The following is a 70,729-nucleotide window of genomic DNA, read 5'->3' as shown; positions in this document are numbered from 1 at the left end:
AAAAAGCACTATGTAACCATTTGTTTCTGATAATGCTGTTACTCATATTGAACGTTAGACAGGCCTCACTCTGCTCAGCCTGCAATCTTAAAAAAAATACCCCTTTCACCCAAATAAAAGAACAGAAACTAGGTATTGCTGGTATGTCACAATCCCACAGCAGAAATTCAAGGTACATAATACATAGAAGCCCAAAAATCAGGCTAAGAAGAAATAATTAATTCCCTTCTTCCCCGCAGTAGTCAACTAATTATAATTGATTACAACAACATTTATGAGGAGTCAAACTCAAGATGAAAACCACCATCCACATCTGTACTTAAGAGAACACTAAGCATAGAAGTCACACCATTTATGGCAACCTTGTTAAAATGTGTGAGTCTCATAAATACTTTCCCCCTTTATATTTTCGAAACATTCATCACCATTAGTCATGGTCGCAAGGAACAGAATATCCCAATTGGGGCATAATTGTTATTTCAGACTTGTAAAAAATCATTTTATTGCCTCCAAAGAAAGTAATTCTACAAGGATCAAGTTAAACGCTCAAAGCAATAAGCTACCGCATAAGCCTTCAGACAAACACACGAATACCTGACTGTTGGTCTGTTAAATCTTGTGTGTTTTAGGGTAGGGGTGGCTAACCTGCAGCCTTCCAGATGTTCCTGAACTAATCTGATTCCCATCACCTCAGACTATTGACTATACTGGCTGGTATGTACCATGTGGAGAGGTACAGGTTAGCTACCCCTGTTTTAGGGTACATTTGCTAAAGCTGTTTCCCCAAGCCATTCTAGGCCATCCAGAGCGCTGCTGGAGCAGCCTCCTGATAAACTCGGCTAGAGCTGCTAATAGGTACTACTGTATTCCTGAGTTTCGTTCCCAGAAAAGCGGGGGGGGGGGAGGATATCCAGTGAGTAGATCCATTAAAATCACACAGTGCCCTTTATGAGGTCTAGATAGTCACCCAGAGGAAACCTGTTTTACTCACATACAGCATTTGAAACTTCATGCAGGTGTGCTTACCTGTGGGTAGGTAGACATGCCTTCTTATCACTTAAGCTGCTCACAAACTTGTCCAGTGCCTCACTAATCACCTGCTGAAGCGATCCCTCTAATCACTTGCGAAAGGGTTCTCAGGACCACTGCCATCGGCCATGGCCACAGTGTTTGGGGGTGTGTGTGTTTTGAGATCTCAAGAGGGAACTAGGATTACAGGCAGAGGAAGGAGTGGAGAAGAGAGAGAAATGGAAGAAACATCTGTGGAGACAGGAGAAATCAATCTTGTAAAGATTGTGCAGAGTGTATGGGTAGAAAGCTGTAAAACAACATATTTAGAGCCACTGTGCTTAAATGCATAAGCTGTAATTGAATCTCTTTCGTTTGCTTAGCGTTGCAGAAGTCTCTTGTTGGACTCTCATATAATTAACATCTGTTTACCATATTGTAAACACCACTGACAGTGTACACAAAATACTTCTGGTGCTTAGTGAATGAATAGGCAAAGCTATGCATAAATATTACCTGTATGGAATCATAAATATTTGGTATTGTCAATTACAGTGTGAATGTGTTGCTATTAGAATTTTCTGGATCAGGGCACATAGAAATCAACCCGGGGAAGGGAGTGGAATCCAGCACAACCTACAGAGGGTAGAACCCCATTTAAATAAAATAATAATAAAAATAAAATAAAATAAAAAAATAAAATAAATCACTTTCTGTTTAATAGCATCCTTTCCTGCCCTCCAAACACAGTCATTCATTTCTTGCCTTAGGGTGCAAGAATTTCCACCTGCAATGAGTTCCTGTTCCACCCACAGAACATGTGGAGAAGTGGACATGTTTGGCAGCACCCTGTGAAACGGAGGAGTCTGGGGCACGGAGGCGTTGAGCTGGCCCAGGACCTATTGGACCCTGAGCTGTGACAGGATCAGACTTGATGTGGGTCTGATCAGTGCGCCAGCTCCATGCTGACACAGCGATTTGCCAGCCCTCTCAACCTTCTGCACTTGGCAGCCCTGCATGGCAGGCCTGTGGGCGCAGCAGTGGCCCTGAGAATCCATTGAGCCCTGGTGGGCAGCACCTACTATTTAGAATACGGCTTCAGACTTCTTGACTTGAATCCTCAAGTCTTGGTGGTCCTCAGCAGTGACAGAAAATGATCTTTCATCCATCACCGACAAGGAGATGTGCCAGCTTAGCTAGGAATCTGTGCAACTCCCGACAGAGATATAAAACTATTTTTCAGATTTTATGGAGAAGCATGCAGGATGAACCATGTGATCTCCCTTTCACCCTTGTACCTACATTGTCTAAAGTTGTTCTTGCATGTTCACCCACATGGACGTGTATAAACAAACACTGAAATTGGAAAGGACACAAAACCCTGTACAGTATATATGTTGTGGTCTTCCAGTTGTTGTAAGAATTTTAAGGTATTTTATTTATATATAATAATTGTTATTAATGTACCAAAACAAATAAGGCCACATGTCTGAAAAACAGCACAGGAGGACAGGCCTCACTCCATTTTGACTCCCAACTGACCAAGTATTTCTTTGTCTCAGGAACAAAGGGGGGGGGTTGCCCCTCCAGCTACTCAGCAGCCCCCTGCCTGAGTGATAATCTCTGGCATCCTGATACCTGAGTGTCAGACAAAAGGGTGTGATTGCTGGGATATAGGGAAATGTAAATATCTTTTGTTTCACTTGATGGGTTTTTGGTGGAGGGCAAGAGGAGACATGGGGGCAGGGTCCAAGATGCTCAGATCACTGCTACCAGACCCTCCCAATTTTTGATGTAATTCTGATGTATGGAGGGGTGGTCTTGAGCTGGAGGGGGGCAATTTCAAAAGTCTATATAGGAGCTTGCGCGTCTTTGTTCGGGGTCTTTTGCTTGCAAGACACTCTGCTGCAGCAGTAATAAATAAAGGGCTATTGCCTTGCTTTGGGAGATTCTGTATCGTCTATTTGTTCTTAGGTGCTCTTGACAGGAGGGGAGCCCTGCTGAGGCTCTCCCTCGGGTTCGTGGACTCCCTTCTGGGGCCGAACCTAATTTTTATTACACAGTATTGTAAAATGCTTTCTGTTTACATCTCCCCACTTTGAACCCCAGATATCCAGAAATGGTTCTAAACTGAGGGAAAGACTGGTGTTATTAGTTTAGCTGTCTCGGTTACTATGAAGTGGACTGTCATGGAAAGTGGTTATGACCTTTCAAAGGATAGGGATGGGGAAATCGGTCAGTTCAGTTTGTCTTAAGTTCCTCCCTTTTCCACAGAAGTTCTGTTTTCCATGCTACCACATCAGTGCACAAATTATTTTAAATAAGCCCTCAGGAAATTTCAGAAGCATTTTAGTTTGGATTTCTCCTGATTTGTTCTATGCAATTTTGCCTGGTGTACACATTTTTGCAAAATATGCATTTTGATGTACTCTTTATCCTAGTACAAGCATTTCTGTGCATTTACTTGGCTGGGGAACTGCACTGCAAAATTCAGAGAAGTGTCAATTGAATTTCTTCCCCATACCTATCAAAGGCTCAGGGAGTCATTAGTGTCTTTTTAAATAACCCTCAAGATTTGGAAATCTCTCTTCTTGTCTTTGGAATGTGACAAGCTTCAACTAGTGGGAGGGTCACTGAAACCTTGAGCATCAGTTTGGATTTGGACACAGGGAGAGTGTCAGAGACCTGAGAGTTTTTAGCTGGTGTTAAAACTCGCCTTGAGCACAACTGCAGTATTGTGCCATCTGTGTTAGGAGCTCATTTGCTCCCCAAAGGGATTTTAACATTAACAAATGTTACAAGAATACGCAAGGTCTCCAGTACTTTATTGCACCCCAAAGGAACAAAATCCTAGGGTGCTATTTCTGGACATCCTTTACCGCTTGGAAAACCAGAGAATGCCTATTACACTCCTTTTCTATTGGCGTTAATTGTTTCCAGCAAAGATATTGGTGCAGAATTCAGTTGAGAGTAACATGGATAATTTGGAAGTTGAGTACATATGTGGGCATTTTCCCTGTTACCTGGAGTTATGCTCCTTTCTTTCACCACAGCCATACATAGCAAGGGAAGAGTGTCTGGCTAAAGCAGCAGTGCATGAGCCTAATGAGGTCTGCCAGCCCTCTCTGCTTGGTCCATCTGGCAGTGCCCACCTGTCCATCACATGACATCATACGAGCCCACCCCTGGTTGTTCCCTTGCAACCAGGGCTTTACCTCTGACACTGTTTGAATGAGGTCAGATGCACTTGGAAGCTGTCACCCTTGGCACTGTTTGACTATGGCATCTTATGTCTACTCTTAAGTATGGGGTCTACTCTTGACTATAGCCTTGTTGTTGTTTAGTCGTGTCCAAGTCTTTGTGACCCCATGGACCAGAGCATACCAGGCACTCCTGTCTTCCATTGCCTCTCGCAGTTTGGTCAAACTCATGTTAGTAGCTTCAAGAACACTGTATGGCCTAGTTGGATGTTTATTCTTTGCTTGTTGTTTTTTCCTTGGTTAACAAAGAACAAAGAAGTATTGGTGTTTTATTCTTTGGTTAACAGCCTTTCATATTGGTCTACTCTTGGTTCCTCATTCACTTTATCTGGTCACAGAAAGTTCATTATTCCCATACAGAATGACTCACAAGGGCTGATAAAGCTTAAATTAATACGTCACCACCAACGCATTGTATGTGGTGCAGTAAATCCAACAGACAGCTAATGTTATCTGTTGCAGATAATATCTCTCAATTTCTTCCTATCCCATTTGTTTTTCTCTCTGCCCTCTCAAAGCAATTCCCAGCACTCCTAATAAACAGGTTTCCAGAATTCTTTGAGGAAATCCATGTGCTTTAAGGGTACATGATGGAGACTAAGTCAGTCTACACATTATCCCAACTGCATGGAAGTTGTATGGAAGCTACTCAGCTTCTGTATTGTAGAGGCTCCTTAAGAGGATACAAGGAAGACCACTGGTGCTGGCTCAGTCTCACTGGTCATTCGAATATTTCTCCAATTTTCTTGACTCCAGTTACTCCCATATTGGAGCAGCCAGAGTGGTATAATGGTTTGAGTGTTGGGTGAGGACCTGGAAGAAAGCCTCAAAGTTGCAGCATTGCAGGCATCAGGGACCTACAGGGTTCAGATAGTGCCAGCGATCCAACCCAAGGAACTCTTGCCAAGTCCGGTGCAGGGGTGGGGAGCCTGTGGCCTGCCAGATGTTGTTGCTGAGCTCCAGCTGCCATCAGCTGCAGCCAGCGTGGCCAATGGTCTGGCATGATGGGAGTTGTAGTCCACTGAAATTGAGACCAAAATTATTCTAGCTCCTCCCGCAGTTATTTGTCCCATGGGCTGTGTACACACTATACCTTTATAACACATTCAAAGCACATAGTTTCCCTCCAACATTTCAGGGGCTGCAGTTTGTTAAGTGTTGCTGGACACTCTAATTCTGTGAGGGCTAAACTGCAGTGTCCAAAACACTTTGAGGGAAATAATGTACACAGTTTGCTTAATAAACAAGCCACCCAGAGGCAAACAGCCAACACAGAAGGGCCCACGCAAGATCAATACCATTGTGTGGTGGGGCAAATGACTGTCCCTGCCACTATCCTGATCTGACCAGGTGCCACTGAAAGCTTTCCTTCCATCATGAATAGCAGGGACAGGGAAGGAGGCAATCCTCATGGGGACTGTGGCATGGCAAAGAGGCCATGCCTCCCTCTCACACACCATGATTCAGCTCCACCTCACATACCCAGCCTATTGGTTGAAAAACAATCAGACATACAGATACAAACCCACATGAGAAGCATCATGTCTAGCAAAGCCATGAACTCATTAATTATCTGACGTTCCTTTTACCACTCTGATACCACACTTTGAGATTTAATGTTCCTTTGGGACTGCAAACAGAGGATGCAGAGAGATAAAACAAACCGGAAAGCATGGATTGATTCATTCTTCTCGGACAGCTAAATCCCCTTCACAACGTATTCACTAAACTGTCTAGCCGATCAGCTGAGTCAAGGCTACTGTTTCCAAAACCCCGGAGTTTATAAAGGCACCAATGATTCAAGCTATTGCATACTTGAATATTCACCATGAGGAAGGGACACCTCCCTGACATGGTACACAAGTATGCCACATAGCCCTGCACAGGGGTTCTGTCTGAACGTAGATTAACAGCATGAGTAGGGGGCCACAAACACCAGCCCTGCCCTCAGCATTGCCCTCCACTCCACCCTGACTTTGCCACGTTAAGTTGAAAGGACTGGAGGGAGAATCTATAATAATAATTTATTATTTATACCCCAGCCACTCTGGGCAGCTAAGCACATTCCAAGCACATCCAGCTGATCATGTTTGGGGCATCCTCTCTAGACTTTCAGTATTTTGTAGCAGTGATTCAACCGAATACCAGAACTGCAAGTTTGCACAATTAAAGTGCTCTATCCACTTTAAAGGCTTTTTGTGAGTTGGAAAGTGATGGGGAATTGCACTGAAAAGTGTGGACTGAACACACTGGCACGAGCACCGTATTGGCTCAGCAGGTGAGCATCGCCTCACTGGGGGAGGAAGAGGAGTGCGGGGGGGGGAGCGCACCGCCCCCGGCAGCGCAATCCCAGTGGGGTGCCATCGTGGCTGCCCCCCCCAAGCTGGGTGTCACGCCCCTACAGGCGGTGTGCCACGCCCCTAGGACACACGCCATGCCTCTGTGGGCGGCACGCCACGCCCCCGGGCGGCACGCCACCAGCCCCGCCGCCACCTGCTCTCTGCCCCCCCCCCCCCGGTGCTGGAGCATGAAGCTCCATCACTGCATCACCCCTCTGCCTGCAGGTAAGCAGCAACTCACATGCCAGCACGTTAAACCAGTACCTCTGCCCCACCACACTGCCCCCTACTGGAAGACAGGCAAACACCACACAACATATACAATTTGATCTTATTTATACAGGCGCTCTGGTTTTGTTTTTACGGTCCAGTTTTGTTTTGTCCCGTGGGGAAAAAAAAGAAGAGAGCAAGCGAGGCAGGTCAACTTAACATTTCATTTAACTTACTTGTTTTTTTTAGTATTTTAAAGTTGTAAGCTGCCTTGGCAGAAAGGTAGTATATGCATTCAGTCTAACCCTCACTCAGTACTGGAGCCATGGAAAGTGCGGTGGAAGCGGGATGAAGCTAATGGAAACTATGGGAATATAGAGCTTCCTTACAAGATTTCGATGTGCCAGTTCTTGCAATCAGCAAGATGAGCCTTTCCAGTTGAAGGAATCCTAGCTCTAGCCTTCGAGGGTCTTTTTAAAAAAGAAGTTTTGAGTTTTGCATTGGACCATATAAACAAGACAGTCATGGTTTTTATAATGATTTACCCACATGTGGAAAGAACAATTCGCATGCCTGTTTTTCTACAGCCTGCAAAATTACATAATGCTTTTATCATGTGTCGTGCATCTTGGGTGTTTCTGCACATTTATCGTCCAAATTCCTTCCCATTCACAAATTCTTGATACAGAAGTAAGGTCTATGTTCCTAGATTCCATTATACTTTCCCCCCTGAATTGAAGCTCACATCTGTGAATAGGCTGGTTGCATAATAGACTATTAGCTGCAATGGTGTGGTGTTTTGTTTTGTTTTTTAAAAAAACATCCAATACATTTAACTTTTGGGTTGAAATTGTTGTTTTGGAGCTATCAATAGGAAATACACTTTGTAAATGTTATCCTGCAGGTTGTGGACTCTCCTTCCTTAGAGGTTTTTAAGCAGAGGTTGGATGGCCATCTGTCATGGATACTTTAGCTGAGATTCCTGCATTGCAGGGGGTTGGACCAGATGACCCTTAGAATCTCTTCCAACTCTGCAATTCTGTGATTCTATGAAAAATATGTTGCCTTGGAGCATGATTCTATGCACGTTGACTCAGAAGTAAACTCAAGTAAGTAAGAAAGGTCCTTTGTTGTTGCTGTTGGTTTCACAAGTTTTTTTTTTAATATACTTTGACAAAAACAAAACCCACAAACACAAAAAGCACAAAGGTTAATTAGAGTAGCAAAGAAGGCTTTGGGTGGGAAATTATAATTAAGATAAGATAAAGGATTGAGAGGAGAGGAACACAGTGGTGATGGTAGCAAATAGCCCCAAGATTTGATATCTGTGTTGAAGTAGAACAGTTTACAGCCTGAGATGGCCGGACTGAAAGTCAAATAGCTCAAGTAGTGAAGGAGGGTAGAATGATCAACTTTAAACACCACCTTTTAAAATCAAGAACTTTATGAAGTGTATTGCACATGACCATTCACCATATATATCGGCATCAGAAATGGGAAGGTGATGTGTCACTTACTTCCAGTGACAAATGGGCTAACTATAGCTGTTGACACACAACTGCACTCTGCAATGTCTACTGAAAGTGATGCACTAGCTGGGTGATAACGCATACAGTATTTACTTAGCAACAAAACACTGGAATGTTGGGAAATGTGGGTTCCCTGCAACATAAGCAATTCTTTTGGGACATGGTCTGGATCCTGCGCAACAACTACTAACGGTGCATCTTTCTATTTTTGGAAGCTCCCTTATGCCTAGCCAGATTATTGGTTCATCTTTCGTTTTCTACTGACTGGCATTCATAGGTCTCTAGGGCCTCAGGAGGAGATCTTCCCAGTCTTGCTATCAACCTGAGATCCTTTTAATTGGAAATGTTAACTGGGAATTGAGGGATTCAATTGTTGGTTTCAGTGGTGTTTGCTGTCCTGTAGCCTGAAAAAAACTTTTTAATATACTTACTTAGGTTGCAATCCTATACATGCTTACCTGGGAGGAAGACCCACTGACCGCAATAGGACTTACTTTTCAGCAGATGCATGTAAGATCGCACGGCTAGCATTTCTGGGCATAATGCAATGCAACGAGAAGCTGGCTGCTTACATATAACAGCTACTAGGTGTAGGCCACTTTGAATTACTTGATTGTGAAGCAGGTTTAAGAACAATTCTATAAACACAAAGGCCCAATTTGCACTCCTCTTTTCTACCATGCAAAGTTGCATTTGAAATGGATATATCACATTGATGTCTGATTAAGCTTAACACCCAATTCATGAAATCTCTCTCTCTCTCTCTCAGCCCAGTATTGTTCTGATTGGCAGCAATTCTCTAAAGTCTCAGGTGTGCAGGTTCTTTCCCATCACTTAGTACCTGATACTTTTAAAAACTGGAGATGCCAAGCTTTGGATTTAGGATCATCAGCACAAAAAGCAGGTGCTCAACTACTGAGCTACACAGTTTCTCCTTATAACATGATGCTGACATTACAACAACCACAACCCACACCTTCTTTAAATTTATACTGTGCAGTCATCATTTCACCCAAGCCCTGACCAAACCCAGATCCACCCCTGATGTGCCTTCAGATCGTATCAAGCCAAACAACTGTGATAAAGGCAGAAGCCAATGGTTTGTATTACTATCAGGCAGATTCCTATGTAGAAGTTCTGTTAGGGAAGGGGAGAGGGTGTTAAAAGTTTAAGTTTAATGTACATAAAATGCTGTATTTGAATGCACTGTATTTAAAATGCTGTATAGGGAGGTTTACCTTAGACAAGAGGTTCCACTATGGCAAAAGCGTAAGAGAAGGCTGGTATTTCTCAATTTCTGCAGAACTCTCACAGCAGGAAACTGGAACTTGAGAAGCCTTGGGGGTGCTTTTTGGAAATGACTGGTGGTAGCCTCAGCAGCAGCGGTTACAAAACAGCTCTGCAATGATAAACAAGCTTAGGAACTTTCCCTGGGGAGGAAAAGTTTACCGAACTCGCTGCATAAAGGACAGAAACCCACTGCTCGTTTGCAATGTGTTGTTACGTTTATCAGCTCCTACAGACGGCTGTTCTGCAGTAAAGCTATGAGACTCATTCTTGTGGAGGAGAGAATTCCTTTCTACACAAGGTTCAGAGAAAGGATTCCTAAGAAGCTAACAGTCCTATTTGAGTGTGTCTGTGTGTATTTGAACATTGCATAATGGGAAGTTAGGTTAGCACATACCTTGCTAAGAGAGAGGGGGCGAGGAGACAGAGACCAGCTCCCCTGCATTCTACCTAATAGCTAACACCACCACTAGTAAGAGAAACAAAACCACCACTAATCCGAGCTCCTATTTCCTCAGACAGGAAAGGCACTGCCTGTGCGACTTATCCCCGCCTTCCCTGCACGTGACTTCCAGTCAAGGGGCTGCAACTTTCTGTTTTCGTTCCCTGGCGATCCTCCCTTTGCAGCCGGGGATGCAAAGCTCAGCTCCTGTAAGTCTGTGCGTTGTGTGTCTGTGTGCGAGGAATACTTTTTGGTACAAGAGTCTGCCGCGTTGCCTCCCGCCCTCCCCATCGCGCCCTGTTTCCAATCCTACCACGCAAACAAACACGCTTCGGGGAACTCTTGGTGGTGGTTTGCTTTTTTTAAAAGCGAAACTAAAAGTGCTTTCCTCTCTCAGGAGGACGGCGGATGCCTCCGGTTTCAGGAAAGAGAGCAAGGAGTGCCACCTCCGGCTTTTTGCTGGTCGATCTCGGGAAATACCTTCGAAATTTGAGCGGGTCCAAGTGCATTTCCCTGTTTTAATTTTACTCGTCTTAACTCTCTTTTTTGGGGGGGAGGAAGGGGTCGCTTTCTGCGCGTGAAAGCAAAGCAGCTGATCCACAACCCTGGCTGGCGAGGTGGGGGGGGGGATCCAAATACAGCAACCGACCTCCCTTCCCGAGCCTTGCAGTACAGACTAGAAAAGAGGGAGAGGGGGGACCCCCAGACTGGAGCCCCCCTCCCCAGACTGGAGTGCCGCCTCCGCTGGGGAGAGCAGGAAAAGTGCGCAAGCGTGGAAAGGTCGTAAACTGGCACTGTCATAAGTAAGAATTATTATCTTGAAATATTTGTTTCCAGCGGGAATGACAGACGGTATTCCCAATTTCTACTGTTGGGAAGGTTTTGCAGTAATTACAAAATACCATTTTTTTTGCTACACAAAGTACTGTTGTTGTTTTTACAGTAATCTCAGTTTGCTTACAAGAGTGGCTGGGGAAATCCAACCATATGGGTGGGGTATAAATATTATTATTGTTATTGTTTTTATCATCATCATCATCATTAACCCTGTAAAGTAAGGTGTTATTGCTGTAGGAGAACAAAACAGAGAGAACGACTTGCCTTCCAGAGTCACCCACCTAAAGTTTTCAGGGTAGGTAGTGACAATATATAGTCATAGAATCAAAAGTTTATGCAGTTCAGACAAAAACAAGAAAAGTGACTTGATGATAATAATAATAATAATTTATTATTTATATGCCGCCCATCCGACTGGGTGGTTCCAGCCACTCTGGGCGGCTCCCAACAAAAAATAGTAAAAGCGCAATACACAATATCACATTCTAAAAACTTCCCTGAGCAGGGCTGCCTTCAGATGATGATGATGAGATATTGCCTCCTATATTAGAGGGGTTCACTCAAGCATCTCGTATTTTAAATACATGTGTGAGGGGAGTGTTGGGGGGAATCTTTTATGTTGCCCCACCCACACCAGCCATGCCATCACCGCACTCCTCTTGCTGGCCACACCTTTATTAGCCATGTGAAGGGGCCATGTACACAGAGCAATATTTATTTGAAAGCTTTAAGCCGCATTGTAAATCACTTATGCAGAACAAGCTCTCTCACACACACACACATATTTGCACGATTTATTCGGGTTGCAGAATTGGTCTTATCCAGGGAGTAGAATATCTGTTACCTTGTTCAGTATTTGGATTTCCTTCATGTACGGCACATTCCCAATGAAAGTCTTGCTTTGGCAGATATATATTTTGGTAAAAGCGGCTCCTCTGAAACACTTTCCAACCTGCACTTCCTAGTTCTTTCACCATCCAATTAGCTGTATGGCTGGAATTCACCTCAGGCTCAACTGAGTGGATCACTGATTCCCATGGGTGTGCAAAATATGCATGATTCTTCCCTCACCTGGAGGAGTCCTGTGTGGTTACATCAGTAGCCACATAGGTCTGTGCACATGACTGCAGAATGCATGACTGGTGCGCATGGGGGCAGGACGATGTTACAGGGTCTCGTTTGGAGGTTCTAGCAGGGGAGCGCAGCTATCGTATACCCTTGACCGAAGAACGGTACACTCCTTCTATCTGGGAAGGTCGTCCTCTTCCACCGAGCGCGCAGCTTCGGGAGGGACGCACATGGAGCGGTGAGGGAGGAAGGGGACACCCGCCTAGCCAGCCAGATCAGCCGAATCAACCCTGGCGATCAATGGGGTGACAGATGTCGCAGCCAGATCGCCCTCACATCCTGATGTTACAGGGTCTCAATCCCCCTCAGGCTTTAACTGAATATGGGAGGGGATTCAAGTTACCCTCTCCAAGGCAACTTTCCTTCCAGGCAGTAAGAAAGTGTGAGACCTGCTTTGTAGAGTAGTTTTTACAGTTATATCAAAAAATTACTGATTTGGTTATACTGTTAGAAATACATTGAAAGATAATTATGAAATTATTGTGAGGTTTAATAAATTTATATTTGGACAACTTTTCTGCTGTACTTTATTGGAAGGAGAAGAATAATCATTTCCTAAATAACAATTTAAACAATTTATTTAACTAAAGCAATAACATTATAGCATATGTATCCACGTTTGTTAACTGATGTGGTTAAACAATTTATTTATTTATTTATTTAAAAAAAAACTTACTTGAGTTTTAGCACACATGAAAAACTTAAAACAAATCCTTATTTCCTGATGAATAGCCTTTGGACTATAATGTAACTTAAATAGAAAACTATGTTTTAAAAGATTTTACCTCCAAAAGCATTTTATTTTTAAAATCCTATTTAAATAAAAAAAATCATTGATTTTTTTATCCACCCTGGCTAATCGCTATGCAAGTACATGTACATTTACAGTCTGCAAATCTCACATTAACCCAGGTAGCATGTGAAGCAGCTAGCTAGATTGATTGTTGCAAGTTAGCCATATTGGAAGCTAAGGAGTCTCTGAGCTCTAGAACTCCCCGCCTAAGGAGGCCTGTTTATTCCTTTTGTTGGTCTTTCACCAGAAGCTGAAGGCCTTCTCCTCTAGATGAGGCTTCAGCAATTTGTCTTCACTCATCCTGATTTCCTATTGGATTATTTAAAAAAACAACAACAAATAAATGCATACCAGTGCAGATTAATCACAACTCTCTTGGTAGGAAGGGAAACTGGGTGCTAACTGCTCCTGTTTTTATTTATTAACTTTTTCATATCTGTTTTTGTATTTTTTTTAATATCGTTATTCAAAACAAAATTAAAAATTAAAATTAAAAAAATTCCTTCCAGTAGCACCTTAGAGACCAACTAAGTTTGTTCTCGGTATGAGCTTTCGTGTGCATGCACACTTCTTCAGATACACAATATTGTTACAGTATTGTTAGTGAAAGGTGGAACTTATATTGGATTAATAAATAAATAAACACAACATAGATCTGTGGTATGGAAACATTAAAAAAATGTGACTGGTAAAGAGTATGAGGTGCTTTGACTGGATTGCTATTAAATATTCCTATAGGATGTGTTTTGTTAAAATAAACTTCATGTTCCAGTGGATTTAAAACGTCAGAACTGCTCAAATGACAATTGCACTATAATTATGCACAGATGATGCTGTCATTCTTGCTATTTAAAAAGTTCTATTTTCAGATGTAGTCTCTCCTCATATTCTTTACATTTATTCTTAAACAAATGTTTGCTTAAATGTCATGTAGTAGTGGAAGGTGTTTTGAAAAAGGCTGGACAGAGCTTTGGAAATTATTCTGAATGTCCTTAACCGTTACTTACAGGGCAACAGACAGATTACCTCATGATCTTTTCCTGTCTAGGTTTTAATGATTCACATTGAATGAAAATCTATTAATGAATATAGAGAAGGTCTTTTCTCAGCAGATTTGTGTCACCAACCTGTGTTGTGTCTCATGTGGATAAGAGCTTTCCAGTATGAATTTAGTACTTAAGATATCTTGAATTAGGGCTGCTATAAGAAAAATGTCCACTGAATGTTATTTTGTCAGAAAAGTGCATAACCAAGTAAAAATTGTGTTAGGGAAAATGTAGTTTTGTGATGTTCTTTTTTAGATGACTGGGGTGCTGCCGGGTTCTGTTCTGGGCCCATTGTTTCTCAGCATCTTTATAAATGTTTTGGATGAATGGTATTGAGGGGATGTTTATCAAATTTTCAGGTGACATCAAACTTGGAGGGTTAGCCATTACTGTTGAAGAAAAAATCAGGTTTGAATATAACCTTAACAGATTGGAGAACTGAGCTCAAATTAACAAAATGAGTTTCAGTTGTGACTAATGTAAGGTTCTGCACTTAGGCCGGAATAATCAGCTGCACAAATATAAGATGGAGGACACCTGGCTTGCCAGTAATACATGTGAAAAGGATCTAGGGGTCTTAGTATACCACGAGCTTAACATCAGTGTGATGCAGCAGCAAAAAAGTGAATGAGATGCCCAATGTACAGTATGTCAAGGAAGTAAGAACATACAGTCATACCTCGTGTTGCGTTCACTGCGGGATGCGAGCGGCGTGGGTTACAAACACGCCGAACCTGGAAGTACTGGAACGGGTTACTTCTAGGTTCGCGCATGCGCAGACGCACCGAATCGCCACCTGTGCGTGTGCAGAAGTGGTGCTGCGGGTTGCAGACTGCTCAGGATGCGAACAGGGCTCTGGAACAGATCCCGTTCACATCTAGAGGTACCACTGTACACTAATGAATTGTCTAGGATTGCTTCTTCAGAAGCAAACTTCAATATTTATTTAACTTCTAGCATTCATTGTAACACACAGGCATCCCTTTATTGAGTAATCTTCTAGCAAAAGGTTAAAGTTTGCCCCACCCTTTTTCATAATGTGTATTTCTGACTGCGTTTGTAGAATATGGAGGAAAGTGAGATTACAGGAGCGCTTGTAAATGAGACGGAGAATGTTAAAGAACCAGATAAATTAAAGGTAAGTTCTTGAAGTGCCAATGCAGTTCCATTTAAATAGCTTAAAGCTTGCAGCCCTGATATTTTCAGAGTGTATAATTGTGTATCTTTACTATTTCATAGAGTATGGAGAATGGTGAGCCTCCAGGCACACTTGTGAACAAAACAAAGCATCTTGGAGAACGGGAAAAAGGCAAAGTAAGTTCTGTAACTGTGCAGTTCCATTAAATGAAGATTATAGTTTTAATTTGCAGGTGTCTCCCACTGGATGGAAGTGAGAATTAAAGCGGACATAACTGCTTTAATGGATAGATAGATTTGGTTCTGATTAACTTTTGTTTTGTAGACTACTGAGGAAGGCCAAGTTGCAAACCAACGTGTCAACGAGGCGGAAAGGGAACGGCAAGAATGGGAGGTAAATCTCTGTAGGTTTTCATGCCGTTCAAAGATGGCAGCATGAACCTAATGCATCCTTTTCCAGCCCGGGGTTGGGTTTCATTCCCATGTGAAGAGTCAGGGGCTGCATGTCACTGGTGGGAGGAGCCGTAAGCAAAAATCGGCAAGACCTGGGGCAAAAATGGGCGGAGCAATAGGCATGACTTGCCTTTGTACAGCAGGCTGCATTCCAGCCCCACAGAAGCCAGAGGGTTCTACGCACCTCCATTCTTCTTACAGGCAAGCATAGAGTCATTACAATACCATAATAATATATTCCAGCCAGGCAAAAGCGTTCAAGGAGGGTGAAGAGCAGAGCCTATGACTGGTATGGCCAAAGGCTGGATAGAGAGCTCTGGAGGAGAAGGCACTCAGCCCCCCAGACTGAGGCTCCTCACCTTTGCTGCATGCGGCAAACAGCCACATTCGTTTAGAAAGCCGCCTGCTGAAACCATCTTGACTTTTCTTGCATTGCAAAGGAGAAGGTTGCCAGCGCTGAAAAGGCAAAGGCCGAAACGCTTCTTTCGAAACTTGCCGATGAGAAGAGGTCCCGCTGCCAAGATGAGTTAAGAAAGCTAAAGGATCAGGAAAACGAGGCACTGAGGGAAAGAATGATGGTGCACGAGAAGCATCAGGTAATATAGATTTGTATTAGTTAGCTGCCTTTTTACATGGTGGTAGAGGTGTTGTTTGTTTGTTGTTGTGCAGGACCTGTGTCAAAATGTTGCAGTGGGGAGTGCTTCCTGCTGTGGATTAAAGCAGGTCAGCAGCAAATGTTACAAATTCAAAATACGGCAGAGTGAAAGATAGAGGCAGCTGCTCACGTCGTCAGAGAGCCAGTGTGGTGTAGTGGTTAAGAGCGGTAGACTCGTAATCTGGTGAACCAGGTTCGTGTATCCACTCCTCCACATGCAGCTGCTGGGTGACCTTGGGCTAGTCACACTTCTCTGAAGTCTCTCAGCCCCACTCACCTCACAGAGTGTTTGTTGTGGGGGAGGAAGGGAAAGGTGAATGTTAGCCGCTTTGAGACTCCTTCGGGTAGTGATAAAGCGGGATATCAAATCCAAACTCTTCTTCTCTTTTTCTTCATTTTGTCCCTTTCCCATCAAGTAACGAGAGAGCCTATTTGTACTGCCGTTATTTTAAGCAAATAGCAAAATAGTCGATGTGGGGAGCCTCACTCCTGCACCTTTCTGTGGCTTGAAAGCCCAGCATTTTTTTGGGGGGGGGGGGCTGGTTGTGGTTAGTATGCAGTGAAGGAAAGTTACTTTGCACATGCTTAGGAGTACTCAACTTTTTAAAAACTCTTGGGGTTGGACTGGATGGCCCTTGTGGTCTCTTCCAACTCTATGATTCTATGATTCTATGTCCCTAGAGAGGTATTTAAACAGATTTGACAGCTGATCAAGATCTAGATTAAAAAGAAAAAAGATTTGGGAGTAACGTCTTCACTCTCATTAAGATCTGAGTGTTTGTTGTGCACTGGAATACTTTTTGATTGAGACACAAACTATCTTTAAACAAGGACAGAACAACTTAATAGAGCAAAAATCAAGCAACGGGGATATTGTGACCCATTCAAACATTATGGCCACCATGTGGACATTGCTGGAAATGCTTCCACATGGCATTACAGGGGTTCTGTGGAGCAGCAACAGAAACAATTGCAATATGTGACTATGACATTTAAAAGGCCTCTATAGTGTTAATTTAGGAAAACAAGCAGTACAGAGGCTGGCTGTTCCAAAGTTTAAATATAATCAAGGTTTGTCTGTTTGGGCTGGAGCAGTCTTCTCTATCCTGGTACAATCCAGATGTGGTTGACTACAATTCTTATCAGCCCCATCCAGCACAATGAATGGTCAGAGATTATGAGGCTTGTAGTTCAAAACATCTGGAAAGCACCAGATAGAGGAGGCTGCGTTTGGACCTAGGAATACTTTTTCTTGGGGGTGGATGAGAGTCTAGGAAATTAAACCAAGGGAAACTTTTATAGTTAATATTAAACAATATTTCTAACTGCTTGGTTGTTGTTGGCATTCAGTAAAACGATTACCTTTGTAAAACCATTTCTACCTCCCAGCATCAGCTACCTCCCATTGACAGATATTTAAATCTTCTCTCCCATTCTGCAGGAGGAAATTTCCGTAATAAATTCAAAGAATACTGAGCTAAAAAGGGAAATTCAGGTCCTTAAAGCCAGGCTTGCAGAAGAGAAAGCCAAATGTGGAGAGCTTGCAAAGAGATTTCGGGTAATACTTATATTTCATTGTTTAACCTTCAAAGGGACATAGCTGTATTCAGGACTGTGGGTGAGATGTTGCTGGAACTGGGCTGCCTAAGGCATAAGAGACAATATTTTAAACTATTCCGATTTCAAATTTTCCTGCATGCTTGGATAGGCTTTGCAACTCCATTCTAATGTGCCCCCCCTTGTATTTCTGAATTTGTAGTTTACTACAAATTAACACCCTCATTACTCCCCCCCCCTTGCAACTTTGTTAGGAGCAATTACTACTTATGCATTTAAAATTGCCTAACTTTTTACCAGTGTATTGTACGAGTTGGGAAAGATGGAGGGCACAAGGAGAAGGGGACGACAGAGGATGAGATGGTTGGACAGTGTTCTCGAAGCGACTGGCACGAGTTTGGCCAAACTGTGGGAGGCAGTGGAGGGCAGGGGTGCCTGGCGTGCTCTGGTCCATGGGGTCACGAAGAGTCGGACACGACTGAACGACTGAACAACAACAATTGTACGAGTGCGGCCAGTGAACAAAAGAGCCAGGCTAGATCAGACCAAAGGGTTATCTAGTCCAGCATCCTTTTTGCGCAGTGACCTAGCAGATACCTGTTGGAAGGCCTGCAAGCTGAACAAGACTAAGCCACTGGCCAGAGGTTCCCAGTCCTATTATAAACCTTAGGAACAAGCAGGCACTATGGGGCCTACACGCCAGTGAAACATTTCATCCATTGAGTAAAGCATTTTGGGTTTTGCTGTGTTGTTATGAACAGTGTCATAAATTGTTTTTATCTTGTCATCTTCTGTTTGGTTTCTAAAATACCAGCTCAAAAATGACATACCTGAGAAGAAGATGAAGTTTGTGCGGCTGGAGAATATCAAGGATGAGGGCATGTATATGAACATAAACTGCCTTTTCCACATAGCGTCAAAAATCCCATTCAGGCTAAGCCAAGGAGAAGCTCTCATCACGTTTGAAGAGGAATGTGGTAGGAAATGTGCATTCATATATATGAATGCTAATTCTTTTTTTTTAAGCAAGGAAGTTTGGGTTAAGCAAGTACTTTCATTCTTCTGGCAGGAAAAGCTTAGGACTAATTGATATGTTGCCAGACTGCTACTTACTTCTTCCTTTATGTCAGCCAAGACGTTGAGCAAATTGACCACATGACCCTGCCTTGAAGATAACAACAGTAACCGACAATCGGATGCCCTTTAATGGTGCCGCAAATCTGCCACCTTAGGCAGCTGCTTCACTCTTCCTCTTGATAGGGCCAGCAGGATATTCATAGTGTAATGGACAAGCTTTATGTCAGAACCAGGGAAAGAAGCATTGACCTATAAAGTGGTATGTAAAATTATTTAAAATCAGTAGAGTCAAACCTCAGTTCCCAGAATCCTCCATTTTGGAACATTTTGGCTCCAAAACGCCGAAAACACGGAAGTAAGTGTTCCGGTTTTCAAACGTTTTTCGGAAGCTCCTGCATCCAGTCAGAAGCCACGCCTCGGTTGTCAAACAGTTTGAAGGCCAAACAGGTTTCCAGAACGGATTACATTCGCCTTTTGACATCATGGCATTTCAGCTAGGGACTAACAGGAGGAGTCAATAATTATTTAATAATTGTTTAAATGATATATTTTGCAGAGGGGGCGGGGCAGAAAAATCTCCTTAGGGGTTGGATATGACCCACAGTCTAGCCAGCCCTGCCTTTCACACAAACTTCTGTGGCATTGTGCAACCCCATTCCTCGCAATTTTTGATTGCTTGACAATTTTTGATTGCTTGAGAGCCAGCGTGGTGTAGTGGTTAAGAGCGGTAGACTCGTAATCTGGGGAACCGGGTTCATGTCTGCACTCCTCCACATGCAGCTGCTGGGTGACCTTGGGCTAGTCACACTTCTCTGAAGTCTCTCAGCCCCACTCACCTCACAGAGTGTTTGTTGTGGGGGAGGAAGGGAAAGGAGAATGTTAACCGCTTTGAGACTCCTTCGGGTAGTGAAAAGCGGGATATCAAATCCAAACTCCTCCTCTTCTTCTTCTTCTTCCTGTGAGCTTTTAAAACCAAATGTATATATGGCCAGTTTTTATGTATGAATTTGTTCCTTAGTTTTATACTCGGTCATGGAAAACTATTAACATTCTGTCCTTCAGTTGCCCAGGGACTGATCCAAAAACACTGCCATAATGTGAACTTTGAAAGTAAGATGATAGCTATGAAAGCTCTGCCCGTTATCCTGGAGAGGGGAGTAACATTTGAGGTAGGTCAGTGACCGTGGTTTTTAAGTGTTATGTGTTGGTGAGTTGAACTCTGAAACAAAAGTTTTGTTAATTCTGTACAGAGTTACTAAGGGGTAAATATTTTGGACTTGGGACTTTCAGAAATATGAAGGCCGGGGGAAACAGGAACATTATAGAGAAATGTCCCCCCCCCTTACTTCTATTTTTTTAAAGAATAATTGTAAAAAGTTTTTTTAAAAAATCCAGTGAATTTTCATTTTCTTCTCTGCACATCTCTCAGGACTTGTATTTGAATAAATCTTTCACAGAATCAGGTTGTATCATATACATTGCAGACCTGTATATGACTGCTCAGAAGTAATCACAATTGAGTTCAATGGTACTTACTCCCACAGAAGCAAATATAGGATTACAGCCCAAATCTTTTAACATATTTTTTGCATAGTATGCTCTAGTGAAGCAAAATATTGGACCTACAGTGGTGCTTCGCTAGACGAAAATAATTCGTTCTGCGAGTATTTTTGTCTAGCGATTTTTTCGGCTAGCGAAACACCAATGCAAATAGCGGTTTTCGCTAGACGAAAAAAAAATTCGTCTTGCGAGGCAGCCCCATTGACTTTTTCGTCTTGCGGGGCAGCTTCCGCTAGACGAATGCCGTTCGTCTAGCGGGTTTTCATCTAGCGAGGCATTCGTCTAGCGGGGCACCACTGTATATTTACTTACAGGCTTCTCAGCTCGATATGTGAGAAATGTATTTTAACGCCTGATAGTCACAGTGATGTTTGGTAACAAATATAAGTTCAGCAACCTTCTGCCACCCATGGTATAGTTGATAGGGAGTGTGTTCTTGCCAATGAAACCCATGCTATGGTCATGATATGTTTTGGCCTTTTTGCTGCTATAAATGAACCTGGTTACAGTTCTGGATTTTATTTCACACCTGTAATTTTGGATTGTTTTGCAGCTCCATGCTAAGATCTCTAGAAAGCAGATTAATGTTTCTAACATCCCATACCTAAAGATCCCTCCGGAATGGATGAGAGATAAGTTGGAACTGAATTTGTACAAAGCTAAACTGGGAGGAGAAGTGCAGAATGTGACCTATGACCAGCAGTCCCAGATGGCCCTCGTTACATTTGGCCAGCCAATAGGTAATTTCTGAAGCATTGTGCAAGTTAGCTTTACAGAATCTGATCCCCTTTTAAGTGCACTGCTGTTGGCTTTGACATCGTTCAGTCGACTGCAGATTTGAGCATCATTTGGTTGTTGCAAAACTGATCTAAGATGAATTGACACCAAGTACTATCTCCTGTCTCCCCCCACTGGCTCCAGCTGCTGCTGCTGCACTGGTAGACTTATAACACAGTCTATTTCAGGATTACTCAGATGTAGCCCTGTTTAGTTCAACTGATATTCCCTACAACATTTGTATAGGATTGCAGCCTTAAGAATAAAAGGATATCTGGATAGCCTATCTAGCAATGTTACCTGAAATGCATTCAGTTCCAAACCATATTCTTCTGCACTGGTGAACCTTTTTTTTTAATCCTAGGAAGGAACAACCTGGTCTGTATTCAGTTTTACATCTTTCCTATTCAATTGTGCAGTTGTACACATTTTTAACCTCTGCCCTAGCATTTGAAAAATGATGCTTGGTTTTAATATTACTGTAAACAAGGGGGGTGTTTTTACCCCAGATGTGGTAGAAATGAATAATAAAAATATATATGTTCACTCAGAAGTACGTCTTGGTATGTTTATAGAGTGCTGTTTGAATTGTTGTCCTTCTTGGGCACATTTCCTAGCAGGGTGGCCAAATAATGCAAGGAGATAAGTGCTCCTGCATCTTTAATAATGGTGTAGAAGCTGGAATGTCAGCAGTTATTGCTTGTCCCTGAATGACTTCGTGATATTCCTTATTCTACACAACTGTTAGTGTAGCCTCACTCTCTGGCTACCCTTGTTCCTTCTGATTTCAGGCTGCAGTCATATTCACACTGAACCTAAGACCACGTCCCATTGAATTTAGGGGCCTACTTTTGAGTAGACATGACTTAAGAGTTCACTAATGGTGCCTTGTAATGGTACATTGGATGCGGGTGGCGCTGTGGTCTAAACCACAGAGCCTAGGGCTTGCCGATCAGAAGGTCGGCGGTTCGAATCCCCGCGACGGGGTGAGCTCCCATTGCTCAGTCCCTGCTCTTACCCACCTAGCAGTTCGAAAGCATGTCAAAGTGCAAATAGATAAATAGGTACCGCTCCAGCGGGAAGGTAAACGGCGTTTCTGTACGCTGGTCTGGTTCGCCAGAAGCGGCTTAGTCATGCTGGCCACATGACCTGAAAGCTGTACGCCAGCTCCCTCGGCCAATGAAGCAAGATGAGCGCCGCAACCCCAGAGTCGTTCTTGGGATAAACTGTATTTCTTCATTACATTTCTACTGTTTTTCTCTCCTAGCTGCCAACAACATTGTAAGATGTGGAAAATGCCCTTTCCGTACAGGTGAAAGGATTCATTTTGTCCTGATTTCTCCTATCATAGAGAAGACTCTGAAAAGATTTCAGGTAAATGGAACATACCCATGGGGCTGATTGCAGTTAGCAAATGAACGGAGACTTGCAAGCATTGCAGGTATCATGCCACGATCCCAGTCTTCACTGGCAAGTAGGTCTTACTCAGTTCAGTGGCACTTACTTCCAGGTAACTGTGATTTGTAATTTTAATCATAATAGTTTAAAGCCTGCTTGTCTCACTTTCCAGAGAATGCTTTTCTTCACAGAACTTATCACAAAGAGGCTGTGGTGTCCAGTAATGGGGAGTGAGAATTAAGAGCTTAGTAGCGTTCTGAGGAGCAAGCTTAGGTTTGAGACCCTCGGATTTTAGTAATGTTGTCACGCCATGTTTGAGATCCTCAACATCACGTGTGCAAATAAAAGGAAGTGCATATGACACTCCCATCAAGCACCTAAAAGGCACTTTCATGATTCTTGGGTTGGCACATTTTTTTCCTCTTCTGCTTTTAGTGATTTCACTGAAGCCCTACTATTCATTTTTCCTAACAGAATTAGGTTGCCATTTTTAACAAGCAGCCAAAAGGTGTAAGTACATTTTATTCTGGCTACTTAGCAACCCTACAGGACAACAATTGGTTTACCTTTAAAATTAGACACACAGGCATTGCTTGCAGCACTCAAAAAAGACAAAATAATTTATTGTTATTTTTTGCATTAATGGGTACTTTCCTCCCAGTCCAGATGGCTTCAGAAGAATATTTACATTTTAAAACAAATGAAAGTATGCTTAGAGCAAAGAGCATCTTGACTCTTAAGGACTAAAGCCTAAAGGTTTTGCCTGCATAACTGGAAGTAAGCCCCACGGAATTAAATGGGACTTACTTCTGAGCAGACATGGTTAGGATTGTAGCCAAAAGGATAGATTTATAGTTTGTTTTAAAACATCAAAAAAGGGAAGGAACACATGACCTGCTAATACCAGCATTTTCACTCCACCAATATATATATTCCTTAAATAGAATTGTAGTCACAAGATGTGGTGTGTTTTTCTTTTGGCAGATATATTCAGGGATTTCCAGGAAAACCATACTGCTAACGGGAATCAAGGCAGAAGAGGATGATGATGAAAGTGTGCAAGATATGATTGCGATCCACTTTCAGAAACGTAGAAATGGTGGCGGTGAAGTGGAGAATGTCAAATTCGTTTCACAAGGAGCCAAAGTCGCTTACTTTGAGAATGGTGCAGAGAATGTTATATGACAGAGAATGAAGTTGAACTTGATTTTCCATTCTGCCACAGAACAATAAACATGCTCTGTGTTTTTAATAAAATATTATTTCACTAGATGGTGTGCCTGCTTGTTTTCTAAATCAAACGTCATTTTTCACAGATGGGAAGGCTCTCCTCTGATCCAGCAAAAGTAATGGCAAACAGTGCAATCCTATCTATGCATGTTTACTTAGAAGTAACTCCCACTGTTTTAAATGGGGTTTACTCTGAAATAAGTGTACATTGGTTTGCTGCTTATGTTCATCAGATTGTAAAGAAGGCATCACTAGGCAAGCACTGATTGATCTTAGCGCTACAATAGGAAACAAGCCCCAACAGAGATGATGGCTGACATAAGATGACTACGAGTCCTTTACGATCTCAGTAAATTGATTATATACTTTAGAGTCAGAGGTTCATTGCAGATAGCTAATATTGGATCCTAGATTGCTGTTATGGTCAATACAATATAAGTGCTCATAATAAATTGGTGTGTTTCGAATATATGTCTAGTGTTTTCTTCCTAGATTCTAATTAATGAACTTGGGACTGCATGAATTGTTTGTTTGTTTGTTTGTTTGTTTGTGTATGCACACATATGATATATGTGATATGATAAGGTGTGTGTGTGTGTGTGTGTGTGTGTGTGTCAAATACATTACCTGTAATAGGATACATGTAGAAAGCAGAATCCAATTAAATTACAAATCATTGTCAGAATAACTTTCTCTAGCAAAGGATAATCCAAACAGCCAAAGTCTGAGTAAAGCCCAACTGAGGTATAAAACCATAAAGGAATAAGCCAACCTGGCCTCCACTGCATTCCAGTGTTTTTAGCCAATCCAAATTGTGATTGATGCGCTAGTTCCTTGGGCCCCAGAGTATAGGAACTCCCTGGGGTCCTAAATAACTTTCTCTCTTCCCTTTAGTGCACTTTTTCTGCTTGCTTCATTCTTTCTAGTCCTTGAAATCCCTTCCTTTCATCTTAACAACCAATACAGTACACATCTTTCCTCTGGTGGTTTTTGCCTGAGAGAAGGTATTTCCTACAAGTTATGTTCTGCAAATTGTCATCCACACTCTTGCTTGAGCTGTATTTTGATCGCATTGTGTGCTGAATAATTCCCTGGGGTCTGAGAGTATTTCTTGTCTTTCTGAGGCTGTTCCTTGCTGCCGATGTCTATTTTGTTAACATTTAAAATCTCCAAGGAGCTCGAGTTGATGTCAATAGTTATCCCCCTGCCCATTTTACCTTTTCAACAACCCTGTGAGGTAGTTACAGGTAGGTAGCCGTGTTGGTCTGCCATAGTCAACAAAATAAAATTTTAAAAAAAATCCTTCCAGTAGCACCTTAGAGACCAACTAAGTTTGTTCTTGGTATGAGCTTTCGTGTGCATCCACACTTCTTCAGATACTCTGTGAGGTAGGTTAGGCTGTTTGTGCATGAGGGAAACTGGCTTGATAGACTCAGTCCTGGGACTTCTTGTGGAGAACGAAGGAGCTTTGGATCCAGGGGGTCCACGACACACCACCCACCCTGTCTCTCCTGGAATAAGGAGCTTCTTGTGGGCATACTGGGGTCTTCTACGATGAGGAGAGCCTTCTGTCCAGACCCTTCTGTCAAATCTAGTCCTGCCCCAGCCAGTATATTTACAGATTAGAATTGCGCTCTCAAAACATTGCTCTAATTCATCCCTTGAGACTTAATGTTTAATACCTCTTGCTTAACATTCCCACAGTTGTTATTCCTATTCCAGTTTTGCATTAAAAAAAATATTTCTAGAGGAACAAACCTTTGAAGCTTTTATTAAACTACATTTGAAGTGGAGCACACAGAATTACTGAGATGCCCACCTCCCACCTCGAATTAAAAGATGTGGAACAGAAATGGCTCATGCAGCGTAGTATTTTAACAACTTTTCTGTGCATGCAGTCATGGAGAAAGCTTGGCTGTTTGGATTTCTGCCTGACAGAAGTGAGATACTGTACACTAGACGAGACTGTTACATGCAACGTGGCTGTAAAAGTATCCTAGAACTGCAGAGTTGGAAGGGTCCAACACAGGATCTTCGATCCAACCCCCTGCAATGCAGGAATATTCAGCTGTACCACACGGGGACAGAAATCTGCATCCTTGCGTGTTATCAGCAGCATGAGCTAACCAACTCTTGGAAGATTTAATGAGAATTAATTGGAAGTTTATTCATTTATTCACATTTCTAAATCAAAAGAAGTCGCCGAAAGGCAACGAAATGTTTCCCTCGTCTCTTCTTTTCCTTCTAACGAAAGCATTAGACCCTTCGGTTCCCGCATTTAATACAAAAAAGCGAGCGAGGGCTTCTCGACGCCTCTCTGCCCCTGCCCAGACCAAGTTGCGTAACGCCTCTCTCGCCTAACCGGAACGAACTACACTTCCCAGCATGCACTCTGCTAACCCCGCCTCCCAAGTTTTCAGGGAAACACCCGACAGAAACGAAAGCAAAAATGTTTTAGCGTCGCTTCTTCCAGGAGGAACGCTTCGCGAGGCGAGATCTGCGCGACTATGGCAAGTGATCGAGGCGTTGCCTTTTTATATCTGCCTTGCTGACGGGGACTCGTGGAGCAAATGCTGGGTTTTCTGAAGCTCCCTAGAGGGTGGCTCTTTGGAAAGACGCCGAACCAGGAGCGTTTCCCCGGGGTGGAGTAGTCGCGTCTCTGGGGCGCCCTCCAATACTGTATTTCCCTTCCTCTGTAGCTACACCAAGTTGCCAAACAGGTTCTGTGCCCGTGTTTCCCAATTTTCGGTGTTTATACTACATTTTAAAACAAGAAAAAGATTTGCCTTGAGAGAACCTTTAAACCTCTTTTGTTGACCACCAGCATTACGCTGTCCATTTTTTAAGTTCGGAATACAGTACGTCGTTGCTTTGGAAGAAGATAATCGGGCATCCGCACAACATGACCAGTCCAACGAAGTGGATGTTGAAGAACCGTTGCTTCGACACTGGTGATCTTTGCTTCTTCCACTACACTGGCATTAGTTCGCCAGTGGGAGATCTCCAGTGGCGGAGTATGCTGCATCTCAGGTTGCTTTTTTTTTAAAATCACACCTTAGACGCAGATCAGTAGAATGATAATCTGCATCTGCATAAACTAATTTTAAACCTAGATTGTTGAGAAACTTAAGTCACTTTTTCCAGGAGCCCTTGAGCTCCATATTTTTATGACGCGCACTCAGGAAGCTTTGTTTAATGGGCCTCTGGTAATTTGATAGGCGCCTTTAGTTACCTTAGCAACTGTTTGTGATCAGTATCACTTGGTTTTTCACTAGCATGATGAATCAAAAGATCGATTGCGTATATTTCTGTCCTTGGCTTATACAAAAAGGTTTTAAAACACCTCTCCATCCCCAGTACCAGGTTGGCTTGGAAAGCACTGCAATAAAACTATGGACATAAGATGAGGGCCCTTAAGAGCAGGAGTGTGCAGAAGCTAGATAAGGATCTGCAGGGATTTTCAGTAGATTGGTTTCTGACTCCCCATTGTTTAACAATGGCGGGGGTGGGGGGAGGTTGTTTTTTAACCAGTGGGCATTCTCATACACATATCAGGAAATTCAAGGCTGCACTGTTAGAAAAACTGGACCGTTTGCAATAAGGTAAGAGATGGGGAAATAGGTTCTGTGTGGTAACAGTTGCTTGAGACCTGCAGGTATAGGGCGGTATACAAATTTTATTAATAATATTAATCATAATAGCTTGATGCAACATCTTATAACCTTTCTGCAAACAAGTCAGCTGACATCGTCTAACCTCTTTGCAAATCTTAGTCAACCTGATCAGGTTGAATGGTAAATAAGCACACCCGGAAGCAACCTAAATTAGAGAGTTGAAATGAAGCATAGGCAACCTGGCCACCTTAACCTCCCCCTTTCTGTCTCTGATGGATAGCAATAAAGGATACAGTAAACACTTTTCCATCATCGCTGATCGCTAATGACGACGACGAGTTAATGATCACATTTGAATCTCGCACTTTCTCCAGCTAACTCAAGAGTGGTGTTGTAGCCCCACAGCCACACTGTGTAGTAGGTTTGGTTGAGAGATGGTACATTTCCCAAAGTAATTCAGTGAGTTTAATTGCTGAGTGGAGATTTGAACCTGGGTTTCCAGCAGCCAGTCCCAGCAAGCTAACCACTGCATCCCAGTTGCTACTAGCATTCCTTTGTCCTTCCCTTGCTTTCAGTGGGAAAAGATTCTCACAGTGGCTTGCATATGTAAGAGCAATAACCAACAAGGCAGTTTGTTGCAGTCCTTTGTTTTCTGGGTTGCCCCTGGTTGCCTTCTCCTGCTCTGCATGCTTTTCCTGTACATATATGCTTCCTATTCTCAGGCTCCTCACTGAACCACTGGGCAGTCATAAATAAATAAATAAATATACATGTAGTTGTGTTTCTGCATTCTTGCATACTTAGGTAATGTTGCTGCAATGTGCTTCCTCGCCCCGCCCCCAGAAAAAGGTGTGCAGGTATACTCCAGTTCTGTTAACCAAGAATTATCTGGAGTGTGAGAGAGAAATAATTTTCTTTTGTTAGGGATGGGGGGAAAAATCTGGGCGAAGAGTCTTGGAATGTTAACCAAGATGAAGGACATTGTGGAATGTCAAGACTTCCGTTGCATGCAGTGTTAGAAACTGAGATATGAAAGCTAGGAGCTAAATGGCACCGTAAACCTAGGTTATGGGTGCAACAACAGAATGTCTAGGCATGCTTTTAAAATAACAATAATACAAAGCTGAAAATGAATGAACTGCAGCTAAAATATTATGTTCATTTTTCACAAGGTCTAGTCTTTTCCCTGCCCACCCCTCTAATTTTCTTAAGAGGGTCTCTTCTCCGGTCTTCAGAGAGTAGCTGGAAGTGGGGAGGCAGAAAAAGGTCCTCCTTTCCTTCCACTCTGCAGTTTTAATCTGAAACCTTACGCGCAGTACTGCACCCAGAGCTCAGAAACTGCTTGTGCTAAAGAAATTCCCTGTTGCAAAACGCGTCTAGAACAATGGGAGTTTCGAACACTGGTTGCATGGGAGTTAATTCCTGGTCATTGAGGTACTTTTCCACTGAAGATGAGTTGGACGCAAGTGGGGAAAGGATGTAGGATGATGTGTGGACTGTACAAGCTACTTGTGGTACTTATGGGTACAGATTACATGAAGCACAGCTAATGCAGATGCATACTTATAGTAGAAACCAGCAATCAATCTTAAAAGTTTCCAGCATAATGGATCAAACTGCAGAGAGTGGATCATTTGCATTCTCCAGCTGTGCAAGTAACCCAAAGGACAAACTGCATGGCAGTGCTAATACTAATACTAATTTTACTGTGTGACTGTCGGCTACAGATAACTGCTACTGCTTATGCCTCTTTATAAGATTAGAGCTGCCACGTGGGAAGTTTGAAGAGTGCAGTATATGGTAAGCAGGGCATTTCATTCCACCTAGAATATCTCATTGAAGAGCTATTGCACTTCGTTTACATTGCCTCAAGAAAGCTCCAAAACTTTCCTTCTGTGTTTCTCATCGCTCTAACTTGTTTTGCATTCTTTCTTCAGCCCATGGATTCATCAATTTTAGGAGGTTATCCAGTGGTGGTTTTTTAAATACACACACACACACTTTTTTAAAAGCATTAGCATAGTAATAGGAGGAGAGGTGTTAGATCCAGTCTGGATGTAGATTTGATTTTTTATTTTTATTTTGCCTCCATTGTGCCATGGCTTATTTTTTGGCTTGCCATATATTCCTGCACTTGTGTAGGTTTTGATGGTTTGTTGTTGTTGTTGTTGTTGTTTAGTTGTTTAGTCGTGTCCGACTCTTTGTGATGCCATGGACCAGAGCACACCAGGCACCCCTGTCTTCCACTGCCTCTCGCAGTTTGGCCAAACTCATGTTAGTAGCTTCGAGAACACTGTCCAACCATCTCATCCTCTGTCGTCCCCTTCTCCTTGTGCCCTCCGTCTTTCCCAACATCAGCGTCTTTTCCAGGGAGTCTTCTCTTCTCATGAGGTGGCCAAAGTACTGGAGCCTCGGCTTCAGGATCTGTCCTTCCAGTGAACACTCAGGACTGATTTCCTTAAGAATGGATAGGTTTGATCTTCTTGCAGTCCATGGGACTCTCAAGAGTCTCCTCCAGCACCATAATTCAAATGCATCAATTCTTCGGCGATCAACCTTCTTTATGGTCCAGCTCTCACTTCCATACATCACTACTGGGAAAACCATAGCTTTAACTATACGGACCTTTGCCGGCAAGGTGATGTCTCTGCTTTTTAAGATGCTGTCTAGGTTTGTCATTGCTTTTCTTCCAAAAGGCAGGTGTCTTTTAATTTCGTGACTGCTGTCACCATCTGCAGTGATCATGGATCCCAAGAAAGTAAAATCTCTCACTTCCCCTTCTTCCCCTTCTTGATGGTTAATGGCAGTAAATCTTGTCAGAGTTTGCACTGGAATGTATGTGCACTCCATTGTAGAGTTTGCTTGCTTATTGGAGAGAGAGTGGATAAGGTGGGTATGTCAAGCCTGGCAGACTAGTTTTCCCATCCCTCTGGCTTCTCTGACTTTAAGGATTGCCAAATCTGAGTATGGCTGAGCCGAGTCCTCTGGTATGATCCGAAGGGGGTTCCGTCCTTCCATCTGTTTGTCTGTCCGCCTTTCCTCCCTTCTTTCCTTTTACCTTTCATCATTCCCAAGGTAAGGGATGGGGCCAGGATGTGTGGCATTAGACTTTTTGTGCCCAATTTGTGCGCCCAAGCACATGAGCTACATGGAGAAGTGAGAAAGGAATCTTTTTGCCAGCTTCCCCCCCCCCAGGCATGAGGACTGGATGCTTGACTTTCGATAGAAAGCCAGTAAACGGCTGGCAGACCCCTGGAGTCCGGCATGCCAGGCATCAAGATATCGCAGGACAAACGAACCTATGTGTGGAATATGCTAGCTTTATCTGAAAACCCAGGGTATATGGGTAGGGGTAGTACCTCTGGTGGGGGCATGTAGTGCTCCTTTTGAGGTAGTTGGTCCACCTTTGGTCCCCACCCTGCACTCAGCTCTCACCTGTGGCCCCGGGTAGGTCACTTTGGAGCTAACACAATGGTTTGACTTCACCCCTGAAGAAGAAGGGTTTGGATTTGATATCCCGCTTTTCCAGGGCCTTTACACTGGCTCGATTTCATGCCATTCCCACAGCATTCCTACAGGGTGTATTTTCCAATACCCCTCTGGATCTTCGACTCTGCCCATGCAACAATGGAAAGATAGAGGACTTTATTCACTTCTTCCTCTACTGCCCACTATACGCCTCTATAAGATCCAGGCTTCTCTCTCTAATCCCGCCGACTATCGCCAGGGACGATGACCGCATGAAACATCTACTGGTGGATGCCAACCCCTTGGTTTCACGTGGATTGGCCATCTACATATTACAGGCCCTGAAACTCAGGACCACCTTTTTGGCCAACTTCCCTTAGCCTTAGTCTTATGTATATTCCCAACATGGAGACTGTCGTCACGCCTGCTAGTGCTTTTTATCTTTACTTTTTATTTTATTTGTTTTAACCTGCTCAATTTTACTTCTAATTGTTTTAACTGTTGTATTCTCTGTATAATCATGTCAGGCTACTGCCTGGTCTTTTACCATGTGCTATGGCCATAGGGCTAATGCAATAAATAAATTGATTGATTGATATCCCGCTTTATCACTACCCAAAGGAGTCTCAAAGCAGTTCACATTCTCCTCTCCCTTCCTCCCCCACAACAAACACTGTGAGATGAGTGGGGCTGAGAGACTTCAAAGAAGTGTGACTAGCCCAAGGTCACCCAGTAGCTGCATGTGGAGGAGCGGAGATGCGAACCTGGTTCACCAGATTACGAGTCTACCACTCTTAACCACTACGCCACACTGGCTCTCACACCCTGGAAGCGCACTCCATTGTGTCTTGAGACAGATGGATGCCAGCAACAACAATTACAGCCGTTTCTAGCATTCACCTTGGCCTCCCTCCCCACACCCTGGTTTTCTGACTGGCATAAATTCTCCAAAGATTTTCTTCTGTCAGCTGCCAGACATCAGCAGTGGGGGAGGAGGGAAAGCTATTTTTCTAGGAGGGGGTTTTAGAGTATGGAAAGCAAATGCCCATAAAAACCTGTCATTAAAATTAAAATCTGCTTCCTTTCCCAACGCTTCTAATATTGGGTAGCTTTAGCATGCTCCGGAATCAAAAGTTTTATGTCCCTTTTGTAGGAAATGTATACTTTTTTGTGCATTCTGCAATTTCCATTCTGCAAGCTCACGATAAAGAAGATTCAGTTCATTCTGCAGTGCTTTAGGAGAAAGGGATATAATGGCCATTGCATAAGTGAATGCTTCCAGCACTATTTAGCATGAAGTGTGTTAAAAATAGTCCTTGCGTCATCTTGGATTAAAAGTTTGCGGATAAGGTTGCTGAGCTGTCTGTTTGAGTCTGTTTCTTCACTCCTTTTAGAAATAGGAGACAGTGATGGTAATCATAGTTCTGATTTCTTGTCATTTTTTAATATATCTTTTTTTTAAAAAAGAGCCCTCCTACAGCAGTGCTTGCAGGCTGTAGCACAACTGCGTCGCCCTGTCTCCTTTCTGAAGCAGGAACCCAAGGAATAGACATTAAGTGCATTGTACAGAGATTTGATGCAAAGCTAGCTTAGGTTGAAAGATGTCAGCAATTATTGACAGTTCTTCCTATCATCGTCTCCACACTGGCACACCAAATTATGTACAAAATGATCTGCTCCTCCATACATACTAAAGCCATGCCACTCCTGATGGGGAATGGTGAGATTTACTGCAATAATAATAATAATAATAATAATCTGACTCCCCTTTCCAAACCAACCAAATATTTGGTGTCCAACTACTGTCTGAGGTACAATTTTCTGTTATAGAGTAAGGCCTATAGTGTTGCCTAGGCCGTGAAACTCCACACCCAACGTGAGACATCTTCATCCACCATAGTTTATCATCATCATCATCATCATCTCCATCATCTCTAAAGACTGTTTTATTTCACCATGGTTTTCAATTGGTTTGTTTGATGCCTTTGGGTAGAAAAGCAGCTGGTTGGTACACTTTTTAGGAAAGTAGCCAGGGATTAGTTCATTCAGTGTTGAAACTATGTGCTACTCTTATTATTATTATTTACTTATACCCTGCCCATCTGGCTGGGTTTCCCCAGCCACTCTGGGCAGCTTCCAACAGGAGATTAAAAATACATTAAAACATCAGTAATTTTTTTTAAAAAAACTTCCCTAAACAGGGCTGCCTTCAGATGTCTTCTAAATGTCAGATAGTTGTTTATTCCTTTGACATCTGATGGGAGGGCGTTCCACAGGGTGGGAGCCACTACCGAGAAGGCTCTATGCCTGGTTCCCTGTAACTTCACTTCTCGCAGTGAGGGAAGTGCTAGAAGACCCTCGGCGCTGGACCTCAGTCCTATGGGCTGTTTTTCTGGAACTGATGAGAACAAAGAATTTTTTTTCCTGAATAGGAATAAGGCCAAAAGGCAGTTCTGAGGAAAATTTTATGTGTGCAGAACAGTGAGACTCTTGTGTTTCAGTATTTCATGGAATGAAGTCTATAGCGGGAGTCAGTGTTAATTATTTTGTATTGTTTTATGTTTCTTTGAAGCACAACATCCGTTCCATGTCAACAATACGAGCAATGACTTGATTGAGAATACAATTTCCTCAGCAGTTTGTACTTTCTGTATTAAAATGCTTATAAAAATCCCCTCTTTTTTTAAAAAAATGAAGTGGTATGGCATCACAGATTTACAAGCATCGCTGTGCCACATTACAGAGGTGGGGGCTGAATTGAATCAAATGAATAATACGAATACACTTGTTGTTTATGCAGCATTCATCCTGATTTCTTTGGATGGAGGTTATATGCCTTCTCATCAATTGTTATCCCATACTTCCTAGAACAGCTGTTTGTCGCTTCCCTTATTGCATGTAGTCCTACCTAGTTCCATTAACGAAAGCCCAGACGAGGACTCCTGCTAGCACAATAAGACTCCCCCCCCCCATCCTCATCCCAAAGTCTTCCCCTAATTCTGCTTGGGGGTTCAGGAGAACCTGCAGAACAGCATGTGACGGAGTGATTGTTCAGTCAAGCAAGCTTGCACCAACGGAGCAATCTCCTTGACGCAATGTTGAATCCCACCCTTTGTGTTTGTTGCGCCACACCACTTCCATCCACTTTAATTGGGCAAACTTAAATTTGGGAGTGGACACGACTGAATCCCTCCTTAGTGACAGTCTGAAGGGGTGTGTGTGTGTAGATCAGGCGCTTTCAGTATCCCTTGTGTTTCTTCACAGGCCACCACACAAGCTGCCAAGCCAAAAAGAACCATTGTGGTCTGCGGTGTTCCAGATGGCCTCCTAAGTGACGACGTCATGGCTGACATATTAATGATTCATTTTCAAAAGGCAAAGAATAAGGGTGGCGATGTGGAGGATGTTGCCTACCCGACATCAACAGAAGGAGTGGCATATGTAACGTTTGAAGATGAACGAGGTAATGTCAGAGGAAGGAAATTAGAATTTTGGGCCCCTAACCGTAAAGCAGAATTCATGCTCTGTAAAACTCCTGTGTTCTTGACACCTTGGCTCGGCGTACTCTGGGTTTGAAACCTCTCACAGTGTACAAGGTTGCCTGCCATTTGTCAGAGACATAAATGCAGCGAGGCTTTAGAGAGAGAGCATTTGCGTGGGTGTTTTAAAGTACTCGCACAAGAATGAAACGTATAGTGTGCTGCCTGGCAGATGAAAAAATTGCAGCTAAGCCTCAAGGGGAGTAAAATTGCTGCCAATTAATCTTCTAAAGAGACAGGCGGCCATCGTTCTCCTCGGAACAATTTGTTCACGGTGCAAAAAATGTATTGGGAGACAAGTATCGAACACTGGGGGTGGGGGAAGGAATCCCAGAGGAAAACTACCAATGAGAGGGGACCCACCCCCCTTCCACAAAATCGAGGTATTCCGGGAATCAGGTTGGCAACAAAGTATTCTGACTTTTACTTTTTTCTACAAGACAAAATCTGAATTCCTTCTCAGATGCAGAAAATGTTCTCAGGAAAGGCGACCACAGCCTGGAGGACAAGAGGCTGCTTGTGGGTTATCCCTTGAAAGTGTCGTCATATGGAAAAAGTGTAAGTTACCCCAGCTCAACTTTTCTTCTTCTTGGACTCTCCAGCCTTGCAGTTGTTTACTTTATTTATTTATGAAACTTATCAGTCACGTCTCACTTGAAGGTCTCCAACTGACTTAACGCTAAATGAAAATATATGCACATACATAATACCTTAGAGAGAGAGAGAGAGAGAGATAAATGGGGGTGTGGGGGGGAGTTGTGAAGTGGCAGGTGTCACCAAGGAGCTCTTTTTTGTCAGGAGGTCAGTACCTTTGCTCTTTGTTAAATTTCAGCTGAGATAAGCGTCTTGTGATTAATAGTCCCTCTTTGGTTTCAGCCTGTTGTATGCAACACGTGAGAGGATTTTACAGGTCACCTAGTCCAACTGAGGCATGCGCTGCCATCTGAAAACAATCATCTTACCCTGTCCTATTTATACCATGCCAGGGACCCACAGAGTATCATTGCAGCGTGACCTATAGGGCCAGTTTAGAGGATCATATCTCTGCTTATTAAGCCCAAGATATGCACAAACCTTTTGCCCCTGCACGCAGCCCCTTCACACCTCCAATCTAAACTAGGAAGTTTCTCCTTAGCCAGAGTTCTTTGTTCAAACCAGGAAATTATGAATACAGTCGTACCTTGGAAGTCGAACGGAATCCGTTCGACGTCCAAAATGTTCGAAAATCAAAGCATGGCTTCTCATTGGCTTCAGGAAGCTCCTGCAGTCAGTTGGAAGCTGCAGAAGCCCCATCAGATGTTCAGCTTCCAAAAATAGTTCGCAAACCGGAACAGTCATTTTCGAGTCTGTGACGTTTGGGAGCCAAAACGTCCAGGAACTAAGCTGTTTGACTTCCAAGGTGCAACTGTACTAGCTTCAGAACAGGCCAGGTGCTAAACCATGGTTTGAAGTTGGTTTAATACTTGACTCACATGATAACCAGAACTGGCTCATTCAATCAAAATATATCCCATAGTGGTTAGAGAAATGGACCAGGAATTTAGATACTCAGCTGTGATACTCACTGGGTGACCTTGGGCACTCCTACCCAACCTGGAAAAGTTATTGTGAATATAAAATGCAGAGGGTGAAAACCATCTATGTCACCTTGAGCTCCTTGAAGAAGAGATGTCCTATAATGTAGTGTATAAGTATTATAAACTTTTGTGGACTGTAACCCACTGGCTGCACACCCTGTTCGTCTCTAAGAAACCACGAGGCTTCCTTTTGTGTGTATGTCTGGCAGTGTTCAGCATGCATTTCATTCACTCACTCACTCACTCATTCACTCTTAATAACATAATCAGCACAGTTTGTACTACTCTGCGTTTCATTTTCTTCTGATTTCATCATCTACAATTCTCCACCCCCACAATGCATCTGTGGAAGTGGACTAAAGTCCATGAAAGCTTATGCCTTAATACATTTGTTAGTTTTTAAGGTGACATAAGACTCCTGGCTGGTTTTGCTGCAAATAACTTAGAACAGCTGCCCCTCTGGGAATACAGCGTCGTTATTCTAACAGTACAGCACAGTGAATGTCCATGTCATTGTGTAAATAATGATAACAGTAGATCTCTTCTCCATAGAGCTTACAGTCTAATGTTTCACAGAGAAGGGGCAACTGAGGAGTCGAGCGATGGGAGTGATGAGTAGATTATCAATGGCTACTGACCATAATGGCTATGTTCTACCTCCCAATGTCAGGCAGTGTATGTCCCTGAATGCCTGGGAATCACAGGTGGGTAGAGTATTGTAGCACTCAGGTTCTTGTTTTGGGCTTCCCATGACATCTAGTTGGGCACTGTGAGAACAGTGCTTCCGGACTAAATGGGGCAGTCATCTGATCCAGCAGGGCTCATCTTAAGTGTAATAAGGCATCAGTGTAAATATATGCACACAGGTGCCTTTGGCTTAAAAGTCCAGTGTTGCCTTTCAGTTATGATCTCTCTCTCTCTCTCTCTCTGTCTCTCTCTAGATTTTTACCTGCGTGACATGCATCCTCAATTTGTCCCCATTTGGAGAGAAATACAACTTGGAAAGTCTGGTGCAAGACTTCAAGAAGAAGTTCCCTAATTTGAGCTTTGGGCTATTACAGTCTGACGGGCTAATAAGTGTACAGGGTCCATTTTTAGCCATCAGTGCCCTCCAAAAGGATATCTTATTAAACATAAAGCATTCCCTTTCAGAACAACATGCTGCAAGAAATCTAAAAGCATCAGATCACAGGCCTGGTACAAGACAGGCAAACAGTGGATTATCCTCAGAGCTGAAAAATAATTTTGTGCAAAATGCCAGTAAGGAGGAAGGACTGACTGTTGCCCTTGACACCGATACATATCACTACATGAGGACATTTAGAGAAGAGTTTTACCAAAGGAGTCTAAGTGGTGTTAGTAGTTATGCTGCTATAGATGGTCAGGTCACCACTATATATCTAAAGAGTGACAGCACAAAACCAGGTTCCAGACCGTTAAGACATGCAAAAGTTAGGGTTGAAGGCTTGTTGGCAGAATTATATGGCTTTCTGCGTAAAGAAAGATTGTCACATGAAAAGTCCAACAACTCTGAGAAACGGAGACGTGAGCGTGCATGTGAGATGTTAAGGAGCCAGTATCCAAACGTTCTGGTTCTAGCATACCCAACTCACATTGATATCATAGGATCCTCCTCAGACATATATGAGTTTGCAAAACAAGTAAATAAAATGATGGGAAATGTCTCCAGAGAACCTTGGAGATAGGCAACTGGTTATTTTGATCTCTTGAGGGCAGACCTAGATTTTTATGTTCGGCACAGGAGCTGCCACCGAAAGCTGCAACCTTCTGTTGTGTTCTCTGCAACACAGGGGTTCATTTTGCTTCTTGAATTGTGTTCTCTGCTTGTAACATTTTATGCACACGTGGTAGTGTTGTGATAATAATAATAATTCTTTATACCCCGCCCATCTGGCTGGGCTTCCCCAGCCACTCTGGGCGGCTTCCAACAAAATATTAAAATACAATAATCCATCAAACATTCCATCAAACATTATGATGTTGTTGTTGTATCGTCCGTTTCCCGACCCCTGCACCACATCAGTGGTCAACAGAAGTGGTAAAATGGCACAGGGCAAGTGGCGAAAAGGAAGAGTGAAAGAGCTTTACAGAAGGCTCATTTTTTGGCGGAAGTACTGTGTTGACCATAATGGCTAGTTCTACACTGACAATAAAGTGAGCTGAAACATATTGACAGTTACAGTGAAAGGAGAGCTGCTGCCTAGCGGAAAAGCTGAAAGTAGAACAGTTTAGCAATTTGTGGGGGTTTTTTAGCCTATAGATGTGACCTTTTCAGTGTCTTCCCTCAGGATTTCAACATACTACTTAATAGAGCGGTTTTGCTTTCTGGAAGTTTTTGTTTCCTCCCAGCCTTTTTTTCTGGTCAAAACGACCCAGCATTCTCAGCATGTTCCTGCTCACTTGGGAGCTTTCTTCAATGGTCCTGTTATATAGAAGGTGATGTCATAGTTTAGTGTGGACAGCTGAAGCTGTTTTCTGTGTTCACCAGATTATGAGACTTCTGCTCTTAACCACTATACCACACTGGTGTTCAGTATCATGATTAAAGCTGGCTCTGTTGGTCAATTTGTTTCACGTTAGTCCTTTTTGTGCATCGACAATTAAAACTGGAGCTGTATCATACCATGAGTTTTATAGTGCAGGGGTGGTTAGCCCATGGACCCCTCTCCCTTGTTGCTGAACTTACAGCTCCTACCAACCCGATTGTTGGCCATGTTCACAGGTAGTGATGGGAGTATCAACAACATAAGTAGCTGTCTCAGTATCTGATCATTGGTTGATGCAGGCCAGAGTTATCAACAGTGGCAAGAGCTCTGCAGGGTTTTCAGGCAACGGTCTCTTCCAACCTTTTAAATGAAGGCATTTGCTCTTGCCCCTTCCCTTTTCCCAACTACAGTGGTACCTTGGGTTAAGAACTTAATTCATTCCAGAGGTCCGTTCTTAACTTGAAACTGTTCTTAACATGAAGCACCACTTTAGCTAATGGGACCTGCTGCCGCTGCGCCGCCAGAGCACGATTTCTGTTCTTATCCTGGAGCAAAGTTCTTAACCTGAAGCGTTATTTCTGGGTTAGCGGAGTTCTTAACCTGAAGCGTATGTAACCTGAGGTACCACTGTAATCCAGAGCTGAAAGAAATGTGGAGGGAGGTGCTGTTTTACTAAAGGGATTTGCTGGGAGGTCACTTCAAGGGAGATTGTTGAGGAGCTGAATATGGGTCTCCAGCTAGCCACCCTGCCTCTCGTTTAGAGTAGGTCTCCAGAAAAAAAAATACAGTTTATGATTTGAAATTTAGGCACTGAAAATATGTGATGATGATGAATTGCATGTGTGAATTGGTTCCGATCAAGATTCCAATTGAAAAGGAATGCGACTTGGAAATGGGACATTGGAGTTTGCAGGGTATTTTAGGTCCCCAACAAAAATAATAATAAATAATATTTTTTTAAAAATTGTACCCCACCCATCTGGCTGGGTTGCCCCAGCCACTCTGAGCTGCTCCCAACAAATATAAAAGCATAATAAAACATCAAACATTAAAAATTCTTTATACAGGGCAGTCTTCAGGTGTCAAACGTTCTCCATTGGCCTGATAAGCAATGAACCAGCACAATAAAATCAAAAGGCCCAGAGCATTTGCAGGGATTTAAATATGATGGGGGGGGGTTTCCCCCAGGAAGAAAATGCATCTTCTCTCAACTGCCTGCATCTGTTCCCTATAGAGGGCATTTGCAAGTTAATATTACTCATGATATCGCTGGAAAAGAGGTACAGGGATTCCCAGACCTGTCTGGAGCTGTTAAGGGACCTGGAGTAGACAAAGCTGCATTTGTCCTCTGCTATGATTGAGAAACACCATGATTTTTTGTCTGCTTGAGAAACTACCGGCATGAGTTAGGAAAATCTATATGGAGAATTAGTCTCTATTGATACATGGCTCATGATGCTCTTTCACACCAAGGGTAGATTTGACTCTTCTCTGCCGTTCACTGAAGAAGCATATAGCCATCTGGCAAAGGAACACAGGGAAGGAAGGCTGGGACATTGCAAGTGTTATAAAAACAAAAAGCACAAGAGGGAGCCAAATACCGTCCAGCTCAAATTTTTTCCCAGCTCACAAAACCCGAATCCCTATGTTCAGCTAAACCAGGCACCCCCAAACTGCGGCCCTCCAGACGTTTTGGCCTACAACTCCCATGATCCCTGGCTAACAGGACCAGTGGTCAGTAGTGATGGGAATTGTAGTCCAAAACATCTGGAGGGCCGAAGTTTGGGGATGCCTGAGCTAAATCCTTGTACATTTGGAATATCATTTCTCCTCTGGAACTGCCACTATGTAAAGTGCCGAAGAGGGAAATTGTGTATATACTGTAATTAAAAAGTACCTTCCAATAGAGACAGTACTATCCAATCAAAAATCTTGTCTTTTTATGCAGGTTATATCTACGTGTTAGAAAGGTGAAAAGACATCAGTGCCTCCCAAGATTGTATTTGGTTTTCCTTGTATTTGCAGAGGGGAATCACTGTGAGCACACATACTCTGTGGGAAAGGTTACGCTCAGAAATTCAGGCAGTGGTCCTAAATGCATTTAATGAATTATACTGAACTTGGCTTATTTCTGAGCAAACATACTTCGTATTGTACTGTTTGCAACAACCCCTGTGAGATACTTGTGAAACCGGATTGTAAGAGATTCCTGCACACATACAGCATGCAAACACTATGGAGAAAGGAAAGGTCCTATAAAAAGACCTCCATTCCTCAATGCTCTATTATGTTAGGTGCCTATGTTTTTGCTAGTTGTACTGCACAATCCTCATGTGTGTTCAGGAGCAAGTTCTATTGAACTCAGTAGGGCTTACTCCCTGGTGGTACATGCCGCTCCATTCTCCGTGTTGCAAGAGATCCCAGGGGTTCTGGTTCCTTAGAATGAAGGTTGACAGAGACACTGGTGTCTTTAGGACATAGGGTGTTGTTGTTTTTTACACATGTATACAACTGGAACATAAGATGCAAGGGCAAACAGCATTAATGCTTGGGCAGATCTTCCTTCTCCATTAGTCACAGCTTTGGTTTCCAGCTTGCTCACACACGACTCTCTGACTTTTGTTCTCCTACCTAGCAGTTAGCTGTGAGGAAGGGGAGGGAGGACCACCCATTTTTATGACATGGAGCAACTTCTTTGATTATGTTGATTATGGTTCTTAACTAACCAGCCAATGCCATTGCCTAGACAAAGGGACGGGTTCGGCAAGCTTGCTCTCATACACTCTACCCCTACAGATAAGAGGATTCTAATAACTGGAAGGGACTCAGGACATCATCTAGAAGGAACTCGCCCAACTCATAACACAAGCAAGTAGGGTTAGGATTGCAGTCACAGGCAATTAGCTGTACCCAACCACGGACCCAGGTGGCGCTGTGGGTTAAACCACAGAGTCTATGGCTTGCTGATCAGAAGGTCGGCGGTTCGAATCCCTGCCACGGGGTGAGCTCCCGTTGCTCGGTCCCAGCTCCTGCCCACCTAGCAGTTCAAAAGCACGTCAAAGTGCAAGTAGATAAATAGGGACCGCTCCAGCAGGAAGGTAAACGGCGTAGGTAAACCAGTGCACTGCTCTGGTTCGCCAGAAGCAGCTTTGTCATGCTGGCCACATGACCCGGAAGCTGTGCGGACAAACGCCGGCTTCCTCGGCCTATAGAGCGAGATGAGCGCCGCAACCCCAGAGTCGGACACCACTGGACCTGATGGTCAGGGGGCCCTTTACCTTTACCTTTTAACCATGGTACAGAGAAATCATTTCATTGTGTGTATTGTTTAGCTAGTTAGAAGGATTATTTGTTGTTTCCCTGCCCTGAGCAGTTTTATGAAGGTTAAGCTAAAAATATTTTAAATAAGTAGCAACCTGGGTGGGCTGCTGCCTGGCAATATTAACGACAGCGAGCAGCACTTTGGTACCAACACCTACAGTTATAGGCCGAGGTTGCTCAGAACGAGAATGAGATCCAGTCACGAACATCATGTTTATACAGTAAATGCTTAGAGAATAACCCCATATGCTTTGCACAGTTGTAATCCGTCCTCTGTGGCTGCCCATTTTTTGTTTTACTTTTTTAAAACCCGGGACTGCTCTGTGCTTGTGACAAATGGACTTTCCAAATCCAATGTCAACAGCCAAAGGCTTGCTTAGGCAGCACTGGTATGCACATGTAACCTGTGAGCAAGTCCCACTGATATACATAGGATTGCACTGTTAATGTTGGCTGAGCAGTGGTATGGAAAATCAGAATTACAAATTATTTCTTTTCCATCAGGAGATATTGCAGTGGGGTGGGGTGACTGCCAGGAAATTTCAATGGGGGAAAGCGTTAAACCCTCTCACCTGTGCCATGGTTCAGAACTGGGTTGACCACCAGTGCAACTCCTTTTTCTAAATAAAAAGATGCCAGTTCTAAGCATGTTAATTAGCCATGCTTTTATTGTACTGTATCACGGTCTGGGTTTCAGGTGAGCTGTTTACAAATTTTCCATCCAAGTGGGTTAGCACTACAACAAGCGGTGAGTGACTTTGACTGGCAGCCAAAGAGAATGTCCAGAGAAGGTTGGCAGACGTTCCCTCTGTGATGTTTCTGTTTTGTGATCTGCCTCTGCCTTGCTTAAAAAAACCCCCAAACAAACCAACTAGCTGGGGTTGCGTTGCCACATTGCATGGAAAAAGGAGGCCCTCCCATCTTGTGGAGGCAAGAGTTTCACGTGGTACACCTTAAGAATGCAAAAGAAGTCCTTTTTCAAGTGCTCCCCTAGGATGGTACATGTTATTTTTGTTAACAGAAGGAGGAATGACTTTGCACTGAATTAAATTAACTCTGCAAAGCAGCTGAACTGTTTGCTCTTCCTCCTCATTCAGAGGGTGTGCACTCCTACAACTGCTCTAAACTTAGATGTACTTTTCAAACAGATACCACAGGTGGTTGGCTTCTGACAAGGGAAACTTGAGCAATTGCTGGGGAAGAATGGATTGCACACTGCAGGATGTGTGAGCCGGCTTCCTACACTCAGCCTGATTTGGACAGAGGAGATGCATTCCAATCAGACTCTCTCTGGGAGGCCTGTCATTTATTACATGGGCAGCTCTGCTGGAAAAAATAGCGCAGAACCCCACAGTGCTAACGGTGATACAGTCATGAATAAAACGGCGTACTGTACATCTAGTAAAATAATAACTGATGAACAAGGGAGCACCTGGGATTGATTTCATGATAATGTGGAACCAGTAAACATTGGGGGGAAATAGCGACCCCTTCACCGCTTGCTGGACTGGTAAAATTCACACAATTCCTAGCATGAATGTAATGGCCAGAGCAGCAAATAACTGCATTTCATTTTCTAACTAGGATGCTTATAACAGCAAGAACCGGTCTAATAGTAAATGCATGGACCCTCAAGTTCCAGCAGGGGATCGGTGAATATAGACAATCTGTTTACCCATTTGCATGGTGCTAGGTGCAGAATTGCCTCCTAAAAGCAAAACCTGTTCACTGTACGGACAGGATCCGTATCCTGAGGGATGATCCAGCACGGAGGTGGAGAAAGCCAGTCTGGATGCTGCATGGAGGAACTGGTAGGCATGACCTGAAGTTTGTGTTGCAGCCACCTTGTGAAAGGAGAGCAGGTCTGGCTATGGTCAGTGCCTAGGTGAGAGACCACCCGAGAACCCATGAATGCTGCCTTGAGCTCTGTGATAGAAGGAAGGCAGGATATTAATGTGGTTAAATACAAGGTGTGACCAGAAAGTTCAGTGAATGGTCACAGAAATCGGAAAGCAAGAAATATTCAAACATACAATTGGCATCGGAAACCCATGAAATGCTCACAATTGTGTTCGGAGATGAAGCTGTAACTCGAAAGACAGTGTATGAGTGGTTTAAGTGTTTCTGTTAAGGGCGGAAAACCATCGAAGATGACCCTTGGTCTGGCAGACCGTAGAGCAGAATGGCGGAAAATGTCGACAGAGTTTGTGAGTTATTGATGTGGGATCGGCGCTTGTCCGTCCGAATGATGGCGGAAGTATTGCATATTCCACGTGAAATAGTTACTGAGGTTACTGAGTCGTCCCACCCTCCATATTCTCCCAATCTGGCCCCACCAGATTTCTTTCCTTTTCCAAAACTGAAATCTGCACTGAAAGGGCACAGATTTTTCCAGCATTTCACACGTCTAAGCTGCTGTGAGGAGGGAACTGAATGCAGTATGAAAAGAGGACTTCTCCAGATGTTTCCAACAGTTCTACAAATGTTGTCAAAGGTGCATTGTATCAGAGGGGGCCTACTTTGAAGGCCTGTAATGTATGTATGTTTGAATATTTCTCGCTGTCCGATTTCTGTGACCATTCACTGAACTTTCCAGTCACACCTTGTAAATAATACTAGCTGCTGGCCACCTCATCACCACTTGCAGGTGTGCCTTGCTTTAAAGATTTGCCAGAATGAGGCTGGATCTATACTCACTCTTTAAATGTTCTTAGAACACTGTTTTTGATATAATTCTAAAATATGAAGGCATTTGACTTCTCTTTTCTAAGCAGTCTACCTACTTATTTCAGGGGGGGGGGACTCAATGTCCTTTGGTGTCACATTTTAATAACACATTATTGACATTTTAAAAGAATGTCCTATGGCTATATGAACATCATAACCCCTTTAAAACTCATTTTTAGCGTTAGAAACCATGAGTGTAGATCAGTCCTAAGTAAAGGCATTACATAACAATTGCATACAATAGCAGTGAACATTGGTAACTAGGAAGAGGAGGAAACACAGGTTTGGTACTACTCAAGGGTTCTCTCTTGACTGCCCTTTTTCAGGAGTTTCAGCTTGGAGCATTCACATATTTTTTGCCTCTTCATGTATAACCGGAAACTGAATTAGAGTTGCAAGGTGGATGAGACAGACCACTCAAGCCCGAGAGAAGAAGGTTATGCCACCACAACTGACTTTCCTCTGGTACACATCATTGCAAGTGGTACACAACCAGCCTTACCAACTTTGTGACGATGGGGTGACTGTAGGGGTGCATGTTTGGAACCTGTTCATAAGATTTGTGTCTGCATAGATTCAGCATAGCAATTCGGCGTTTCTCTGATGTGAATAGGGACACCCTATTCCATAATAATAACAAAAATAATGTTATTATTTATACCCCACCCATCTGACTGGGTTGCCCCAGCCACTTTGGGCAGCTTCCAACATATAAAAAAGCATAATACTGTAAAACATTAAATGTATAAAAGATCTTCCCTATACAGGGCTGCCTTCAAATGTCTTCTAAAGGTTGTATAGTTACTTATCTCCTTGGCTTGGGGGGGGGTCACCATATCCTCCAACAGTTCTCAAGTGAAAATAGTGACATCCTAAGGAAAATCAAGACATTCTGAGATCAAATCAGAAACCGGGACAGCTTCTAAATCTGGGATTGTCCCTGTAAATTAGGGACAATTGGAGGGTCTGAGATTGTCACCATGATGTTGCTGCAGCAAGTTAATATTCAATGGCAAAAGTGTGGCATCACAAGCAGATGGGTTTAGCAGACAGTGATCTTTACTGCACTGATTCAAAGCAGGAGGTGTTTGCAACATATGCACATGCTTCTTTAGCCAGACTCATGCTTAGATCATCCCGATGATCCTTTGGAGACCCCAGGTTTCCAGAGTCAATAGTGCAAAAGGCTGAAAGAAACATTCTCGCTTCTGCATATTGCAGTACATTGCTTATGGTAGTGGAGCACTTCGGTGCTGGGCCAGTGCTTGAGCAAAGGTTCTTAGCAACTGGAAGTGTCTTTTGTCTCTCTCTTAACTTTTACATACCAAGGAGTGAGCCCCAACATGGGACATTTGCCATTTACACTTTAAGTGGTAATTAACCCTGTTGCTTTTTCCAAGTTAGTGTTGTATCAAAAAGGCTCCCATTTGCCTTGTGAAAACAGCTTTATGCTGCTAATGAGCCAGAGAGAAAGAGAGAGAGAGATGTCCCAACCACTTGCAGTAGCTGTTGCAGTTTGGCAGAGGGAAATAAAGTGGCACCGCTTGGCACTTCTTTAGAGGTTTCCATAGTTCCCACTGTCTTCATGCCAATTTTGTATCACAGCTCTTTGTCAGGCGCCATGGTTGTTCCATCTTAAAATATTTATAAACAGTGATTGTTAATCCAGTTACGTAGCCCACAGCCAGTTAGGACTCGGGTGAGGGGATGCACATATAACAAAGCAAAAGCAAGCAAAGAATAAGAATGTTGCATTCTTAAAAACAAAACAACTAAACAACCAAACAAAGAACAATGCATTTTTCAGTTTTGATGTCTAGTTTCGCTTGTCAAGTCATTTAGGTTTGTTTGTTAGAAAACAAAGCCAGCTGACAATGATCTGTGTCGAATCTCTCACATCCTGTCTGTGGACTTTGGCATCCCATCTGGAAATGGGAAGGACATATTAACTCCTGTGTCATTCTGCGTCAAATCGACTTCTGCATTGCTGTATCATTTATTCACTCAAACTTATGGATCTATTGGCTGAACATTATGGATAAGTGAGACAACAGGGAAGGTCATAGTGGCTCAGACACTTGCCTGCTGGATTTGCATTCCTTCCTTCTGACTGCTTAGCCGCAGCGATTAAGTGACTAAGCAACCTTAGGATCAGCAGTGCCTCTCTATCTGCCTAATAAGCCATAGAACACTGCCTCCAGGCGTTGCTTTCTGTCTTTCTTTATCAATGCCTGATTGACTTTAAAATAAAATAAAATAAAATAATGAAAGCTAAACATTCTGGGGCCTTGCAGGTAGGGAGGGGTGTGTGGCAGGAATGAACATGAACATGAACATGAAGGAATTGTTTAAAGTTCTGCTCTCAAATTATCTTAATTCACCTTTAGTTCACCTGACATTTGTAGGAACTACTTTCAGGTGTAGTTCTGAGATTTTGAAATAGTTCAGTGAACTCCATTCAACTGAACTGATTTATTCCAAAAAGATGAAGAGTGTCATTGCATGTGCGAGACATACCTCTTCAATGCCAAACTGCACTGGCCCAGCAGCCAAGCATTCAACAACAATGTGAACATAGCTGTCAACTTTTCCCTTTTCTTGCAAGGAATCCTATTTGGAATAAGGGAATTTCCCTTAAAAAAAGGGAAAAGTTGACAGCTATGAATGTGAAAGAGGATTTACACCCATGTGCAGGACTTCTCTTTGGGAGTGAAAATTTTGATTGGCCACTTTCATATCAATGCTGAATGCAGAGCTGCCTGTGGGTGTGGCCAACAGCCATGACATCATGGAGCCATATGTGTGAGAGCATTTGCCTGAACAGCTCTAGTTATTATCTTCATGGGTTTTTTTTGTGAGGATGAACACAATTAAAATTTAAAACATGCTAATAGAACTGTGATCAGGACTGTTAATATACAAGGCTGCGATGCCAGTTAATGTTTTAATTAGTTCACTTGGTCCTATGCTTGATACAGTTTTCAGTGCAATTGGCAGGAAGCCAGGTTTTAACTAGAGTTAAAACTTAGCTCTTAACTGTAATATAAACAGTGCAACTATAACATTATAACATTATTATGCTATGAAATCAAACTTGACACACGTACCACAATTAAGCAGGCTATTCTACATGCCAAAGAGACTTCTGTGTGTGGAACCTCTGTTGGACTGGGAACCATGAAATGCAAATAAAAGATCACCCATGCAGTTTCTTGGTAGGATCCTATACACGTGATCTCTGTTATATTAGGACAGGACAGTATACTTCAGATTGGGCACTAGTAGAAAAGCAGCATTTTAAAATATCAGCTTAATGTTTACCATGCATGCATAGTAGCATTATGGATATGATTATTGAGTTTTAATTCCCCTCTCCCCACACCAGACTAGGGTTCTTAGTTTTGTTAGGAATTTATATTGACTATGTATTATTTTGTTTTGCATTGATTGCGGGTCAAATCAGCACATATATATAGAACCATCAACTGCTAACTTTGGGTGACAAATAGAGTGTTACATATTCCTTGACCAATGAAGAAGAACTCTTGGTGGTCAAAATGCATTTGACTTCTAGTTATGGTTTGGCATACATCATTAGTCATGTCTACTCATTTCTGTGGGTCTACTCTAAGCAAAGCTAAGTTTGGATATAACTAAATATTCTGCTGTGTTGATGTTCCTGATATTCAAAGTGTTTGACATACTTACTATAGACATAAATGCCCCAAGCCAGAGAAGATCAATGGTCTAGCTAATGTAATACCACAAGAAGCGTAAATATGAACAGCCCACACCCTGCAACAATTCTTAGTTGAAGTTCAGTGTGATACGAGAGGCCGCTCACTTCTTATTAATGGACTAACATGTACATTCATTAAGCGCTGATACAGTTCCAGCCAAGCACTTGTCTCTGTATAAATCAGGTATTGAGTTTGTTTTAGAACAACATTTTAACAAATGGAAATCTATACGTTTGCAGAGTGACGGATTCAAAAATACAATCTGCACATTGAGGGCACATGTGAGAATGATATGGTACTCAAAGAATAAACCCGTTCGTAAACTTGACATAAATAATAAAGTATTATTTATTTGCATCTGCCCAAGTCTGCAGGCAAGATGAATCCTTGAAAATTACAGAGGATTGCGCACATTTGGGCCTTAGAGCCTTCTTTGGGCACAAAAGGGAATAAGGATGAATAGTATTGGCCAGGCCCCCATGAATGGCAGTCAGTATGAACCCTCTAGATTGGCCATTCCAGGCCAGGTAAATATAATAGCAGCTTGCACTTATCTCCTCAGCTGGTCAATCCAGCTGCATCAGTATTCTACCTATATATCTAATCAGATTTCAATGCTATCTCTTAGACTATCTGACATGGAGGCACATTTCAGCCTTGTTGAAATTAAGCAGGTCTAGATCTGGTCAGTGCCATAGTGGAAAAGGTGAGATACAATAGTAACTAACTAGTAACTAACAGGCAGAGGGCCTTATTGGTAACTAACAGGCAGAGGGCCTTATTGGTAGTGGCACCTGGCCTGTGGAGTGCCCTCTCATCAGGAAATAAACAACTATCTGACTTTAAGAAGACACCTGAAGACAGCCCTATATAGGGTAGTTTTTAATAGTTGATATTTTATCGTGGTTTTAATATTCTGTTGGGAGCTGCCCAGAATATTATTTATTTTGTAATAAATATAAATTTATTATTGATAAATAATTAAATTACTACTACTACTACTACTACTACTACTGAAATAAATGTGCCAGGCACGTTTTCAATAAAGGTAGGGTTAAAAACCATAAAGCAACAAACAAACCAGCAAAGGAAAAAACAAAGCAGTTAAGTATCAGGTGATTAAACTACTCAATGTTAAGACTAAGATGAAAAAAGTAAAAACCTGGGAAGATTAAATATCTTCTGGACACCAGAAAAACACCAACATAGGCACCAAGTGAGCTTCTTGGTGGAAAGAGCTCCATAAACTGGGTCTTATTTTGCCTCAGATCCTACTTACCCGGTATATTCCAGCAACTGAATGCAAAGGTTCTGGACTAGAAAACTCCTACTACAAGTCTTGAGTTACAGATATGGTTGACCATGGATTATGGTAATTCCAGATACGACTGCCCGTGGCTCTAACTTGACCTTGATAAATAGTACTAGGACAGGGAACCTGTGATTCTCTAAGACTAGATTACAACTCCCATCAAGCTATGATGGAGGAGCACTTATGTACCTCTCCATCTTTTTCCAAGCTTCTTGAAAACAACATTATTCCCTTCTCATTTTTCCTATTAGTTAAACCAGTTCAGGGGTTGGTGTAACTTTCTCTTTTGTCTTGGAGGCATGCTGAGGAACTGGGTAGGTTGTTGATCCTTCAGACCCATGGTTTCCTCGGTCCTTGCTGGGCACACTTCCAAGTCACCTCCAGCCCTACTGATGCCAGAGCTCTGATGTGGGTCAGGCAAAGACCATGAACATTTGCTGCATAAGCAGGGGGAATCCGGCATGAAATCTTCCTCCCCAAGGCCTGATCTCCCCCCCCCCAACCTGCCACCTTGGAGCAGGAGATCTGATGTATCCTATGGGAGCTACAGGACTGAAGGATTGGATTTGTTGTTTTTGAATGCCACATCCTCCAGGCTGATCAATGCTTAACACTGTACACTGAAAATGACTCAGATTGGGCTTTGACTACCCTCCCCCCCGACTTACTCTCAACTCCTTTGTTCTGTCGAACAAATCTCTTGTGATTTGCATGCATCCTCTGTGTATTTATTTAATCCCTATTTCAAGTCTGCAGTAGGCACAGTCAGTGCACCTAAGCATGCTGTGGCTATTATTGCAAGTGTTTGGTCCATGGGAGATATACTGCAGTGTATAAACATTACAAGCAGAAAATATATTGTGGTTGGTTTCTTTTCATTGTTTCATTATTGGGGGAGGGGGGAATTCCCACCTTTTGCTGCTAATACATTTAATGTAGATTTCAACTCTCGCCTCTGACACTTGTGTTCAGACAAGGGCTTAATTCAAATCATATACTTGGCAACAAATGTAATTTTCCTTACTCACAAAAAAGTTCATTTAGTCTGGATCTAGAGAGCAGTTCCAATTTAATGAACCACAAAACATGCATACTTGTTAATGAAGTTAATTTGCCTAATAGAGTTAGAACGAGGTGTGCCACAATCTCCCCTCGCAAGTGTCAAGCCCTGCTTAATGTCAGACACAACATTTTGTTTGACACTTTGCCCAGTCCTGCAACTCACCGTTTGGCCTTTGCAGGGCATCGGGAGAAGGCAGGGGAAATGGAGAGGAAAAACTGGAACCTATCCATTTTCCAGTCCTTCAACCCAGTGACAGCCAATTCTTCAGTAATTGCTATGCCTGCAACTTTCCACTTTAGGGGGAAACACATTTGACTTGGCTGTGGCTCAAAATGGTAGAGAGGCAAGGGTCTGTTAGCCCCCTGCAAACACCCACCCAAAGACAGGCCTGTTTTACAAGGCTTTATAAATCCAAAAGAGAGGTGGGCAGCCACCTTGCTTCTTACTCCCCCCAAATCAACAGAGCGCTTTAGTGTTTCAAGCACTGAGAGTGCCTACTCAAAGTGCCTGATTCCCTCTACCACCTTGCATGGTTATTCTCTGGTCATTGGCACTCAAAGGTATTAACACCACTCACAAGATTTTCCCTGCGGCAGTTGCGTGTAAAAGCAGTAATGTCTAAAAGCTTCTTGCCATGGGTAGATAGAGAGTGTTCAAGGATAACAGATGCTTCTGTCTGGAATTCTAAGGGGTGTTCAGATGTAATGAGAACTGAGCTAAAGCTATTATCTGGTATTATAGGTGGGGCAAGGTAAAGGCACAGATGAAGTCTGTTGGGTGGACTAAGGCAGGGAACAACAACAATTTTTGTGAGAGTGAAGTGTGCATGCAAGCAAGAGGTACTGTTTTGGACATTTTGACTGCAACTGATTGCCTGGCTGAACAGGGGAACTGACTTTAAATGGAAACTAGCTTTCCCATTCTTCCAAGGATCAGCTGTGGCAAAAACTTTCAATTTTTTTTGGGGGGGGCAATATGAAAAGCTGGGGGGGGAATTATGTAGACACCAAGAGCAACAAACAGATCCTTTTATTTATTTAATTCCCCTCCATGTTTTTCAGTAGAAAAGGCTCCCAGAAGAGCTTACAGCACATATCTATATCTATAGGTATGTGTGTTTGCATAAATGCAGTCCCTTTCAATTTAAAATTCCACTAGAAATGCTTCAATGGGATTTTTGCAAACATATACAGTAGCACCTCTGGTTATGTAGCCCTCGGGTTACGTAAACCTCAGGTTGTGAAAGTGGCAAACCCAGAAGTATTTGACCGGGTTTCGCTGTGCTCGCATGAGCAGTAGCGGTCTACTGCTACACACATGCACAGAACAGTGATCCTTGGGTTGCGAAAACCTCGGGATCTGGCCGGACCTCTGGAACAGATCCCGTTGACAACCGGAGGAACCACTGTATATTGAGGAAGCACTCCTGTTTCAGAGATGTTGCAGGGTCCAACCTTTAAGCCAAATGCATTGCTGAACTGAAAGTTCAAAGGTTTCCCATGTGAATGTGATTAGAAGTGTTGTCTGAAAGATATCAGTGTGAGTGTCCACAGGACAGTGCTCATGATGTAAGGAAATAGGACCCCCCCACACACTTTTTCGATTCCCACATCATGGTTTTGATCCAGACACCCAGCACTCGGCCTGCAAAGGGAATATTCACATGGAAGCAGTAGAAATACCTTTGCACCATCAAACTGCACCATCCTACCCCACAAGTGTCCTGTTTTAAGCGGGACATCCCAGCATAACTGTCAACTTTTCCCTTTTCTTGCGAGGAATCCTATTCGGAATAAGGGAATTTCCCTTAAAAAGGGGGGAAAGTTGACAGCTATGCATCCCAGATCATAGAAGCCAATTCTGGCTTCTGTTTGGATCCCAGAATGTCCCGGTTTTTTTGGTCTGGCGCTCTGGCACTCGTCAGCAGGGTCACACCAGAGCATCTTCCTCCCAACGCTCTGGAACGATCCTGCAGATGATTGCCAGGCTGCCAGACCGGAAGGCGTGCCCCTCCTGACGCCCCAATTTTGAGGATGAAAATGTTGGGAGGCATGCACCATACATCTAAAGCGTGTGACCTAACAATTCTGGGTGCTGTAGTTTGTTAAGGCACTGGGAATTGTGACTCTATGAGGGGTAAACCGCAGTTCCCAGGATCTTTTGGGGAGGAAGGCCATGTGCTTTAGTTGGTGTGGATGCAACAGAAGTGTGAGGAAGCCCAATTTTCAGCTTCACCAATGGTAGGCTATTTCTTGATCATTTGCCTTAAGACGTTGGTTGGATTTGCTGGCGTGTCTTCCCATGAATAGCCACCAGATGCTCCTTTGTCCTAGTGTCATTTTTCGTGACTGCATTCTAAACAGACTAATCTTGCCTTTCGCTTTGTTTATCCAAATCTCCCCTAGACCGGCGACCCTTCCCGGGGCATTATGTGTGGCCTCCTGTCATTTACTCATCTAGATCTATTCTGGGAAGTTGCTTGTAGGATATCCTGAAGCTCCTTCCTGGAATAACACTTCCTTCCATCAGAGGCCAAACAACATCCTGAATTGCAGTGGTTCTGAAGTCGTGTCCTGTGTGACAGAAGATATTATTCTCAAACACTGCAAGCTGGCATAGGAACCAGGACTTTTCTATCTGTCAATACTTGCTATTAACGTTCTCCAGGAGCGACGTGATTGAAACACCCAAATTCCTTTTCTCTGTGTGGCCTGCATTTCTTTTTCATAATCACTGCTGCAAAGGGATATCTAGCTTCTACTCTCCCCCCCCCCCCGACACAGGAAACCATGGCAACGCTGTGTTCAGAGCATGTGTAAGCAATTTAATTCGCCTTAAACATTTTACAAGCAGTATTTTGCCCATTCCTTTTTCATACATATATTTGTTCATTAAAAAAAGAAAAAAGTAGTGTTTTATTGACCCTCCACAATATGCCATTTCTTTTTTTAAAAAAGAATTCTCTGGAGCTTTATATAGGTATCAGTAGAATTCTCCCCCCATATCAGCCAAGGGCTGGTGGAAATACCTAACAGTTTCATTGCGGTTTCGCAAAACTTGCTTAGCACCTCTGAATTAAGCTATGAGAACTCAATATAGCATTGAACTAGTGGCCTCAATCTTTTAATTTCTCAGAGGATTGGTTTACAGTACATGAAGGCAGATACAAGCTCTCACAGTGCTTGAATTTTGCTGCGGAAAATGACATGGGATACCATCCAAAGGGCCTCCAAGCAGCAAATTTCAGACAGCCATGATTGTCTGCTGTATGTGCCTACCTTCCAGGAAAAAAAATAAAACCTAAATAGAGATTTTTTTGCTCAAAAATATCTTGTTGCCATTGCTGCGTAAAGTGTCTGTTGCCACTGACTACGTGGTGGTTGTTTTTTTTTGTTCATTTTGTTTTGTTTTTTTGGTAAGCAGCTTTTGTTAAGAACAATGTTATGGCCCAGTTCAGCAATGAAAGATTCAGTGTGAGAAATGGACTCATGTTATGCGATGAGATGCATGAGGTGCACATGCCGCTGTGCGCCAGTGCAAAAAGTCATGTGGGGTGGGAACCCCTCAAACGGCATTAGATTGGTGCCACTGGTATGTAATCGCAAGAGTTTAGATTGACACTGGGACGCAACTGCGCCTCAGCAGAGACTCCCGTAATTTAAATCCAAATGAACTGAGGCAAATATTTCAGGAGAACCTAAAATGGGCTGAAAATGGAAGGCAGTTTTCAAGAAGAAAATGTACCGGTAATCCACAGCTTTAAGCAGCCGGCTCAGCTCAAGTTTGCATGTGGGGTGAGTCATTTCTGCTCTGGAGGTTTGCCATGGTGTGGAGACCATTGCTTAGTCCAGATAGTGGGTGGCTGCACACCAGAGGCTCATCAGATACCAGCAGCCTCTTCTACGTATATCATTTTAAAGCAGCGATCTCCCCATAGCAACCCTAACATGTCAACTGGTCCCATAACTGTTGCCATGTTGCTCCTTTCTTTGAAAGGGATCATAGTCAAAACAGGCACTGTTGCTAGTCAAGGAGGAAGAAGAAAGTGCAAATAACTGGAATAAAGAATGGAGAGGAGCCAGCTGACATTTGTAGAGACATTAGAATATATATATAATATCCGTAAAGACCCAGGCAATCTATATAATTTCTACTTTAATGACTTTCTACTACCTCTAATTTTGCCTTTTCCAAGTGCATTAGCTGAATGATCTCTAGATAGTTGGAAAAGGTGTCGTCAGGTAACAGTCTATATGTCAGCTATAAAAGCTTCATAAGCATCATGCATTACATTTCGGGCGCAATCAGGATTTAAATGCTTCCACTCAACATTACCGGAGGTAATTTGAGCACATCTGTCAACTTATTTCCTAGACATGGAGCATTTCTTTAACACAATTTAACTCTGATTCCGATTATTATTATTATTATTATTATTATTATTATTATTAGTCTATCTCCAACCCTCAGGATGGAGTTATAAGTAAGTTATCCTCCAACTTTTGGAGAGGACTTTAAAAAAAATGTCTGGAATTCTTGAAGATAAAGTGCTAGGGAGGGTGGGCGGGCTACTTCTAGTAGTTGGAAAATACAAATATTCTTCCAGATGTGTATTCTCTGATCTCCACCCTTCCCAGCATGCCAATTGTGCAGAAAATCTGTTGAAAAATAGATTTTTATTTTTTTATTCCCTTTTGCTATGTTTGCTGGATAGCAGCTGTGTGGCATCTACCCCTGTGGACACAAAAGTAACCAATTTTAAATTTTGTGCACAGTTTGCTTCATTTGAAAAAAAAAATCAGTGGAAGCATAACATCTTTGGGTGCAATAATTGTTTTTACAATAAAACAGAGAGCCTATTGCGAGGAGTAACCATGACATTAAATGCATGTCCATATCGTACAGTGAAACAATCCTATTTCAGAAAAGTGATTTTTAAACAATTACTTTGAAAGAAAATAGGAAGAATATAAATTTCAAGAACACTTCTGTGGCTCAGAGAGAAAATCCCGAGCAATTCAAAGTAAAATGTCTGACTTCCTGAAAATTTAATCTCAGAGTTCAAAGTGAATCTACTTTAGAGTTCAAGCAAAGACAAAACCACTCCAGAACTCCACAATTACATTCATCATCACTCACCGCAGAAAACCTCTTCAAATCACTCATAGAGAGATCCTCCCGACTTGGTCTTGTGCAGTGTTCTGAAATGGCTGTGGAAACAATGATTGCAGCCAATAAGCCTCAGCAGGTCTTTTCGGCAGTACTTAATAACAAGAGTTCCCCAGAATCTTGACATGAAATGCAAAAGAAGACCACACACAGAAGTATCATGAGCGAATGCATGCTGAATAGAGCGGAGGCAAAATGGGAAGAGTGTTTCACGAAACCTTCCCTCCCCCCAAAAGAGTCTCCTTTCACAGAATTTATCAGGAAGATGAAGAGGTATGGAACTGACCCATTGTGTGAGCTTGAAAATGTCTCCCCACATTACCAAGAAGAAGAAGAGGAAGAGTTTGGATTTGATATCCCGCTTTTCACTACCCGAAGGAGTCTCAAAGCGGCTAACATTCTCCTTTCCCTTCCTCCCCCACAACAAACACTCTGTGAGGTGAGTGGGGCTGAGAGACTTTAGAGAAGTGTGACTAGCCCAAGGTCACCCAGCAGCTGCATGTGGAGGAGTGCAGACGCGAACCCGGTTCCCCAGATAACGAGTCTACCGCTCTTAACCACTACACCACACTGGCTCTCTAAAGCAAAGCAAAGGGGTGGGACTTCCTCACTTCTTACACTGTACTGCAAGCACACAGTGGCAAAGGAAGCCACTTGGCCACCCGGAATGGCAAACTCAGGGGCACCCGGGGGATGGGGTGTCGCTCCATAGCGCGCATGCGCAGCATTGCTACGTATGACGCATGCATCGCTACGTAGCAATGCTGCACATGCGCGCTACGGAGCGGCACTGCTGGCAAGCCTCGCTCCCCAGCTTGCTCACAAACCCTCTCGGTGCGCACTTTGCTTCTTCCAGCTGGGGTGGAGGCGAGGGGCGGGCCAGGGAGGGGTGTCAGCCTCCCTGGCCCGCCCTTTGCCTCTGTCCCAGCCGGAAGAAGCAAAGCGCGCACTGAGCAGGTTTGCAAGCAAGCCGTCAGGGTGCGCTTTTTACCAGGCAGTGGGGCTTGGCTTGGGCATCGCAGGGGGGCGAGTGTCACCCCCTCCAGTGTCACCCCCCTTGCTCTGCCCCTGCAAGCACAGTTTCCTTGTCTACTCTTTTAGTGTGGTGTAGGAGGAAAGGGAATGTGACTTCATCTTGTACTCTCTTTGTCAGAACCTGTTGGTGACAGAGACGCTCCAGGATGATGAATTTTGCAGTTCCAACTGGCTGCTGTTTTGGTGCCTTCTTCACCCCCTTCTTTGTGTCCAAGCCATGTCAAATTGCACTACCTTTAAATCCCTTCCATTTCCGCAACAGTTCTTGTTAAGGGCACAGCTCCACAGCACAAATGATTTCTTTATGGTCGATCTGAGCCCACCAATGATGGCTAAATGTCCAATAGCTGTACATTTTTTTCATTACTGAAAAGTCATAATGAGCCATCAGTGCAAAAGGGTCAATAATACTTTTCAACATCTGTAAATGTTAATACTTTTAGAAGATTATGGATTTAAAACCGAAGGTGAAAAGGCAGGGGAAGTCAACTGTCAAGATTCGGAAATAGAAATTTTTTCTTTATGTATGCAAACAAGAAGAAGAATCCTGGCAATATTTGTATTTGTTTTGTATTTGTGGGTTTGGGTGTATGCTTTGTTATGAAAAATGCCAATAAATTCTTCATAAAAAAAAAATGTTAATACTTTAAAGGAGTTGTACGTGAACATATACAAACCCATAGCTACTCTAAGGAAGCTCTCTAACCCGCAGCCTCCCATAGTTCCTTTTATAAACGCCACCAAGAAAAAATACAACCAGCTGAAATCTATCCAAATGCTATACTTTAACAAATGTTGCAGGGAGCTGCAAAGTTAAAATTTGTGCTCTAGTCTGCCACTTGTCAAATCAAAAGAAAAAAGGCAGAAATGTTTCCCACAATATACAGCATTGTCAATTATAATTTTACATCTACAAGTGTTTAACTGCATCCAGGTGTGTTAGCATTAGCAACGTCTTACATTTATAAATTCTATTTGTCTCTGTATGCTAGCTCTGAGTTTATAGGCACTGCAGCCTAGCCAGATATGCATTTCTGGGACTGGGACAGAACAATATTCATAATGGTGTCATGGTAAATTTTATATGAACACAACACGGCCTCCTTTTTATTGATGTGGTTGCTATGGAAATCTGTAGTAATACAGGAAAGCAGAGGTAGACAATGTGGTGCCCTCCAATTGTAGTTGGGCTACAACTCTTTATCGTTCCTCACCATTGGCCATGCTGACTGGGGCTGATGGGAGCGACCCCTGGTAGGTACCAAACTGGCTACCCCTGTAGTATCCAGCCTGGAAATAACTAGAACCTGTGTTGGCTTTAGACATTTTTGGACCTGAACCGAAAGTCAAGATGCAATTTCCTTTTTTCTTGGCCTTGTCAAAGGATTTCTTAAACTCATTCCAACAGAGAATATCACTTTTCCTTTGACTGCACTGAAGGAGAGCAGAAAGTCTGGGCTTCTAGCTAAGAGGGAGAATGAAATAGTGAGCATAATATGCAAACTTGCTACACGGTAAAGATTTTGCTCCTAGGGTACTATAGCACAGCACAGTCATAGGGCTTGTCCACATTTAACTTTCCCCTGTGCTTTCCAGAGTGGGTCACACTTTATAGTTCCATGTCCAAGCACTCTTCTTTTTGCTCCAGAGCTTTCCCCTGAAAATTCACTCTTTACCACTGAATCAGAGCAAATAGCAATCAGCTCCTGGTTTGTGGGTGAAAAAACTTCCACCAACAGAAGCAAGTGTAAATGTTGGGTTACTGTCAAACTTTTATTGCTCATAGCCAAAGGGTGTTGCAATAATCCACACAAATTAAAAAATATATTCTACAGAAAAATCTAGAGGCTGTCCCAGACTACATCTACACAGCTATTTAAAAAAACACCGTGAAAATGCTCTGCAAAAACGTTTTAGAGCTCACAATGGAAAATTTCATAGAGTTCCAATTTCAGCTCTACAGCGCCATCTGGTGTCACAGTGTTATAATGCATTTATAATGTTTTCTTTTGCTAATGTAGCTGAGTCCCCAGATGACCATTCTACTGATTTGCTCGCACAAAGCTTACACAGTGGTTAGACTATGGTTGCTTCCAGATGACATTCAGCCTGATTTGTTTGCAAAGTGTTTGGACAACATCGGCTATTTAACTATCATTCACCCTAACTTGTCTGTGGAGAGATTAGACGATGTTGCACAAAGCAAGTGTTACCCCACACTTTTCAGTCCATGCCTCAATCTGCTTGATAGTAGGTCTGGCTGTGGCGTAAATGCACCTTAACAGCTGCTTAAAACCACTACTTCACCAGTGTGGATCATCAGAATAGCCAGAGTCATAGTGAAATGCTATCAGTGCTGATCCTATAATTGTTTTGAAAACTAAAAAAAAAAAGTTACGAGTGAAGAAGTTCAAGATAAGTATGAAGGCACTCATAAGTCCTTGGGGAATCATCTTAACTTCCAATAATGGAAGAAAATGCAGCTCTCTGCTTTCCAGTTGTCTCGGTTCTTCCCGCAAGAGAGAGATTGAGAGATCTTCACACAAGATAAAATATGGATGTTCATACTGGCAATTTTTAGCAAGGTTGAGGTTGAGAAGGTCCCAGGTGATTAAGGAAAACAGACTATTTGCATTAAAACCTAATCTGGAGACAAGAAGCTTGCCTGAGCATGTATTCACACATGAATTTCCATCGTCTGATGCCCACAGCATCAGGTACTTGCTTCTATGTGTGAAGCAGCCATCAGAGATCAAGTACAGATAAAGCTTATGCATCACCGGGTATCACATCACATAATACATAAAAAATAGAGGAACTTCACACATGCTGTAGCAGGCCATTTTGGTCTCTTTCACACATGCCTATAAATCACTTGACACCTCTCCATTCATTATTCCAACTCAGCAATTAGCGCTGAATGCACGAACCCTATCCATATACCTATATATACCCCGGTTCAGGAGTTCACAGCATTCATATCTCAAAAGGGTCTTGTTTTTCCCCATAGCCACAGCCTTGGATTCTCTCTCTAGCTTGCTGCTTTACTTCTACATCACTTCACTGCAACTCAACCCTAAATAAAACTCTGCTTCGTTCTTCTAACTAACCACAAGTTGGGGGAGGAGTGCCACCCATTTGGCCCCTTTCCTTTGTTCTCTTCATGGCCCATCACCCAGGCTATTGCCTCAACACAGAAAGGAAATCTGGCTTATATTTTAACACTTGCTGGATCCAGGGGTTAGAAGGATCTCTCATATGGCCTACTTCCTCCCCCCCCCTTAAACTCATGACTATATATTGTCATGGACTGGCTGAATGCAGAGGAGTGGTGGAAGGCACCAACTGGGGAACCCCCAAGGGTAGATATCTCACAGCTGGGGGATTGATGGTGGGGCATCAATGAGTGTTCAGAGGGAGAAGACTGGGAGGAGGAGGTGTTGGAAGCTGAATAGGTAACAGGGTTCAATGAGCAGGGAGAGGCTGTGGCAGAGAGCAGTCCAGGAACAGAGGCAGAAGCAGAGGATGGGTGTGTGTGTGTCAAGAGACAGCAATGAGTTAGGCTGGTGAAGAAGCCAGGCTCCCCGCCCCTTTGTGGCAACCAGTTCCCCGCTGGTCTCCCAGAACCCGAAGAGGTGTGAAGAGGGCGGAGCAAAGACAGACAAGGCGGGGAAGTCTCAGGTTTATGCTATCGCCACCTATTGGCCGAAAGGCAGAGTCATTTTTTTAGAGAAGACTGAGCAGGGTTGAAAGTTCTATATGTTTTTCCCCCAATATGAATGCCGCACTGAGGACTTCAGTAGACAGAGAACTAAATAAAACTCAATTATTTCTTGACATTGCTGGTGTTACAGAGATTCCACAAGAAATACTGGCAAGTAGCCTGTGTATTTTTAAAAGAACAAAGAGTTTATGCTGTAGCAAATTTGTTAATAGTTGAGATGCCACAAAATTTACTGTGGCATAAACTTTTGTGGATTACATTTCCACCTCATCAGATGTGTATCCACCAAAGGTTACAGCTTAATCAACATCTTAGTCTTTAAGGTGCCACAAGACTCTGTTGTTTTTGCTACAAGACACTAACACAGCTACTCTGGAATATGTTCGTTTAAATTTCTGTTTGCTTAAATAGCCTGAAGTGAAGATGATAGATAGATAGATAGATAGATAGATAGATAGATAGATAGATAGCATTAGCAATGCAGTTAGGGCCATGTGTTTAGGGGCAAAATTTCCTCAGAGTTCTTGGGTGCTTCCAGTCATTGGCATGTTTGCTATTCCTGTCTTCAAGTATGCAGGAAAAAAGAATTTAGAAACCGAAACGTGTGTGTGCATTTGTATTTTTGGGATGTGTGGGAGAGAAAGGAGAAAAATTGTGTGCTTTCCTTATGGCTGATCTGCTTTTAGGAAAAAAGAAGAAACAAAACACATTTATTTTAGTATTAGGAGTTCATGGGCCAGAGCCCCACTCTATCAGATGCTTGAAGAGACCCATTTTAAGAGGGTATAGGTATTGTATAAATAATATAATCTGAATACTGAGAGAAGGGGGAAAGTGTATGTTTTAATGTGCTTTAATTATTCAAGTTCATCAGAACAGACTTGCCAGGCACCTTAAAGCAGTTTTCTACATTCTACATATATTGGCCTTATGGAAACAAATACCATGAAATATCAGATGTAGGAATCGCATGGAAACGGAACACAATGCACACATCGGTGCTCAAAGAGTTGAGGTCGGTACACGGGGTCTTGCTAGTGCTATTTATTTAAGAAGACACTTAAAACTCACCATAAAGCATGTGGCTGGCAGTAGTAAAAGTGAAAAATGGATTAGGTCTCTTTCTGTCTATGGGGTTTGGGATGTCACATTGTATTGCTTTATATGGCACAGGCGAGACCCAATTAAGATCACTGCTTGCACTGCTCGAGCACTACAAGTTAGCTAAATCGTAGCTGAGGTAGGAGAAAAATGGCAGGAGGCAAAATGATCAGTCAGATGAGGTCAGAGGGTGAAGAGTCCGTTCTGACAGCTGGCCTCATGTCCTTGAGGGATTTGAAGACAGTTGGGGATTGCCACTGGGGAGCGGAGCTGTACTTTGCCCCCTCTGACCTCCCTTCACCCCTTTCTTGCCCTCTTTTTCCCTTGACAATGCCCTCTGTGTGGGTACTGCTAAAACACCGCATGAAGTAATAGCACACCATGTAAAGAATGGTTTCAGATTAAGACACGGGGAAGAGTTATGACTTATTGGTGGTGGTAACAGAGTCAAAGGGTGTGCAGCCTCCTGTGGAATATTTACATCTAGTTACCGTAGTTTCATCTGCTGAAAAGACTTTCCATTCAAGAACGAATATAATCCCAGTCAGGTAATAGTTGAAAACCCACAATATGCAGATATCAGAAATGTCTTTGTGGTAGATTAGAACAATAACAACAACAAATTTCTTGTCAAATGTCACTATTAATAATCAGCATTACAGATTTATTCATCTTTTTTAATGACAGGAAAAACTGCACCAACCAAACCTCTCCAGTTTACATGATGGAAAAGTTTTGATTTTGCTTATGACATGGTAGTTTGCACTATTTGGTTTGCTTTGCTTAAATAGTCCTTTAAATTGTTTGGCACCTGAGGTCATTTTGTTTGCTTTTACTCTGTGCTTGTGTCGCTCTATACTAGGGGCAGATTTGCCCTTCAGATGTTTCGGAACAGAACCCAGCCAGCATAGTCAGTACTTAAGAATGATGGGAGTTGTAGTCCGAAACATCTGATGGGTGCCATGCTCCTGCTGCTTCCTTCTGCTGTATAGGTTGGTTGCTACTGGATAATATGTGTCTGTTCAGAAAGATTTGGAGTAAATCTCACCTACCAGCAATGGCTCCTTCCCATGCCAATGTCGTAACGTGTGCTTCGAGAAATCAGCACGTGAAGCAGGGAACCAAGAACAAAACTGGACCCATTGCTATTTAACTCCCTCAAATCTACATTGCCAGAGCATTGTAGTGAGAAGGAAAAGCTATCGTCACTCCACAGCTTTTGGTGTGCATAGGATCCTTCTGGCCCTATGATTCTATGATAACTGAACTAGCTAACGAACGAATGCTCTTCATATTTCCCCCCTCACCATGCAAGGGTGCCACACTGTTACAGGTTACAGCCCTCCACAAGTTGAGCTGCTGAGGCCCATCTTGTCATCCCCTCCAACCGACTGACTGAATGGGAGCCAACCATGCAGTTTTAAAATTGCTTTCCTGCATGCCATGTCCCTGACACACTCCACCTTAACAGCATCCAACTCCCTTCCTCAAAACACCTCTCAGTTCCCCAGACTTGGTGTCTGCAAACCCCTCAAATGCAAATATAGAGCTGCTTTTACCATTTCTTGCATCTGTATTCTGCAATATGCTAATGATGCAATAATAGTGGATTAGTGGTGGATTTATACTGGACCATCCACACACTAATTCTGCTTTATTATGGTCCCCCAGCATTATTGCTGTCTAGAGGGCCATTATTGTGCAATAGTTCAATTACCCAAGGGATGGCACTGGACAGGATTCCTGCATTGCAGAAAGTTGGACTAGATGACACTTTGGGTCCTTTCCAACTCTGCAGTTCTAAGATTCCATGAAAGTCGGGCACCCCACTATAGAAAGTTGCAGGATTTCAGCAAGAAACTACAAGACATAAGCCTATTGCAGGTGAAGCAGCATGACTGCTCCAAATCTTTTGCAGGTACAAATGGTATTGAAAAACATTAACTGTGTATAAGGGCCATGATAACAACGTGAGCACAAATTATGATGAATGCTCCATTAAAAGGATGTTTGGAGGGGTCCTGAATTGCTTGCATTCTACAGCTGGTTCACAGATGTATGGTTACTTGATGGCTGTAGACTTGAGTGGCCACTCGCATGTGTGAATGAGTCATCACAGATCAAACACCAGAGAACTTTATGAAGACTTTGCATAATCTCCGCCCTAGTGCTTTTCAACATTCAGGGCACACACTAATCATGTGTGATGTATGAATTGGCACCTGTGTTGTTGATTCTAATGTGCTGTTTGGCAATATTTGCTAATATACCATTTCAGCTTTTACTATCTAGATCAGGGTCAGCAAACTTTTTCAGCAGGGTCCTCTGTTCCTCAGACCTTGTGGGGGACTGGACTATATTTTGAAGGAAAAAAATGAACGAATTCCCATGCCCCACAAATAACCCAGAGAAGCATTTTAAATAAAAGGACACATTCTATTCATGTAAAAACACACTGATTCCCGGACCGTCTTCGGGCCAGATTTAGAAGGCGATTGGGCTGGATCCGGCCCCCGGGCCTTAGTTTGCCTACCCATGAGCCAGATGCCACATAGCTTTTATTTCTTATTCCAAGAATGCAGCCAAATCAATGGCTGGGCCTGCCTGGCATTTCAAGTTACCACACCTCACATAGCTCTAGGCTCAGATTATATTCCTTGAGTATTTGGGCTTCAGTCAGTTTCACAGGGGATGGGTGGGTATTTTTTCTGGCTAAAAACTTAACAGCATTCTTATCATATTTCTATTCTGTTGCGGGGGGAAGGGGGAAGAATGGCGGGAGACCTCATGGCATAGAAGAAATGCATTTAAACTTGAAGGAGGAGTTGTGCTTGGTTGAAAATTGGAAACTATTCCATCCGAAAGATGGAGGGAGGGGAGAAGAATCCAGCATTGCATTATTGAATAACAAACCTGAGTGATGAACTCCCTTAACAAATTAAATACTAAAATATTGCATGCCACTAGCCACTTACTGCTTGGAGGCACTGAACGATTGTTCTGATATAAATGGTCTAAAAATTAGCAAGTGTAACAAAATGATAATCAGCAGAAACACGGAATAAAATACTGCAGTTGGAGCATAGATAAATGTTCCCTGTATTGAATAATCCTGCATGCAAGTGGATGAGCAGAGTCTGTTTTGCTATTTTGGGATGTTATTGTTTTATGAATAATGAATATTATTTGAATAATGCTGGACTAAATTGAACAGTATTTGGGTTGAGTTTTTTAAATAGAAATCAGATGGTAACGTATTGAGATATTTTGTGTTATAAAAAGAGAAAAATTATCAGAAAATAGATGATAATAGATAGATGATGGTGTGAACACAAACAGAAATGGATGAAGGGAAAGAGCTGTGAAATGTATGGGAGAGGACAAATTCACTGTGCTCTAAGGGGGTAATGTGAACAAGCATGGCCCCATGGACCAGAGCACGCCAGGCACGCCTATCTTTCACCATCTGTAAAATAGAAATATCAATGTACTATCTGCACAGGGATGGTGGGAAAGCTTTTAACAGCATGCCCATCTACAACCTCCAGTATCCATCAAAAATCTGTGAAAGCGGTTTTGCACACTAAAAACAACAGAATTGTGTTTCCAAAAAGCACAAAGAGCTTAATTGTCTCCATTGTTTTAGGTTTGCTTTTAGTTTTTTCTTTTCTTTGCAACGATCATGAACTTTCTGTCTTTCCTGACAGCTATTTCTAGAATTCCATCCATTTTTAAAAATAGTGGCCCACTTGATAGGAAGCTGAGAGCTTGAGGTTTGTATCTGTGAAGGGAGGGAGGGAAAGAGAGAGATATGGCATTTTTAAACCCCTCTATGCTGCCAACAAATGTAAAACAAGACACGATTCCTCTAGGGATCCACTGTTTTCAAGCGTCTCTTTACAGCTGGTTGGCTCTACCATGAGTATTTTAAATTATCAGATTTAAACTCCACATGCCATCAGCAACCTGAAACCGCAAGCTATTTGTAAAAAGGAGCTTTTTCAAACACCAGAATTACACCATGTTGCAACTAGTAATTTTCAGTGAAATGCTTCGCATGTTTCCTCGGGTGAAAGTTCAGTTGAATTTAGTAGGCTTACTTCCAGGCCCAGTTAATTTTGCTTAGGATTGCAGAGTGCCTGATCAGTTTTACATGGAAACCTTCCTATGTAGAAACTCTGTACAAACCTTCCTACGAAGAAAACTAATTGATGTGTGATATTATGTCAGTATTTTTAATTGAATGGGAATCGCCAGACACTGGATGTCTGCATCAGGTCCCTCTAGGAATTGATGGTTTGAGAGGGTGTGGCCTTGTGCGACGAACCTCCACTTCAGATTCTCCCCTCGTTACTAAGGGAATTTTTAATCAGGTGTTCTGGGTCAAATTACAATGCACCCCACCTGTCCTTCTGAGGTCCGTCTGTTATTTCAATCCCCTTTTATCTATAATCTGGGGATCCCTTAGTAACGGGAGTTTTCCTGTCCAGCGGCCGTGGCCAGTTATATCCTCTGCTCAGGGCTTCAGGGGTTAACCTCTCCTTTGCCTACAGTTCGGGGTCTCTCCTTATTAGATCCCCTCACTATATCAGTTAGCTATGCCCTCTTAGCAACTCTGTGGCAATACCAGGGTTTCCGCCCGCTAGCCCCTCCTGAGGGAACTCCAAGACACAAACTATCACCCTTCAGGTTAGTTTTGTCCTTTCCCTGAGTTCACCTCCTCAAGAGCCTATATAACTCGCTGGACCAAACGAACGACAATATTTTCTTAGCTCAACAATAAGAGGTCTTTATTTCTTACATAACATAACGGTTTCAGTGATGGTTCATAAGCTTAGTTTCATAACAGTGTAAACTCTTTCTTTCAGCAACATATACACATCTTCAACGATCCGATCCTAACCTAACCTAAACCTAACCTGGCCCCACACCCTCCTTCTTCCAGTCACCACTCTCCTTACACTAACGGCTCTTCCCTCCTTTTAAAGAGCGGAATGTCCCGCCTCCCAAGGGGTATCTGCCACTCAAACTGGGGTGCCCATTAACTCCTAAAACACTGTGGGTTTCTGAACATCCCCTAACTTAGATCTGATTCATTACACCTTGTCTGAGCATTTAACCCATCTCAGGACGGTTTTAAGAGGGGTTACCATTTTGATGTTATGTGGTCTCCATCTATACACTTTATAAATAAAAAGAGTACACTGCATTGGCCCCCAACAACACGTCCCTATGTGGCGGGGTTATCTTACCAATATGTGATTTTTTTACTTCCAAAATGCCGCTTTGCGAAATCTATTTTATTTTGATGTCTCCAAAACATACTGAACCTTCTGTTTCTTTCAATTCAGCTGTAATAATGTGCCCCTTACAGTCATTGTTGTTGTTTCTTTATTGTTCATCATCGTTCTTGAAAACTTTATATATATATATTTTAAAAAAACTTTTAAAAGTATTTGTACTATAAAGGATAGCTGCATTTGAAATTTGAGGACAGGTTCTAATTGGCTGCACGAATGACTGTAGAGTGAATCTAGCAGTTAATTTTTATCTGGAGGTAGCATAAACATTTTCTTATTATTGGCACATTAGTATCATTCTTAGAAATATTATGACTGCTGTGGAAAATGTGTGCATTAACAGAGAAGAAAACATAAAACTAAAGAACAGCTGGTCTTCTCTTTTCCTTTTTTATTTTACTAATAGCTTATCTGCAGCAGCAGTCGCTGCAACTATTTGCATCATAAATATAAAAAGTTGGATAGAAAGGTTTAGAAACCTATCTTATTAGCGTAAAACCTTTTAATGCTGAAGATAGCTTTTGCCCAGGGATAATCTTTAGTGGAGGCTGGTGGTGGGTGGGGCAAGAATCATTCTCCCCACTCTCTTAGGTACAATACTTCTCATTCACCCTTGCATGTTTACACAGGATTAATTCCCCCCTCTTCCTTTCTCTTCCCCTGGTTCTGCAACCTACACTTCCTCTGTTTCTCACAAGCACCCTAGTACCCTGGTTGATCCCCTGCTTGAATTGCACTTCTTTGCCTAATTTTCAGTGCCAGCTGACGGCTGTTCTCTTCCTCCAGGCTTTTGAATAGGTCTTCTGAATATATTGGGGGTAAGATGGCAGATGGGTCTGCTGATTTGTTTTTCACTTCATTTTATTGTTATGTTCTTTTTTCCCCCCTACTGTTGCGATCCGCCCCTGGAATCGCTCGTGACGACGGATAGGGACACAAATCCCATTAAATAAAGTTGTTAACATTTTGTCTTTTTGCTGCGTTCAGTCAGGCCGCAGAACCAAATGATCAAGTCTATTCTTAAATTTCAACCCCATTGCAAATGATTAAAATTTCACCCCTCCAGTTTCATAAACTAAAGCTGAGAAATGCTCAACTGTACTGATTAAGGTTGTTGTCTTTGTCCTTCTTACAACGTAGCCAGACCAGGATGTCAGAACATCGCAAAATATTACTGTTGACCTCAGAGTTCAGATGACATTATATAGCATGAATATTTCCCCCCCCAAATCATTATGTATACCTTTGTATACATAATGCAAAAAGTGTGTTGGGGGAAGACACTCAGGGATTGCTAGAGCTCAAAAGAGAAAATTCTTTGCTAGTAGTGGGAGCTGCTTGTGACAGACAACTACCCTCATATTTCTTACTTATTGCTTAATTTCAGCAATGTCCATTCAGTCATTGCTTCCTACTGATGGAATATGCTGCCCTCAGATGTCTCTCTTGGGGGCTGTTGTGTTGTTTTACAGCTTTCTCATTCCTGTGTTTATCTACCAGCACAACTTGGGACTCTCAATGATTATGTCATTAAAATGACTATATTTCCTTTCTTCAGAGAACCAGAACGCTTGCACACATCTGGAATTCTGAGATCCACACAAGCAGGGGCTAAACAATGGCAAAGAATGTCCATGAAACATGAACAGGAGGGATATAAATATATATATACCTCACACGGGGAGGGGGCGAGGATAAAAGCACCTTGAGCAAACCATGAGCAAAAATTTGTGGATGGTGCATAAATTTACAACAAATGTAAACAGAAGCTCCATTGCACTCAGGTTAGCCTTTTAGTATCATACTTCCCAAGGGACATTGAATGAAGATAGTGAATAAAGTGCTTTTTAATAATTAAAGGCAACATTCTGTAAAATGATGTAGTCAGTTGGATAAACAGTGGAAGGATGATTCTAGGAAACTTTACATCCCTTGTAGAACAGAGAGAAAACATACATGATATGACCACCAAGGGGTTTAGTTGTTGTTATACATCAGGAAAGAGTACTGATGGGCACGTTAGAACAAAATAGAAGTGTGATTCTTTGTTTGTCTGTTTAGTATGGAAAACAAGGAATTATATGTTTTTGTGTTGGCACAGTTGAATGTTTTGGCAATCTAATCCTCGGAGGCCCGGCGCCACAATCTCCCCTGGCCCTCTCTCATGTGTTGCTGACCTAGAAAACACAAGCGTATGCTGAATTTCAGATGCTGCAGTACATGCTAAGGATGTGTATATGTTCATGTAATAGCTACTGGTACATGTGGAGCTCTGCACAGAACACAGTTCAGCCCATGTCTAGAGGCATCATTGCATCTGTTTGCAGTAACATGTTAAGGCCAACTTCACACCCTTAGGGGAACAAGTCTTAGATGTTTTAAGAGTTGACCTAAAAGTATAAAAATACAAATGCAAAAAGTGTATGCCATAGTCCAGATATGCTTACCAGGGAGCTCGGCTACCCGAACGTCACTGTTGTGTTGATCAACCCTACTGTGGCAAACCCAAGTTTGTGTTTGTGTTGTTTTTCAAATAGCTCCAACGCCAGCCTTTTTAGAGGTGCAAATGAATGTGTCTGTAGATAAAGTTCCCCTATATAAACTGGCACATATCAGAATATTCTATATTTTCTGTGTTGCATATAAACCAGTTAACAAACCCAACACTTATGTGTGGAGTCTGTAGGCTGACTTTGTAGTCAAGGTCCAATGGACAACACAGTCTCATTAGATTGTGGATATTTACTGATAACAGATAAAATCAGGCGACTTGTTCATCCATTACATTTCTAAGCTGCCTTTCAGCTAAAAAACCAGACTCCCCAAAGGAAAACTCAGTAGCCTTGAGGCAGGGGGAAAGTGGGTTTGTGGTAGCTTTGAAAACGATATTGTGAGCTGTTTCACAAGATGAATGCAGATAAGCAACTTGTGGGAAATGTGGGGAAGGGTCCTACTTGATGATGCCTCTATCACAAATAAAAATGTGTGGCAGGAAAAAACAACAACATTTGCATTACTACAGACTATGGAAACACCATATAGTAGAAAATCTTAACACAGAGTAAGTGAGCTGTGTCTGTACAATATTCATCCACACAACTGGCTTCACTGTGATTGCACTGTAAGTGGTCCCCACACTTCTGTTTGCATGTTTGAGTCAGACCACACACACACACACAAAATTTACAAGTGGAGATCAGAAGAATTTACAATTGGCTTGTAATTTTTTTGGAAGAATCAATGCCTTGGAGAGCAATATTCCATTTTTAAAGCAAGGGCCCCTAAACTGTGGCCCTCCAGATGCTGCTGAACTAATACCCCCCCCCCCCACATATCCTTGGCTATTGGCCATACCAGTTGGTCCAACAACACCTGGCGGCTAGGCAACCCTGTGTTACAGTAAAACCAATCTGAATTCACCCTGTCCTTGCCTGCTCTAGCAAGAGGACGGTCTACATCCTATCTACCATAGTGACCAGCTATTGTGATTTATATTTGCAAAGTTCTCTGGACAATGGAAGGAGCCTAATAAACAACATGTTTTAAGAAAATAAAAAAATTCCTTCCAGTAGCACCTTAGAGACCAACTACCGGTAAGTTTTTGTGTGCATGCACACTTCTTCAAGTCAGGGTTTCCCCTCCTCCATTTTTCCCCTATGCAAAATTGCAGTGAACCACAGACATGGACCTATGGAAAGCCACAAGCTGATTATTGGCTCCCATTTCAACATTCCCTACTCCAGGAGGCAACCTGGCTCACGTCGCATTATTCCTTAATGATCTGTGACTTGTGGGAGAATTCTGAAAAC

General features: G+C 42.7%; 2 protein-coding genes across 2 annotated transcripts; both read left to right on the top strand.

Annotated features, from left to right (window-relative positions):
- Nucleotides 1-10,196: 10,196 nt before the first annotated feature.
- NMI (N-myc and STAT interactor) lies at nucleotides 10,197-24,192 on the top strand. The gene is made up of 11 exons (XM_033164553.1): nucleotides 10,197-10,284; nucleotides 14,943-15,017; nucleotides 15,119-15,193; nucleotides 15,342-15,410; nucleotides 15,910-16,065; nucleotides 17,566-17,682; nucleotides 18,496-18,658; nucleotides 19,821-19,927; nucleotides 20,872-21,058; nucleotides 22,363-22,469; nucleotides 23,478-24,192. The coding sequence occupies exons 1-11, from the start codon at nucleotides 10,267-10,269 to the stop codon at nucleotides 23,676-23,678; spliced, it is 1,275 nt and encodes a 424-aa protein (XP_033020444.1). The 5' UTR covers nucleotides 10,197-10,266; the 3' UTR covers nucleotides 23,679-24,192.
- Nucleotides 24,193-26,129: 1,937 nt separating this feature from the next.
- On the top strand, nucleotides 26,130-37,771 carry RBM43 (RNA binding motif protein 43). Its single transcript, XM_033164541.1, has 4 exons — nucleotides 26,130-26,233; nucleotides 34,070-34,268; nucleotides 34,808-34,902; nucleotides 36,863-37,771. Exons 1-4 carry the CDS (start codon nucleotides 26,231-26,233, stop codon nucleotides 37,625-37,627), a joined length of 1,062 nt encoding a protein of 353 aa, XP_033020432.1. The 5' UTR covers nucleotides 26,130-26,230; the 3' UTR covers nucleotides 37,628-37,771.
- The last annotated feature ends 32,958 nt before the right edge of the window (nucleotides 37,772-70,729 follow it).

This window comes from Lacerta agilis, chromosome 1, assembly GCF_009819535.1.
Source record: "Lacerta agilis isolate rLacAgi1 chromosome 1, rLacAgi1.pri, whole genome shotgun sequence".
Lineage (NCBI taxonomy): Eukaryota > Metazoa > Chordata > Lepidosauria > Squamata > Lacertidae > Lacerta > Lacerta agilis.
The sequence above is the reverse complement of the archived record's forward strand: the minus strand, read 5'-3'. Positions and strand labels throughout refer to the sequence as shown.

Bases quoted from the DNA above. Each gene is read 5' to 3' on its own strand.
- NMI (XM_033164553.1), top strand. The intron at 15,018-15,118 runs GTAAGTTCTTGA...ACTATTTCATAG, and splicing joins AAGAACCAGATAAATTAAAG to AGTATGGAGAATGGTGAGCC. The intron at 18,659-19,820 runs GTAGGAAATGTG...TCTGTCCTTCAG, and splicing joins CACGTTTGAAGAGGAATGTG to TTGCCCAGGGACTGATCCAA.
- RBM43 (XM_033164541.1), top strand. The intron at 34,269-34,807 runs GTAATGTCAGAG...ATTCCTTCTCAG, and splicing joins AACGTTTGAAGATGAACGAG to ATGCAGAAAATGTTCTCAGG. The intron at 34,903-36,862 runs GTAAGTTACCCC...GTCTCTCTCTAG, and splicing joins TGTCGTCATATGGAAAAAGT to ATTTTTACCTGCGTGACATG.